Here is a 72,089-nt window from a genome sequence, read left to right on the forward strand (position 1 = left end):
AATTATGCCTGACATGTTTTAATCCGCGCAGCGACAAGCCTTATCAAAACAATCATCAGTTTTGACAATACACAGTTTTGAAACGGTTGCAACGGTTGACTGTCATTCAGAACGCATGTCGGAACTATTGCAACGGTTGCAACGGTTGACTGTCAGTCAGAAGGCGTTTCAGGACTATTACAGCATTTGTATAAGTCTTATAATATGCGTGAATGTTCTCAAAATGTCAAGACTTATATCATTGTTGTGTACACCAAATTACCGAAATACGACGATAATTATCGAAATACACAAGACAGTTATCGAAATATGCCTTATATACATTTTTTTTTTACTTCAATATATGTTATAAATACTTTACCAACCTCAATTTTTCGGCTCCGATTTTGACATTTTTTCGCTGCGTCCTATCTTATATATTAAGGGTTTTTACCCGTTTTTTCAACTATTTTTTTGCCTGCGTCCTATCTATGCTAGCGTCCTATACATGATATAATACGGTATGTTCTAATACATTAGAAATCCAAAAATAAGAAGATAAATTCTGTTCAATTTTTACTAACTTCTAACTTTTGAGTGTATCACTGAAGTAATTAGTGACCTACCCTGCTGTTAGCCCAGTTCACGATGATGGAATCATCAATGGGTTTTCCGTCATCAGACATCTTGGTGAGAATAGCGAGGGTGTAGGCGCGCATCAGCTGCCAAACGAGAGCCAGGGTGAGGGTCTGGTTCCCATCGTGAATGTCATTACCGTCAATTCCAACCAGTGAGAACTTAAGCTTTTTGCCAAGCTCCACAGCGTAGTTACAGTTGCCTGCAGAATAATGGAAATGCTACATATATTGAGCCACTAATATATCTGTTTAGTGTCCAGCCTAGTAAGAGAAAGAAGACATAAAGCTGCTGGCTTTCCAAATACCTTGACTTTTTCTCGAAACAGAGCTGTCACTGTACATCACCAATGAGTCAGATTGATTTGATTTGCTTTAACAAATACATGACAGTCCTGTAGAGTGCCAGACTGATCAATGAAATATGCCTACATTCAGTTAGGAGCTAACATAAACTATTAGCACATATGCAGAATTTCCTGATTGTTCACATAATGTGTAGGGGAGCAATTTGAATGCATCACATCCATAGAGTCTATGTGATGCTCTTGTTAAATCACTCCCATGCATGACATAGATACAGCCCAGACACGACCACCTTTACTGTATTTGCATATAAACAGCATTCCACACCTCTATAACAGGGTTCCCACAAATTGTAGAAAAAAAATCCCTGTCTTTTCTCCTTTCGGCACTGGAAATCGCGTCACCCAGCAACCATAGCAGTATTTCCTTCTGTCTGCTTTCCTTCTGTCTGCCGTTTTATAAATTGTTTCCACAGCCAAATTAAAAATTTCCTGACTGTGGAAACCCATTCTAAGAGTGATCTTAGTCTTCAAGGTAGGTACTAGGTCTTGTCTGCCTAACATGTGCCAGGTTGTTTCATAATTTCACCATGCATGACAAAGTAACAGCCATGACACGAATAAAACATACAGATGCACGGATGGTGCAATTTCAATGTGTCCATCATCCTGGCTTTAAACAGGAATGCTATATTACTAAATAGTTTTCTAAGAAATGCTTTATTGTTACCCTAAAAAATGTTCAGATTAAGTAAAACTATCTGAATCAAATTAAAGTTGAAATAGTATAATTTGTTAGAAACTTACCAATTTTCTCAAATTTGGCCTTCAACTTGTTGAAGGTCTTGATAACACGCTTCCAGTCAACAGAGCCTGGCTGGATAATGTCATACAGTTGAAAGATGACAAGCCCATCCTGCAGATCATTGTACAGACGGTTCACATAAGAAACGCCCATGCTGTTCATCCAGTTACGGTAGGCTGTAAAAGATAAGGTAAGTATATATTTACTCAATTCAATATCAATTTTCAACTAACTGCATGTCTCAGTTTCTGATAAATATGTTTATAGTTTAATCCTTGAATGATTGCCAGCTATAGGTAATTCAAGTTTCTTCTCTTCCATCCAAACAATTTCAAGTTCTGATTAAATTAATTTTGCTATAACACTCAATATCAATAGAGGCAATTTGGGACTAATGAACCTGAGTTATGGTTCCCTTAGCGAAAGTAGGTCAAAATTCAACTATTGTGTCATGTTTAAAAGGTTAAGGTTTACTTTTGATGTTATTGACGTTTCTATGTGAGTAAAACATACTTAAAATAATCCAAAAACTTGAAAATGAAAAATTAATTGTAGGAACTATTTCTGTAAGTTGCTAAGTTGCCGTTCCTTAATTATAAGGCCTTTCTCAACCTTAACCTAATCAAATGAACTCATGCCTGAGTGCAAGCTAACAGCTTGCATCATCACAGGTAAATTAAATTAGCACAGTGGTGACCAGGTTTGATTCCCTGCCTGGGCATGAGTTTGGTTTAGGGGTCACAAAGCCGGACAAGTGGGTTTTCTCTGGGTACTCAAGTTTCCCCAACAACACAGTACCACACTCTTGGGTTACGAAAGTGACTGATATAATGTTGTTATAATTAGTTTCAAAAATAAGTTTAAAATATATTAAATTGATATTAACTAAAGAGCATATTTACTTTTCTCCTCCCTTGTTTCCTCAATCAGTTCAATCTCCATATCATCAGGTTTGTCGAGGGCCGGGTAGGTGTTGAACAAGTTGGCCACAAATGCCAAATTGAGCTTGGAATTGCCTTTTACCACATCCTTCGAGGTGATGAAGGCCCGACACTTGATTTTGTCAGCCTCCTTCAACATGGCTTCAGCTCTCATCTCGCCATCAGGCTCCTGGTGAACCAGAAATATTTGGTTGTACATGATTTGTCAAGATATTTGGTCATACATGTTCTTTTCAAACTTTAATCTTTTACTGTAAGTTTACTGCAGGTTTGTGTTTGTTTCAGTGTTAGCAATTCACTGTGACATTATTGATTTCTATTTCCAGGACTGGGTGTGCTTACACAAAGGTGAAATGGGCTAGAAAGAAATTGTTATACTCCCAGATCGATTGAGATTTCAAACTTTCAGATGCCTTGGTATAGACTTTAATAAGCATGCTTTGAAAATTTAGCGCGAAATGTCTTTATTCTGACACAAAAAAATACACTACAATGCAAGATATTGTAAAATGAGAAATGATAAATATATTAAACATTAAATTAATGAGCTATCAAATGAAGCATGTCCATATAAACACACAGATTCCTACCATCATAGGTGTGCTGTCTACACCAGCCTCCCGTGGGGAGATCTGTTTCAACAGGAACACATAAGCCTCTGAGTCTTTGATATCTCCACTGAAGTTGGCGATCTGCTTGTTTGTCTCCGGAGAGTTACGCAGGTGGTAGTTCACCCAGCGGATGAGAATCTCCTCTGGGGAGAGTTTCATCAGGTCATCAATAGTCTCCCCTTCCTCCAGAAGCAGAACTAGGCCGGGGTAGGAGGCCAGGTTAATCTCACTCAGCAGGCCAATCTTGAAACACAGAATGGTTAGTTGTAGCCCTGGCTATTTTTCAAGACTGTATTCCCAATCTTTGGCTCGGGATCCAGTAAGTACATATACAAGACTGTAAAAATATTTTTTTCTATAAAAAAAAAGCTGCCAAAGTATGACAAAGTGTACCAACATAAGATATGTTCCGTGCACATTATGCTTACCATATTCAAAGGTACATGTATTAGGGCAATTCTGATTGCTTTAAATGTTGCAAAAAAAGAAGATAGAAAACAAGAACATTTCTGCAATTCCCGAAAAAGAAACATATATCTTTTTATTTGCTTATGAATATTCTAAATGCAATCAGGGTGAATGTGAATATAAATTAAGGTTTGTGGTATGGCACAGGATGTGTATCAGGAGTTCTTTTTTTCTTACAAGCAGTGTTGGCTTTAACAGACAAAAACATCTTGTGTTCTTTATGGTTCATATAGATACTTAAATAATTAAATGTTAACATCACTGCAGAACTAATATAACCATTAATCCAGGGTGCCCTTTTAGATAATTAAAAAAATAAATAACATGCTTTCATATGCCCTTTTTAAGAATAATTACCATGCTGTTTATAATTCCTAAAGGAACCACTATTATCTAAACCCATCTAAACACTTACCCTAATGACTTGCCACAGCAGTCCCAGAACAAGATGTGGGGTGCCGTTCTCCAAGTCCCCATGGCCAATATTCACCACGTTACAGCCGATGGAACGGGCTGAGTTGAGAGCTAGGTTGTGGTTCTCTGTTCGCTGGTAGACATTTGGCTTCTTCTTATTAATGGTTCTCTCATCAATGGTGTCAGGAACCGACTGGTTAATGAGTTTACTGTAACCATAAAAGAAACATTGCAGTTTTCACATGCACATGACTAACTTCAATATCAAATGCACAGACTTATGCATTATGAAATTATTACATGTTTTTCATAATAGCCCTAATTAAACAAGACTTAGTATATGGACAGTACTAAGGCGTAATATCATTATCCAGGTCGATTGTGATATGAATGTAATGTTAAAACCTGTAGTTAGATCTACATGTACATAAAGTTGTTTAAAAGCTAGCCATTATCAACAAATCACATGTAAAACCATCATTTCTTACCATAATAAGATACCATCTTTAGTTTTTGTATAGAGGTCATCTGAATCTGGGTCTATTGGGAGTAATGCTTCACAGTCGGGATCACTGCTTAAATTTCTGAAACAACAAAATATTTACTGATTTATATGATATGATAACAGATCTAACAATTTAAACATGAAACATGTTTCACTAATTTGCCATAACTCTGGTCATATCGAGTAAAACCTGACACAAGTTTACATGCTGAAAAACCAGGGATATGGTTGAACTGGCAGCTGAATGGCTGTAACTATTTTGTCAAAAGTTTGAGGGGCGCTTTTTTGGGGTCAAAGCACCCTGTCAAGGTGGCAAAAATGGCTTTTCAGAAGCCCTTTTGAAGGCTCTCCTGACTTTTAATTTGAATCAAACTTGAGAGTCAATACTCACAACAAATAAAGTACCGGAAAACCAAAAGCAACCAGTTTACTTTTTAAGATTCAGTATTTTCTTTAGGTAAATTGGTCCCTTGAACCATAAGATCCATGGACACAAGCACATCCACAGACTAATCACTTCCTCAAAATACTTCAAATACCATAAGAGCTGCTTGCATGTCGGTAAAGATGGTTATCCCAATTGCTTACTTTTCAAGAAATGTGACACTATGTTACAGGTACACATTTTTCTTCATTAACTTGAGGGCTTCAACTAAAGTCTTATTGAACAAAATCCCCAGATGCACAACTTCGCATGCTGAACCATATACCTTTTAACTCTTTAAGTTATCTAAGTTGAATAGGATTGAAACAACATGTGCAACAATAGTTCATGACAGACTGACAGAAGATATCAATATCCTGCCCTTTTTCAAAGTAGGGGCATACTTATAAAATGAGACATGTTTCGGATAAAACTAACGACATTGTACAGTAACACATTTTTTCTTACCTATTGATCCAATCAGCAAAGGCGTAGCGCTCAGAGTCTTTCACGGAATGAGTGATACCATCTGAACTACCAGTGTGCTGTTGTACGTCTGTTCGCGATGAGACAGATTTTTTGAATATGTGTGATACATCGGTTTCCTTCTTTAATTTACTGTATAACTGCAATAAAAAATATGTCTCTTGTATGAACGGATTCTGCCTATTGTTTGGGTATGGTTTTTTGAGTGAAACCAATCAATTATGTAGCATAATGTGTCTGTGAGCTTAATTTTCCTTATGGAAATACCTATTTAATAATCAACATCTATTCTATTTCATGAACAAGATTTGACCAACTATTGAGACAATATGACTTAAAAATAGAAATTGAAATACTCACAGTTCTAAATTCATTCATGTCTATTTTTCCATCTTTGTTCTTATCAAAGTCATCGATAATTTTTCGGACTTTGTATTGCGGTATTTTAAGGCCTGCAAGTTCCAATGCTCGCCCGATCTCCTCAAGCTCAATCGTGCCATTTCCATCGGCATCCAACTGCAATGGAGAAAGAACAAATTAAAGAAGGAACAAACAAAGGGCTAACAGTAATTTTATTAGTGTTTACGCTGACATCTCATCACATTGCTACAAATGTATCCAGGGAATGTTATACTGATAAAATATAATTCTTAGTTGTGCCTAAAGCGCTTTGCTACAAATGTATCCCGCTCAGGTAATACTGATAAAATATATTTCTGAATAATGCCTAAAGCGCTTCGCTATAAATGTGGGGAAACCTTACCATACATTTAATATTGAAGGGTTGAAACCTCAATTAAGATTTAACATTGCATGTTGAAACCTCAACATACTTTTAACATTAAGGGGTGGAACCTCAACAGTCAACATACATTTAACATTGAAAGGTGGGAACCTCAACATACATTTAACATTGAAAGGTGGGAACCTCAACATACATTTAACATTGAAAGGTGGGAACCTCAACATACATTTAACATTGAAAGGTGGGAACCTCAACATACATTTAACATTGAAGGTGGAAACCTCAACATACATTTAACATGGAAACCACAACATACATTTAACATTGAAAGGTGGGAACCTCAACATACATTTAACATTGAAGGTGGAAACCTCAACATACATTTAACATGGAAACCTCAACATACTTTTAACATGGAAGGGTGGAACCTCAACATACATTTTACATTGAAGGTGAAAACCTCAACATACCACTAACATTGAATGTGGAAACCTCAACATACTTTTAACATTGAAGGGCGGAACCTCAACAGTCAACATACATTTAATATTGAAGGGTGGAACCTCGACATACAATTAACATTAAAAGGAATAATTTAACTCAACTCCTGTAGTGCTCTTTTTCACCGAAATTTGTGTCCACTTTCAATTGGATGGCCAACTTAACACAACCTTATTTGACTGACAAACTTAGTGGGTGGATAGTTTTGCTTAAAGCCACATTCGGTATCAGGCTTATGATTATCGGAATGCATTGTATTTACCACTTTTCATTACATGTGGTAAGCACATCGGTTCTGCTTGTCATTATCTTCGGTGTTCAATGACAGATGAAATTTTATCAGCAGTTATCATTGCTCCCTTAAAATGTTTCAACGATTCAAGTGGGAGTGAATAGCAGTGAACATAGGAATTTGACGCCTAAATGCTAGGCAAAATTAACTTGTTGTAAGAATTTAGTTTAATATATATGAATAATTTACCAGAAAACCCCAAATATAGGGAAATTATAACTTCATGTACATGAAATTGTACAAGTATCACTTTTGTATGTAAAGCCACAGAAGCTCACTATCTAATATTTCGTGACTTTTAAAACAACAAGGAAAAAAATATATTTCAGTGCGAAAGGTTTATTTTATTTCACAGGGTTGTTTTTTTTGATAACTCATATTTGGAACATGTCTACAAGAAGTATTTGATAAGCTGTTTAAATCAACATACGTTGTACCATAGTTGCTCTTTAAGACGTTATGGGTAGGAGACTCCTTTTGTAGGTATTAAGGTAACTGAGATGTGAATATTGGATAACGAGCTATTTTGGTATCATTTGCAAGGGTTTTTGTGCAGAGAAATAAAATTGATATTTTACAAGATCAATATTAGAAACAATTTTTTGGGGCCTCAAGAATTGAAAAAAAGTCATTTTATGTCCTATCCCAGTTGAAATAAAGGGCAAATACACCAAATGTAATAACTTGTAATGCATGATCTACTTCCAGTAATTTATTTGACACGTTAAAATTAATAATCAATAATCAGCAAGCAATTGCCATTTAAATGATCCCAAAATTATATGTGGTCACCAGGATGTTAAAATATAACACTGAGATTAAAGAAGCTAAGATTAATGGAGGAATCAGGGGAACTACCGGTAGCTTCTTCCTGTTTTTATTACCCGACTAAAAACTTGTAAAAATGCCCTTTACTCCTCTGTCAAAACCATATCGGCCACCATTTTTATTTCTGGCCTGGTGACATTTTTTATATAACCCATTACCCTATGGGAGCTTACAAAAACATACATGATAAACAAGGAATTATTGGTTTATAATTATAAATTAGCTAACAGGAGGTGCTAAGATGTTATTATGACAAATATGGTAAATCTACTGGTACTTTTAACACACACACACACACACAGAGTAACAGACCAAATTCTTTTCAAATAAATTCCTGTTAAAGATTTAATATTGATAACCCCTGTATAACAGGAATGTTAAAATAAACACAAAGTGACATATGCAAATTTAATTTTGTTATGTGCGCACACATTAGCAATTAATTACAAGAACATGATTTTTTGTGATAGTTTTATGCAAGAAATATTACAGAAATGATGGTCAACAGTATGCAGGCATTTCAGGCCATCAATAAAATGTTTATAGACTGCATTTCACATTGACCGATGGCAGACAGTCCCCAAACATTGATAAAACTGTCAAAATACAGAATAATCAGCAAAATTAATTGTTATTTTGATTTTATCTTTAACAGAATGACAGGTGTTTCGTTTGAATTATTTTACTTTAGCTCTTTTATGGTCTAATGTTTAAGATTTTGAAAGTATATTGAATAATCTTTTTATTAATTGTTTAAATATTTAACCTTTGATTGTGTTTCTTTTTACAAAGAAATAGGCTTTCAAGAGCCCTAAAATTTTAAGCTTAAAAAGTAAGGAACTCTTTGACCCATAAAAATTAGAGTATTTGCTGACTGTCTACTCTAGAATACAATAAATCCTTATTTCATTGTAACATGCATTTATTAATACTTCATTGACTAAGGCCTCACCAAGCATACACAACCCATAAAAAACTTTATCTCATCTGATCTAAAGACAGTTCACTAAATCGGGAAGTATACCTGTTTTAAAGTGAATTACTGTATACTTAACTGATTAAAATATCTTTACTAAAAGCTGAAACGAATTTCGAGGTTTTACAACATAATCTGTCTGAAGCGCAAGCCTTAAGTCACTTAATGTAGAGGCTGTTATATAACATTATTTACCTTAACAAATGACTGAAACATAATGCAATGGAATTTTGAAACAAAATACAATAAATAAGGAAACTATTAGATGAGTTTGGACAATCTCAGCTTTTTAAAAATTTCCTTTTTCCCAACAGAATGTATAGCAAGTCTTGCACAATTTGAATGAAACAGGAAGAAAACAATAATCTCTATAAAGTTGTTTTTTTGGTGGGAATGAATAACTATGCCAACTTCCTCAAAGTTTGGTTTATTTGTTGCTGCATTCAGTTTTGCTAAATAACATGTTTCATCCATATAATGTTTCAATAGTAATAAATCAGTAATGGCTAATTTGAAATTAAGAATTGCCCAAAATGCTAAAAATCATTTAGTTCAAAATGTCCTTTTGTTCAATGTAAAATTATCTAGTTTTGAACCATTACTTTGAAAAATATTGCATAAGTATTCTGAAATAATCCTTTCAATATAAAGAACAGAAAAAAGGATGCTCTTCAGAATTATACAGCTTGGTAAATCAAATAGCAAACATATCATACATTTCCTGCAACTAAAATGGTAAAATAGCAATATGAATTTTGAACTGTTTTAACTGTCAGTTTGTTTCTGAAATTTAGACCTTAAACAAAAGTACCATGATTATAATTTATAAATGCAAAGCAAATTATCACAGCAGCAAACACCAAGACAATGGTGAATGTCTCAGCTGGTTGAAGGTAAACACGTGCACATGTCGCACGGCTATGCCTGAGCAAACTTTCTAGTTAAAACCGGATAATGAAACTCCTAGAACACAATGTCACAGCCTGGATAATCAAGTATTCATTGTGCTGATTGTCCTCAAAATAAAGTCACAATCGTAATCAGATAGACAATAACATAGTCACATAAGTGTATCTCATATCGTCTTCATTTCAAGGCCAAATGACATCTAGAAAAATGATGTACATCACACTACTGTTATTTAATGTTTCAGCCTCTTCAACATACAAATTTTGACTCCATACAACGCCTGAAAGATCACTTGTAGTACATGTATGGGTATGTATGGGTAAGTTTTCAGTTTCACTGAAATGGAACAGTTCTCCATGAGTTATAATGCGATATGATAGCACAAAAAAGTATTGTCAAATATGCGTATATAAACTGCATAATTATAAATTATTTTGCAGCAAGAGGCAAAAAATAAAGACTTTATACAAGAATTGATGACAGCCGGACTTTTATTAGAGGCACAAGAGCTACATTGAATGATAATCTTATTCACAGGCCACTAACAATCAACAACATAGTGTCAACAAATGGTTAACAATTTTAATCTTTGCACTGAGGAAACAAATTATTAACAATTATCAACTGAAGTAAATTTCATTGTTTGTAAGTATGTACCAATTTTCAATGCTTAATCGGACATATACACTTATAGCCATCATGGTATCCTGTTTTCTAGTTGCTGATATTGTTGTCAAACTACTGATATAAAAATTGTTTAAAATCCATTACATGGTTATAAAAACATGGGGCAAAGATTTTTTATGATTTTCTTCCCTACTTTCTTTAAAAATAAAAACCGAAAATAAATAATGCACCAGATACAATAATCATTCTTAAATTAATAAAAATCAATCAAAAAGAAATCCTGAATTGTATATTACTTTATCAGATGGCTTTAGAACAGATTTTTCCAAATCATCAGGAAGTTTTTGCATTAAATGTATAACAACAAACATTATGTATTTACATTTTTAGTGTTAATAATACATATTCGTTTTCGACCTATTCAAATATTCAAAAATACTACCAAAAGCAATAAAAACAGACATTTCACCTTTAAATCAGGTTATATATTTAGCTTGAGAAGCAATTGCAAACATTTCGTTCTCTACTGTCAACACGAATCTGGATCTGTTCATATTGAAGTGCCTCTATTTGGTATTTGATCCTGTACCCACAGTGCTTGCAGTAACTTAACAAACATGAGTTATTTCATATCCATCCCTTTATGGCCAAAAGTTAAATACATGTTCATATCAATAAAAGTTAGCTGTAAACTACCATAAAGGCAATTTTGTTGATAACGCATATTTCTTGCAAATAGGGAAGACTAATGGGTACATGTAAATTGTATTCAATATGTTGGGATACACAATGTCATGCTCAGATACCCACTTAAAATATAGCTTTAGCTTAAGATTATTTACTTGAGAAGACAAATATGGTTTGCTGGTTTAGTTGGGCTCCACTGGGAAGAGAGTATACAAAAGGTTGAAGACTTAACAGATCAAATGTGACAGCAGAACAAATTATAATTTAGCTATTTTTGCACAATGTTCATTAAACATGATATATCCGATTTAATATAATAATTATATACTAGACCTAGCCAAAGTTTATCTTTTTCTTCTATTAAAACTATCATATTGTTCAAAAATGTTTATAAGGAACAGTATTGGCTCCTAATTGACTTGATTTGTCATTTTTAAAGATTATTGAATAAAATGTAATGATATTGTGCTAAACATTTGCTGGTTAATTTTACGTCTTTCTTCTCTGCCACCTTTTCAACTCAATATTTGGAAGAGACAACAGATCTTCCTACAAACCAAAGACCCCCAAACTAACTTCCCAATCGGCACCAGCTGTACGCATTGCAGCATCATAAATAGTGCTCACATGGTCATCACCATAAGTATGGTATTATTCCAGAGAATACAAATAATTTACAATAGGAAAAACACCATACGGCAACTACTCTTACTTTGGTGTTTGTTTGCAAAAATCACTCATCATTGTTTCTTTATGGAGGTTTGTTTAAATATGCTTAATTTTACCAATGTGCGAGACTCTGATTTACTGTCTGACTATTTTTCGGCCAAAATACAAATACCATACACAGCAAGCAATTTACTATAAATGTAAACAACAGTGTGGCATACAATATTCTATTATACCCTTATCAAGCCTGCAAACATTGACTAAAAGAGGATATATTTGATTTTCAATATTTGCATACATTGCAATAACATTAATTGAGAGTGTTGTTAATGTCTGTTATTGGGATGTGGTCGTTTTTACAACCTAATGATACTTTTTCCCAACAATCTGATTAGTCATTCAAAACCAATGATGCTTCTTTTATGCAAGATTAATATTTTTTGTTATAATGCTTGGCAAGGAAAGAAAAAGAAAAAAAAGCTGATTACAGGCTGTCAGGGTTTAGCTGAAATGTAACAATACAGGCATCTACTATCTACAAAAATTTATCACACTTTTCTTTCTTTATCATTGGACCAGTCAAAACTACAATGTGATTAAGACACACTTAGTTGATAACTTGACAAAAGGTGTTTAGATGAAGGAGGACAACAAGAAAATACAACGCACCTTGTCAGTGTCAGCTCAAACCTACTTTTCACATTCTTTAATTTATAAACAATGTTTCGCATTTTCCTGTTATTATTTAACCAATCCCCTTCAAAGGAACCTTGAATGAAATCTAAAACTTAGGGTCATAAAGAGGATTTTAATGCTTTGTTATAACTCTATTATGTAGTTGTCGCAAATCGAGAGTAAATGCCTAAATTTCATACTGTAAATTTCTGGTAAATGCATACTTTAAGCAGCAGGTAGAAGGTAATTGACTGGTGACACTGCACCAGAGTGAGTATGAAATGTTTTTCTTCTTCTTATCCTTAGACATGCCTCAGTAATTCCATTCAGCCTAATAATTGCCCAATTAATTTAAGGGTCAAAAACACTCGGTCGATTATTGAAAACGGTCCTTGGTATATCAATGTGAATATGCCTATGAATTTTTCTGAATTTTTAAATATATGGCAAAGTTGAGTGTCATGTCAACTGTCATAAATGAATGAAATGAATCAATAAAGTTAGGACATATTTAGTCATCCGTTTGGTCAAACGTTCATTACTCAAGCAATAAATATGCAAAACATAAGTTTATCATTTATTATATATACTACACATTGCCAGATCGGATTTGATCATAAAAAAATGATCGATGATCAACCCTGTCAGCATAGGCTATTAAAACATGAAGTGACCAGTGGTAAAATCGGTCTAGTCTACATAAACAGTGATTACTTATGCTAATTTTACTGCTATCAATTAGTCTAATCACCAACACAATGACAGGGGAAGGACTCAGGAAAACAGAGATAAAATCAAACAAACAGGATATACAAGCTTCCTCTTTCCTATCAGTAATCAGTTATCTTTCAAAATAAATTTGTTTTTCATTACTGTGTGTTGTATACCCGAATGTGCATATTGTAAACATGCAACAAACTGACGCCAAGAATCAATTACACACAGATATTACATTTTTTGAATTATACTGAGCAGTCATTGAAATTCAACTTTTGGATGAATAAGCCCGAATTTCTATTGCTTAGCATCAAATTTTCTCACAAGCCAAGTTGAAAAGCAAAACCATATATTACTGTGTTCTCAAAAAGAACCGGCTGCTGGCCGTACATAACTTTGTTGTAGATTTTTTTATTTTTTTGATGTTTACTACACATTAAACATGTCCCAAAAGGAAATATATAACGTGTTCGCTTAAGTTCTTTAGCTAGCCATAATGGACATATTAACATAACAGGAAATTGAACCAGTTGAAATTGCAAAAATAAGTGAATTATGTAGAATAAGTAGAAGCTCATCATGGACTTAACTTTTTGAGACAGTTCAACAGAAACTTATTGAGAACCCTGATTTTATGAAAATCATTAATGTATTATTTTAATTATGAAGTGTCAATTTAATTATGGATCAGTATGATAGAAGTGATGAAAATCAATCTTAACAAGATCTGGACATTTAGAGCTTACAAAGCATAAGCAGTCATAATGTGACTGTCATTTTGAACAATTTATTACGTCTATCACTGATACCAAATATTTGTTGGTCAATTATCAGGTGAGAGGAATTCTCATTTCCTGGATTTGACCCCTTTAGGTCAACCTCACTGTTTTTGAATCTGACAATTAATCAAATTTACATGTAATATTACAGTCTTGTAAACTGATTAATTCCTACCACTGCTAACCCTTTCCGACCCAAAATCAAGGTGCTATTTCGAAATGCACATATTACAGTATTAGCTAAAATGCATGAACAAAATGGCGACCATGATCCACCGGTGAGAACTCTTTGAAGTTAATTAGTAAAGCCGTCATCAATTAACTGTCTTTAAATTGCAATAAAGAATAATTGATAAAACTTACCGAATCAAACTGCTCTCTCAATTCATCAATCTGATCCTGTTCCAGAAACACAGACGCTCGTCCAGCCATTTTGGTATGTTTGAACTGTGTACACTTCACGAAGGGTGGGACAGTCACGTGACAATGTGTAGTGTACCGTAATTTGTCATAAAGCAGGTGCCCGTGACGTTATAGCTATCAATGGATTTCCGTATAAGGAAGTGTTACTATAATAAATTACTATGAGAAATCATGAGTGTGATTAATACATTAATTGACCTTTTGTCTTTTCTTAAGTATTAATATATAATATTAATTTATACTTAAGAAAAGACAAAGGGCAATTTATGTATAAATTTTATATCCAAACTGTTGTTTCAGTACTACGCCTACGACTAATAGGTCCGTGCCATTAATAATTTTTTAACATGGCCAAGTTTCAAAGTTGTCTACTGTATGTCTTTTATTAGGGGACACAAAGCTAGGAAAGCCTTCAAAAAAAGATTTTCAGGTTGATTTTACCATCTGTAAGAGCAATGTCTCTAGTTTGTGTGAAGAGTTGTTGGACCTGAATCTTGTCTTGTAATGTTCTTATTTGTTATGGTTTCCATGACATCTGGGAGTAGGATTATTTGTTATTTGTCCCAGATGTTAGTGTACAATGTTTGAACCACTATCTCTTATTTCAGTTTTTAAATGTTAAACAATTTTTAAAATAGATGCATTGTATATTTAGTTGCATTCATGACTATGCCTCAGTGTCTTGTATCTGGGCATATTGCCTTAATACATCAAGCCATAATAAATAATGGCCAACCTATGTCACATCATTGTCCATGATGTATTTGAAAATGACTGAGGATTGGACCAAATGTACAACTTCTTAATTCCCTGGAATCCTCAGCGTACATACTAGGTGTACCATACCCTTGGTGTACATGGTGACAGATCATTTAACATGACTCAATTGGCACCTCGCTCCCCCTGGTCCCTTTTCAGGTCGAGGTTGTCCATGTAATTGATCTGTTTGATGTTGCTACCATTTGGTGTTTTTGTTTACTTGGCCTTGGTTAACCAGCAGTATGACTAGTATCCAAATGGTTTGAATATTCAACATGATAAGATTGTTTTTTGGTTTAATTGTTGGTTAATTCCCCAGTCAGTGCAGCTTTTTGAAAGGAATGTCATATTAATCATGCTCAGTATTAAGAGTATTGCAATGTTTGACAAAACAAGTGTTAATTATCAATACAGAAATGTTTTCAACCCTATATGAACAAAACACCATGTGCTGCATAATCACATTTATTGTAGGGAGTCAATATATATGACCAACAGGAATCAGGTTCTTGCAACATGAGTTGAGACTGAAATGATCAACCTTGAAATAAGGCCAGTTTGTGGCTTGCAACTTAACGCTATTAAAACCTGCCGAAGAAAGAGCAGCACAAGAGGATGCAAATCCTTTTCTCTCCCAATCGAGGGGCATAGCATAACATAATGAAACAGCAGTGATGCAATTGCCACAAATACAAACTTTGCGACTGTTAACAAGCAAAGTTTCATGTTTATATCCCTTATAATTTCCATGGTTTTGGCCAACATTAGAATAACACTGCCCAGTGACATTGTGCCATCGCAACTCATCTTTTTTGAAAATAACTACAGAAAAACAAATATAACATGAATTTAAAGCACTTTCTAAATCATTTGATATAAGAAGTCCCAAATATTCCAAAGGAGAATAACTGTAATCCATACGATACACAATGTTTTTTGATCATTTATTTGACAGACAGGACTACAATATTAGCAAAAAGTATATTACAAATATAACATCACTACCAAGTTATGTACATGCAAGTTTTCAAGTACATGCAATGTTGTAAAATAACAAATGTAATAATTTAACGAGCAATTACATTCAAGACATTCACATACATTTTGGATACATCACATAATCTTTGTACAAATCTTTTGTGACATGTGTTATTTTCACTCTAGCGGAAACTTTTGTTTATGAAATTTATTCTGTCAATGTGTAAGTTGATGTCCAAATTTTTTTACCAGTACTAGCGACCAACCATTCAAGATTTAAATATAAACTGTTTTGTTTGAATTTTACTACTAATTTAATATTCTTCAATTTACCAGATTGTGAAAATAAGCCAACATTTGCTGATTAAATGATTATGCCACCATTATAAAACTACCCAAATTGGTCAAAACAATACAAGTATTAATAAAAAAAAAAGACTTCGAAAAATAAAAACAATCTACACATGAAACTATTCAACAAGTCACAATTGGCACAGCCATTAAGCTAAGTACTGGTCGAATGCTTTCTGGGCTAGGTCAAATTCTAAAAAAATTTTTGGCTTGTAATGTTTTGATTCCACCACTATTGCAAGACTTTGGGCTTATTCATCGAAGCCCGATACCGATGACTGAAAAAGTTACTGTTTAAAATGGTTTCCATAGATTTCATCATGACATTTTGAGTTAAAATAAAATTTACTGGTTTAAATAGTAATTTCACACACAATACACTGTCAATGAACATTTCAGTCGAGACCAAATATCTTCTACTAGTAATTCATTTTCAACTCAAATATTGTTTATAGTTAAAACCATATAAAACTCAGAAAATGTATATATAAAAAAAGGCTCTAGGTGTCTTAAATTATACAGTCACTTCCTAAACAGAATTCATTATGCAACACAAGTTTTTGAGGAAGCAACAATAATTACAACCACACACTTCATGTTTGTCAGACATACACACAATAAAATATCACACTTAGACTTGTACATATACTTCACCAATCACCAGCCACACTTTGTCACTCAGAACTTCAAAAGAAATCAGGTAGTGACTTGGTAAACACAACTTTATTTTCCATAGCATTCTGAGAGCAAATGTTATCTATACGGTAAATAATGAGAATGTGAAGCCATTTATTTGCTCCTTCGAGATCGTCTACCATCGTCTGTGGACATGTGGTCGTTGAAGCCATTTGATTTGCTGTCACGACTGTAAGCGTAGAAGGGCAGATCCCTCTTTAGCAGGTCGACAAAGTATTTCTCTGATGCCTCTATACAATCATACACCTCACTTCCAACCTGTAATGTAGAACATATTTTAAAATCTATCATGAAGTAGAATCCTTGATCTGGCTATTCAATGTTGCAGTAATACTATATACAGTTATTTATTTCCAAATAAAACATATGCATTAAACATGTTTCATTACACTTTACTTTATATAGTAATGCCCCAACATTTCTACCCAACAAACAAATGTGATGCCTTTTATTTATTCATTGTATCATAATAAATTTAATAAATCAGGTGAGAATCAATAGTTCTGATCCACTTCCATGTTCCCAACACAAATATTTTTTCTCCTGACCATCCATACCCTATTATATTCCACAGCGTTCCTAAAGAGCAGGGCCACAGCATCTAAGACTTCCTGTGGGGAGCCGTAAACAAGGCAGTTGAGACGATCCTTAATCTTCTGGAAGCTGATTGGCTGCTTGATGATATTATAGTAGTCCGGAACCTGGAGGCGGTAGACACAATATGGATGAACAAGCTTGAATTCTTACGCATTTTAACAAGCCCTGCGATATAAAATCCAGCACTTGAGCTACCATATCCCTAAAGGCATTTTACCGGCTTGTGGGCTTATGCTTATTAAGACCATTTGATCAGGATAAATCATTTATTTCACACATCACACAGCTGTTATGATATTAACTATCTACAGGCTTATCATTTTCAAATCAAATGCTAATGCATTTATGTATTGTAACATTCTATGAACAGTTCTTACATCTCTCTTGCTGACCATCTCCCAGAAAGGCCAGGCCTGCTTGTAATCCATCATCTTGTTGATGATGTCTTCCATCAACTGAATTACATAATATTAATATAAGATGTGTCCAGAATTTTACATTATCTTATGATACAGAAGCAACACTAGTAGTTGTTTTGATAAAAAAAGATTACCAGTAATGATAATTATGATAATCAGATACATATTATATGATATGATACCTTAAAATGTCCATTTACCTCTCTATAAATGGATCTTGTTGTTGTTATTCTGATAAAATATTACAACAGCATATGTGTTTTTTTTTCTCCCACCTATTTTTTTCTGAAATACACATGAAAAGCTTACTGAAAGTTCAGAAGGGGCACGTCGAGAAGATTTCCCTCGGCTCTCATACTCTATCTCCGGAGATGGAGCAGACACTCTTTTCCTGCTTCTACTCTCCTCTGCGCGTGGAGATGTCTTCTTCTGGCCCACTGCAGCTCGACCCCCAGATTCGTGCGAGTTTCTGGCCCGTTTTTTTGGTGGTGGGGGTGCTTCCTCCCAGTATTCTTCCTCCGTGTCCGAATTGTTGTCTGATTCCTGTTCACTCTCACTAACTTCCTTGTAACGTTTACGCTGCACACGCTGGCCTATAGAGTGTGAATAAAGTTAAGATTGTGGTTAATGGTTTTCAAATCAATAGCAGATCTGATCATCACTAGGTAAACAGTATTCTGAAAAAAATATAATTGTGTCTTGCTTGAAATTTCATTTGCAGGAAGATTTGCGATTGCTGTGTGTTCAAGTCATTGGAATTCAACTGAACATGTATACACAAACCTCCTCCTCGTCCCGCGCTTGATCGAGTCTTTTTGGTAATGCCATTCTTACAGTAGTGACACACCCATCTTCCCCTGTAACCAATGAGAATTTTTAAGACATGCTTTTTCTTTTAAAACACCATCCACAAAGGCACATTTGGAAAATGAACCATCAAATGATGGTTTTCAAGTTTAAATATAGGACTCTCCTCGAATGAACTACAAAAATCAAACTCAGTGTTTTTACAAGTATGATCCTTGTTGAACAACAAAGAGCATGTTCAACATAACAGACATCATGACCATATCTTTTAATAGCACACAATATGATCATCTCCTTTTAATGTTGGAATTATTCTGGATAATATTTACGAGGTAATGTTAAAGTCACTATGCATCAATAAGCTGACCTTTCAGGCTTCTTTAGTGTTTGGTGTAAGACCAGTGATGAAAACTATGCCAGAAGATAGATTAGGTAACATATTGTTCATAAAATTGTACATATTTAAAATGTACCTGGGTGGGCGATGTAGGGGCGGGTCATGACACTCGAGATGGTATGCAGAGGGGCACTCGGCACACAGTATAAGGCTCTCATCTCCCCCACACTCCACACACTTGTCCTCATGTTGTATGCACTTAGCCTTTAGAAAGGAACAAGAAGGTTGCAACTTCAGACTCGATAGTTCAGTAGCCATAAGTACTGGTAAGTATTACTTGAACCGTTCTCTATTTTAGTTGATTTAATCCAAACTTGGGTTGCTTGAAATTTCATTTACAAACATGTACGTACAGGCTATAACAGAACAGAGAACATGGATACATGCATTGTTTGAATGAAAGTATTTGCCATTGAGATGTTTTAGATTTGTTGCATTTAAGTGGTATTTCAGTCTATAGCAGATCCACAAAGTCATTGCTTTATAAGTTTGGTTGTTCTGTAGAATTTGACCTTGGCCCCTATAATAATTTACCTCCGTTCTCTTTTCTTTCTTGTCTCGTTCATCATGATCATCATCATCAATTCTTCTTCTACTTGAAGGCTGTAAACAGAAAAAAATCTATGTTAATGCAAGTGATAATCTCGCATTTAATGTTCATGTGTAGGCTTGTTCCAAATGATTAATACAATTGTTACATAATTAAAAGGCTTATCAAACTTAAAATTCATAAACATGGGTCAATTAGATGCATATAAGGTGCATCTTTTGTACTATAAAAATTGTACATACATATATTTAAGTGAAAAAACCTTGCATTTAAATGTTTATTTTTAACTCTGCATTAAATAAACACATAATCATGCATAAAAAAACACATAAACCTTGAGATAATCTCTTTGACATGCCCGGTAGTGAAATTTAGAGAAATTGGGTAACAACCACATTTGGCATCAAACTTAAAAAACAATGGAACTGATAGCCCATTGGGCAAACTTCCAGCCCCTCTTGGGCACCTCTAGGAGGGTGGGTTGGACACAGACTTTGCTAGTGTCACATAATAACCCATAAAAAATCACCCTATGTCATCTACCGCACATAAGGCACACTATCTTTCCTGCTTGGGCAAACTATAGAGAACGGTGCAGAGGCTAAACATGAGAAACGCTTGCTTCCAGTTGTCAAAAAGCACTCCCACCCTAAGGATATCACTCTTTAATCCTGTGAAACTTACCGCGCATCCAGCACACTTCCATTCCCCCTTGGGCACGCCATGGAGGGCAGGGCGGAGACAGAACATGTGGAATGCTTGATTACAGTCATCACACAGCAACAGCTTGTCCTCCTCTCCCTTCTTTCGACAGATTTTACATTTCTGGTGAAAAAAGGGCAGATTGATAATATAATTTTATGTATTGTAGTTGTATGTAGGGTTTGGAAATTCAAATACTTCTATGGGCTTACTCGAGAATTTGTTCCATTCTGCTGAAGATTTGCATTCCAAAATCCTGCATACTTTTAAAATTTATATATTTTTTTTAATATTATCATGCTCCTGGATATCTTAGATCTTATCTTAAATGGTGCAATTTCACTAGCACTTTTCAATTTCAATTTTTTTTAATTCTGCTAAATCGTCATATTAAAACTGACAACTTACAGCGTGCTCTGCTGATTTCTCCCACTTGATGCATGAGTCGAGTATCCCTAGCAACACGTGCAACCTTGACATGGTACCTGCCGATGCAACAGCCTCCCGCCAGCGAACCAATCCAGGGGCAACCTTTGCCTCTTCCTCTACATCAGCTGAGGAGAGTATCAGTTAGGATATAATGTCAAATATCACAGTATGTACAGTTTTCACAGCTGAATCATTTTCAGTGAACAGATATTGGAATTAAATGAATGTTTTACTTAATTTCAAAGTAATGATGCGACTGAATTTGAAAATTTGAATCTTACCTCAGTTCTAACATAAACTTCTATTGCTCTTAACTTTATCATTTTACAAGTTTTACCAGGAATTAACCCGATGCAAAAAACGCGTATTCAATTTTTAAAGTAGCGACTTCCATTTTAATTTTATGTACATCTCTGTGTACTCCAAAATAAAGTTTCACTGAGTGCAAACCTTATATTGAAACCACATATATTACCAGATACCCACTCCTCCCCCCAATCTGTCAAACATGAGGGTCACAGAAACCCTTGCTGAAAAATCCCCAGGAAAACCATGTAAATACATACCTTCGATCTCTGGCCTCTTCTTTTTCACAACCATGATGCCATCTCTGAATTTCTCCAAAACATGATCTTGTACTTCAAGTAGGCACTTGCCCTGTTTCAAAGAACATTCACTTTTTGTTTTATTTGTAATTCATACTAGTATCAACTTCATTATTGTTTCATTGTGTCTAAACATGTTTTTATTAATTTATTAATTTCTGTTCCATTCATATCAATAACATGTTTCTAGGGTTTAGTAAATTGGAAGTACAAGTTCTCGTCAATTCTTAGATCAAGACTTTATCATTCACAATAGGCTTTTGTCTCTAAAATGATAAATTCGAAACTTGTGCAGTATTTGAGCGGTGAAAGAAAGAAGTTCAAAGTTAAATTAGAATTAATCGGAAACTTGTTCTATTTATCCCCTTGAATACTTTATTCAACAACAATTGTGAAGAAATTTATGTTATGCTCAGTCACTCTAGTAGAGACAATGTGACACAAAAGTGTGGTCTTGGGGAAAATTGAGTATCCAGATAAAACCCATTATTCTAGCTTGTTGACCACAAACCAAACTCACATGCAGCCAAGTCCAGAATAAAACCGGCTATGCTTTGGAAAGAACCAACTCAAACAGACAAGCTACATGAACATTGATTTGCAAAATAGCATATTCCGAACACCCTAGAGTAAACGTACCATTGTTTGTATATCAGAGGCAGTCTCGAGACAAACCCTCCAAGTCTCAAAGTCCTCCACACCACCAAGTCCACCATTACGCAGCTTCAGTTCTGTGTCCAACAATTCCTGCAGGTAAACAAATAAAATTTTTCTCAGAAATATAATATGTAATATGATGAATTATGTACCTTTTCATTTTGATTCCTCTTAATAGTTCTTAGTTTATATAATGTATAGATCTCCAGGCTCCAATTTAAAAAAAACACAAACATCCTTGAACTAGATTTTACAAACGACATTAATACTTGTCTTTTTAAAAAAAATCCAATAAAGCGCATAGCTGAACAAATATTCTAGCCAGAGTTATTTACCTTGCTTTACTTGTGCATTTTTTTCTGGCAAATGTATACCACTTTTCATTTGATTTTAGTGAACAGTACCCAGTTTGGATATGGTTATCATTTTTGCTAGAAATCGCTACAAACACCAAGGCAATCATAAGATCTCAACTTTTTCCAAAAACAGACAAGGTAAAATAGTTTCTCTTGATTATCATGAAAATAGTTGACATTGAAAGCCAAAAAAACAATTAAATAGAGAACATTACAGTAACACAATCTATACCAAAACATAAGCGGTGCATGTGCTCAGCTTTATAAAGGGAATTATTGGACATATCTGAGCCAGAGGTGGTATTCATTTTTTGATTTTATTGTATCTAAGAAAGATGCAGCTTTAAATAGGATTGCAGGACATAATAATCCTATACAGTGACTGATGTCAAACTTTAAGACCGAGTTCAGTCAGACATTTTGTAATATTCACAGGCAGTGGGCAAGTAGGGATATCACTTGGACACATGAACAATACTTTCACTCACTCTAAAAGACGTTTGGTTGGTCCCAGTACAAGGCTCTTGAGGCCTTACACTTTGACTATACTGCCAAAGATAAGAAACCTTCATCAGTGCATACATCAGTTTTATGAACAAACACATTTGTGACGTTGCCAGCGAAAATGATTCTTGGGGAATGAAATGCCTTTATATTTTACAAATTAGAGTGCCTCATAAGTGGACAATCATAGCCTTATGAAAGTAATGTTTGAAAAAAATATCATTAACTCAACTACAGTGGTCGAAATTAACACAAGCCCGCAAAGCCTGTACTGCAGAAGTTTCTCCCGGGCTTGCTCGAATTCTGAATTTTATATAGCAGGGCTTGTTTAAAAATTTGATGCCAAACAATAGTATAAGAATTCGGGCTTGTTCATCCAAGTCTAATTTCGATGACTGCAACTAATTTAGTGACCAGTTTTTTCATTTATCCAATCACTTGGATAGATCTGGAGTTTTGACAATTAAATAACTGCCCGTCTCCACAGGACTCATTTTCGTAGACTATGTCACCATTATTCCATGAGCATTGACTCTTGATTGAAATACAATTAACCAAATGCACAAGTGCCAAATTAACTACACTTTGACATTAAGAGTATACCTACATGTACTTTTTATGTTTCAACATACCTTCTGAAAGAGCTCATCCATTTCTTTATCACCATCACAGTCCCTCAAAGTCAAATTCATTCTGAAATATAGAATTATGTACTCATTGAAATGCAAAAATGCATGTGTATTAATACATGATGTGATGTAATTAAAAAATAAAATTTTATTATTTGCAGGATAATAAATGGAGAAAGATATAAAACAAGGGTTTATGTGGAAACCCAGTCATGATCCATATTTACACTGATCTGAAGTATAATGCTGACAAATATTTTGTCCCCAGTTTCATGAAGACTGCTGTACTTTGGACGATAAAAATCTTGACCAAAAATTGTTAACTAAATAAAAACTTCTGCCTGTTTTTTTTCCGACCATCTTTAACCCAAAATGATTCGATAAAAAATTTGGTGATCCATTGACCATTGACAGTCCTCTTCTACAGATTTTACATAATTATTATAGTTATACCATAATGGAGTGGGTTATTAATTCTTAGATCAAAATATAACCAGTTATCAGCTGTGCAATTCATTTAAGTAGCGTGCAGATGAATTAAAAACATTTCAATATGCACACGCCATTTATTGATGGGTTAACTGAACAATATTGAACACTTGACCAACAACACCAAACTCTCATAATTTAAAGTATACATAACAGGCATCCAGGGATGTGAGTGACCTGGCAGATGAAGGGCTAAAACCATTTCAGCGATGTGTTCTGTGGGCGCTTAAGGGGCTGTGGAACAATGCCACAGAAGCAAAACTGGCTATTAAGAAGCTTTTTTGGATGGCTCTCCTGACACTTCAAATTTGAAGCGAAATGGAGTATTCATACTATTATAAATAACATAACTGGATTTAAGTCTGTAATAGAGCTATAGATCTATAACTCATGTTCATCTCAATGATGTACATATGACATCCAACAACTAACAAATATTGACTTGGTTTTATCTTTGGGGCTGTGTTAAGTTGTACCTATTTTGCCTATGTATGGCCCTGGTGATGTCAGCCTCTCGTTTTTGCAGTTCCCTCCTCAACTTGCTCTCCCGGGCACCCTGGGGATGGAGGGCCTCGATCAGCTCTGACACAACAGTCTTTGTATCATAGGTGAACCAGAGATTCTGCCCAACATGGGGAAACCTGCATGAAATTTGTTAATACAGATGTATTATATATATACTGAAGTGAATTCAACATATCTATGAAGCTTTCTGAAAATAACACAAACCTCAAGTCACATGAAAATGTAAAAAGAACATTGATTTAAGACCAGATACAACCGCACTAGGTATTTTACAATTACTCACCATTGTGATCTGATGTCCGCAAAGCATAACATACCTTGATGTGCCAGGTCTATTTTCCAGACCAGATAATTCAATGAAAACCAATGTCTTATAAATCATTAAGAGCGACTTACGTAGTGTCGACACACTTGGGTGTTCTCTTTCTCTGTCTGTTTGCTGGAGCACCCTCCTGCACATCATCTCCCTCCTCCTCCTCTTCTGAAGAGCTTGAATCTTCCTCCTCATCTTCTCCCTCCTTACGACAGCTATATGTAATCTCATCACCTACCCAGCCTGCAGATTGTGATAAATATCCTTGTTTGTTGTTCATAAAACAGAATATACAGTGATATCATCAGTCTGTTTTGTTATATGCTTTAAAAAAATAACATTACTTTAAAACTCCTTTTACATAACATTCTTATTCATAAAACCTGGAACAGCTGTTCAATAAATGAGTTCATTGACATTAATTCATTTTCTGGTCACTTATTTTACTATAACAAAGAATGGGAATAAAGCCCCTTTTATGAATACAGGTTTGTTTATAAAAATATCACTCTCTGCAAGTGAAGATCACTTTCTATGGTTTACCAAGTGACAGCCTTTCGACCAATGAAATTGGTGGAAATAAACTAGTCAAACAATAATCAATATATAGTTTGCAAAATCCACTGTTCAAATCAAAAACATGTGCACGGACAATATCACAGCTCAACGATTTTATTTATAACATTTCTACCTTTTTCAACAAAGACCCCAGGGGTAACATCACAGAAGATCCAGTAGCGTGAATGGTTTCTATCAATACCCACAGGCACTTGGCGCAGAGCAATTTTCGCTTGTATAACACCCTCCTGAAACATATACAATTTTGAATTTACAGTTCGAAAACTTTATGGTTTATGTAACATAACAAAGCCTAGTATTCAGTATAAGTGACATCAACCCCCACCTTCCCAAACTATGTTATCATATTTACTGTTACAGTGTTGATTGGCCCAGGCTCTGAAGATCCTGCAACTATATACACATACATGCAGATTGCAGATATATACATGCGTCACTATACACTTACATGCAGACACATACATGTGACATTATAATTTATACACATACAATTGACAGTATACAAATACATTTGACATTTTACACAAACATGCTACAATTTACACATACATGTACATCAAATTCAATCATTCTATATTCAATATCACTTTTCGGTGTCACCTGTTCACATGTAGGTTTGGACAAATCACGGGACAATCAATTTCGCAATACATGTATCCAAATAACCATTATTGGTTGAAGTTGATCAAAAATAAAACACAGAATTAAATGATAAAGCAATTGAAGAGCGAGTGGATCTAAACTTACAGACAACATTTTCTTTTGTTTCTGACGTTTGAATACTTCTTCTTCTCTCTCCCTCCTGTAAATGATAACAAAGTAATGCTGCATGTACAGTCATGTATAATAGGTTTGTTTCCTTATGAAAATTTGCAAGTTAATCTGCAAATCCTGTCTACAATTTACATGTATCTCTCATGGCGCTATTATACTCAAAATCCCAAATATAAACAGAAGTAATATAATATACACGTAGTATTGGGAATCTGTTCCAATATTACTATCGATAATTGGTTCCACTCAATCCTTTTTTAAAATACTAGATAGTTCATTTTCTTGCTCATAGGAAACCCTTACAAATATTTATATTTTTTGATGATCCATTTTATTCAAATACAATCGATTGTCGCCAATTTCAGGCCCAACCAATCAATTTTTTATTATAATCAATCATCGGAACATCACTACCGTAATACATGTAACATTGTAAAAAGTAACAGGTGAAAAACATTTCATCTAAACAAGAGCCATCTAGAGTAGTTTTACAGTTACAGCCAGGTTTAAAGATTTTGCACAAGAACACCAAGGCTATGAAAATTTCTCAACATCTTTTATTGGAAAAGTAGACAAGCTTAAAATAACCTTCAATCTTTATTTTAAGCATACTACATAGAATTTCGTATACATAGCCTACATACTTATTCGTACCAATCTTTAAAATATTGTAACTGGAGTTGTTAAAACATGCCTTTTTAACATGAAATGGAGAAAAGTATGTGCATTTTTCACCTTATATTGTCTAGTATTTCCTTTTGCCTACGTTCTTCAGCTGCCTGTGCAGCAGTAACTCTCCGCCGTTTGACTCTGGAGATGATATCGTCCTCATCTACATCCATGGAGGCTTCGCTGTTGTTGCCAGAGTTATGACCTTCCTCTTTCTTCCCATAGAACTGCGTTAATAATGTGTTGTTGGCGGGTGCTGGATACGCCAATGTAAAACATAAATTAACATGTAATTTGGCAACTTATGCATATCAGTGCAACACATGTTTTAAATAATTAAGTAAGAGCAATGAACATCAGTGTCAATGTGATAGCTGGTTAGTACAACACATATATTAAATAATAAAATAAGAGAGATGAACGTCAATGTCAACGTGATAACTGGCTGGCTTTATTGAATTTTTTTATTTCTGCAAAATTGAGACAAGCTTAACAATTCTTGCAACATGCTGCGATATTCAGCAGTAAATTTATTTTATACCAGTGTTTTTCTGCTCTGTTTTCTCTTTTTCCTCGCTGTTTTCCTTATTTTCCACATTTTTCTTCCCCTCCTTTTTGGAATGTTCTCCTTTGGGTATTTTATGTGTTTCTCTCCTGCAACAAAAAGCATGATAATTTATTTAACCTTGTTCGAGTGTTTAAGCTCATGAACCAATGCAGAGCTAAGTAACTCCCCCAATAATAATAATTCAATGTCCCAGATTCATGTTTTTTGGTTTGTTTTTAGATCAATATATACAGGCAAGCATATTTTGTTAAAAAATAGAAAAAAGGTCTGAACATTCCCCATGTACCAGAGTTAAGTTGCTTAAATATTTGAGAAATATTTTACGTCAAGTCCCTTTAAATTGAACATAATTGGTGAAAACCTACACGCCAGTATATTTACACTATACAATAAAATATAACCCACGTACCAGAGTCTGGCAGATTCCAGTTGTCTTTCCTCCATGTAATCTTGCACAGCGTAGGTGCCCATGATGCGGAGACACAGACCTTTGAGAATGGCAATCTTCTGGATGGGCTCGAGATCATACAACTCCTGGTTCTCCAACAACTGTATTAGGTCATCCGCCTGGTGAAGAAAAATACACAAGACCTCAGAGAAAACAACGAAAACACAGTAGAGACATAACAACACAACATAACACAGGGAGACATAACTTTGTCATGATAAATCACCATTACTGCAATAAGCAAAGGAACAACATAACAGTTAACATACCACTTCTAGACCTGCATCCTCGGCCTCATCACTCGAATCACTACGGTCATCACGGACGTCTTGTCGCCGCAAACTTAATCGTACCAGTTCTGTGCATGTGGCAGGATTCACTGGGATATCGTACAGGGGCACCTTCAAATCCTCATACTCCTGAAAAAAACACCAGTGTAAAGAATGCACTATCATCATGAACAATTCATGGTCATTATTTTTATTACCGGCATACCCAAATAGTTGAGACAAATAGGCCTTTATGACAAAAAAGCATTTACCTACAGGCTTGGAATAAGTTGATATTCTCAAAAGTAATTGTATATTATGTCATTTTCATGAAAGGAACCAGATTAAAAGAATCATAACTCGAGGAATTACAGGTAATTAATGTGTACATGTATTTTTTTTATAAGCATAATCTTCAAATTTTGGATAAGTCTTAAATGTTATTTTTTCAATTTGTTCTAACCTCTGCTATTTGGTCCTGCAGCAAAGTCTGCAGCAGCACAGTGAGTGTCCGGGATAGATAGGTAAATCCGTCCTTACCCGATGTCAGTGCCTTCATCAAAGCATCTAAAATAAGGAGGTTTCTGAGTTTTATTATTTTTTTCTGTATACATCTTTTTATAGGACATTAATTTGTTCAATATAATGCTTATTCCAAAAGACAAGTGCAATTCTCATTGTCTGGACAAGTATTACCTGTGTATATTGGGTATTCGTCATCCGGCATAAGGAGGCCAGAGTAACAAGAGATGAACTCTGTTACCATGGCAACATCTCCAAACGCCTCGTTCGGCAGTCCGTCTGGCGTTGAAACCAGTGTGGGGTCTGGCAGGGGCTTTAGCTCCAGGTCTGTGTCCTCAAATTTCTGAAAAGTACATTGTAGAAAATTCCACCATCACAGAGATTTTCTTTCCTGAGTTTCTGGTCAGTAGATGGATAAATGATTTTATTACATACCCATCATAAATCCACTCACAATACAAAATACAAAAGTCGATATTCCACTCCAGTGCAATACATATGTATTACACTCTTCTGTTGTCACATCATAAACAAATGATATCATTGCGTGATGCTAAAATGAAGTCGAAAAATTAATAGCGAAAAACACATGTCTACTGTAATGTATAAAATAAAAGGGTTATAACACTGCTTTTTGATCAGGAATGTATGTTTCAACACTGAAAGATTTTAGCAGATTTATCAGCAAAAATCCACCCGAGATGAATACAAAGAAATCACAGATCGAAACGCAGTACCAATAACCCTATTATATTGATATTTGTTTAACATGTGACATCCATTGTATTTCTTGTTTATTGCATCTATTTTTGGCTATAGGGTCCTGTTGCTGTAAAACCAGACTGTGTTGTTTCTGATAACAAGCTTGTGTTGTCCCTTTAATCTCATTTAATTTGAGTGATTTGAATAGGATGCACTGGTTATGCCAGCTGTTTGCTTCCCTGACATAGTGGTCATATATCAATGTAAATATCCAAATCCTCAATGCTAAGTTTATAATGTATTAAAACCGAATGGTTGCATATGAATAGACTTACCTTTCGTGATTCTTTCAACTTTTCCTTGATTTTCACAATTGCCTGTTTTTTTCTTTCTAGAGCCCTCTTTGCCAAGTATTCTTTCTTTTCATCTTCATTCATCTTAGACCTGCAAACATGACATTTCAAAGTATTATAAATAAACATTTTTATTTTAAATTGAAACCCATTTTACTACTATCAAAAACACCAGTAACAAAACGGTCAAAGAATCCTTTTTTGAACAAATTCCAGAGTACTGTTTTTCATGTTTCCAGATTCTACAAAATGACAATCTTGCCAATACTGTTAGTAAGTCTTTAAATAGGGTTTTACAGTTATAAAGAGGAGTTTGCACCCTGTCCTTTGACCGCGGTGACAGTCAGTCGGGGGCATAAAAATATGACCCATATTTACAACAAAGGGCCAATTAAAGGAGACCCAATTAGAATGTACATACAGCAAAAGTTTTTCTTGATAGCGTTCGTATTTCTTCATGACGGCTTCTTTGAGTTTTTCTGGCAGTTTTTCGCGCTGCGAGTTTGTAAGGATTCTTGCTGCCTGGGCTGCATATACACCTATTAAATTCCTGTCTGCCTTCTTCATAGCCAGCTGAAGCCTGGAACATGTAAAACTATGCTTAAGCTAGACCAAGTACAGTAATTTTCTATCAGCAGTGTTTTTTCCTTTATATTGAGGCATTCTGATTTGGGAAAATTGTATCTCTTTAACTCTAACTGGAAATTCTTATTTCAAACTGGCCGGAAAGAACACTGTGGACATTAAGTCACGTGAGCACTAAAAGCAAAGTGTTTTATTTTTTTAACAATAGTCATTTACATTTAGACTCTATGATCAAATTCCTAAGTATTCATTAGAAAAAAAGCAGAATAGAAAGCTCAGATAAGTATAGTCTGTTGAAATAGGCAATGCGTTATGTGCTGTTGTTTTTTTAATTTTATACTTACTTTTGGACGACAATGGGTGTTTTAGGTGGGCTCATTAACTTCTTCCTAGCATCTGATACCTTCTGATCCTTAAAAGGAGACTTGTGTTTTGTAGGAGTTCCACTCTGACTCTTACTCATTTTTTCAGGAGTCTTGAGTCCTTTCTTCTTGGCTGACATGTCCAGCAATGTCAATTGTTTAGGGTCCTGCCCTTTCCTCTTTCTGTTCTTATCTTTCCCCTTTTTCAACTCCTTTAATTTCTTCTTCTCTATTTTCTTCTTTATGTCCGCTAATGATAATTCTTTCTTAGGCCTTTTCTTTTTCATTTTCTTTTGAATGTCAGCCAAAGACACAGAATCACTATTCTTTGTCTTACTTTTCTTCACTTTGTTAGTATCCTCATCACTAGAACTTCTCTTTTTAGGAGTCAATTGAGTTTTCACCACAGCTAAGGGTGTGTCCGAGTCTGACCCATCTGATAGTTCAACTATACTGCCATTTGCTTGCACTTCATCTTCCTCATCAGATGACTCCTCATCTGATGAGTTTAATGTTATAACTTTCTTATTCTTGCTAGCACTAGATTTCTCCATCAACTGTTTAGCTCTTTCACTCTTCTTTTCTATTTTAGATATGGATTTCTTGGCTATTTCTTTTCGTTTTTCCTCCTTGGCATCTAATTTTGTTTTAATTCTTGGCGAGTTTTTACTTGGCGAGGTGCGATGCTTGGATTCATCATCAATTCTTTTTACGATTTCGTCTTGTCGCCACTTAAAACATAAAGGTGTTCATAAATTACATGACAGTTATAAGCGTTTGACATTAGTGTGGTCCTGGGATCCCGAGGACGCCAAATTTCATGAAGGGACATCAGAACCTCCAAGACCCAAAAGGACACAATCATTTTTTGTCAGAAAATAAATAGGAACCCAAAATACATGTATGATCATGTAACTATCAAGAAGACAATAATTTGAAATCCAGAAAATGATTTTATTTGCTGATGATTCAAAACAGGCAGTAAAATAGTGCACATTGTTATGCAAGTCAATTTTAAGTTTGACATTTTTGGTAGGCGAAAAAGCTTTGCAGTCTATTCATTTGTACTTAACTCTTTTTATTTGGGATGAAAACAGGTGTGCATTGTATGACCTTAAAAATGATGGCGCATTTTGGCTCAAACATGCAGGAATGGATTAAGGAGCCATTTGGCGCAATCATTGCAAGAAAACATAAGGGAGCATTATCCCACAATTATGCGGTAAAGGGATAAGCAGTTTTCTACTGAGCAATGACAATTGACAATTTTTTAAAAAACACTTGATTATAATTCTGGTGTACCTCAGAGCCCCTGGGAATTATAGTTATTGTCAGCACCAGGTAATTGTCTGCTTAAAACATAAAACAATTGCTTGTGAAATGGCAACAAACCAGCATCCTAACATAATTCCTGGCTTGTGAAAAGCCAACAAGCCAAACTGGGTTAAAATTCAAATGTGGAACAAGCCAGATGTTTTACCAGTATCAAGCTTACAAAGCTGTATTTAAAGGGTCACTCACTTTTATAGATTGGAGCAGGAACGAAGCAAATTTGCTGGTAAGGTCAAACTTCTTTACTTGAACATCATCTACAATCCATGGACTGCTCGATGTCTGCCCAGCTCTCACTGCGTATGTACGGATGAACAGACGCAACAGTTCTTTTGAAGGTGGTTTGTCCCCTCGACTTGAAAAAAAGAAACACATAGTCAAAATCATACAAATGAAATATAAGGTCATATGCCTCTGAAATATCTTGCCATATTTCATGAATGACTATTTAATATTAATAAATATCTGATGGAAAAAGAACGCCAAATGATAGTCAAGAGATATTTTTGAAAATAAAATATTATCTGATGTAACAATACACATGAATGTGTCTTACAGTTTAAAGAAAAGATAATGTACACAAAGTCACAAATTTGATCCTGAAATTACCTTAAATCTTCAGCAGGAACTGAATGAATGACGCTGTCTTCATTTTCAAAACGGATGCTGTATTTATATGGCAGCAACTATAAAATGAATTTATGGTTATGGTTCAACATGTCAATTAATGCATGTTTTTCTTCAAATTAAAATATATCTTTTTCTAAGTGAGTAATAAACTTGTATATTCTGACCTATTCTAAGTACATGGCTATAGAATTAATGATGATATTGAACAATTTTAGTCTAGCAAATTGCCATTCAATTGTTGACTTAAAAGCTTCTAGTTTTACTTGCTTTCTTGATTAGACTACCTTTGGTGGGACCCATTTCTTTGGTGATGTGTTTGAATCATTGTTTTCTTTGTCACTGGAGGGCGAGCTGCAGTTGCTTGTAGGATTACCCTGACAAAAGAATGCCCAATATGGTACTCATTTTTCAAACAGCATAGAAAAAAGAGGAGCATTTTGGTATAAGATTAACACTATCATTTTTAGGGTAATTTCAATTAGATATTAAAATAACATGTATTTATTTAGAATGTGGTAGATAATGCAATTATTAAAAGCTGTTCAAATTTAAAGTGCCTCCAGCAAAGGCATTTTAAGCACTTGTTTCTTTTAAATTTGATTATTGTCGTAATTTAAGGCGTATAGGACACAATTTTATGCCTTGTAATTTAATTTAAAAAAACAATGTCATTATTGTGCAATGTATGAAGGTGTGAAAAACTCTTGTTTGTCTTACTATAGTTACATACCAACAGTACAAACTGTTGCGATATAAGTTATTTATCGCATAATACCACATGTTTGTAATACTTAGCTGAATGTGTTTGCATCCGAACAGCATTTACGCACAATATACGGTTGTTGCTTTTACAAAATCTGCGAGGACAATGTTTAATTTGAGGGCCAAGGAGATTATTATTTATTAAATGCAATTATCTATTAATATGCTTCATACCACTTGTGCTATTGTTATTTTGATAATAAATGTTATCGTTTATGTACATGTAGTGTACTATTTAATAAATTTGGCCATTTTCACAATTCATTAAAATTTGTCAAAAGAAATAAAAAAAAATTAGAGAAATTTTACAACAGGCAATAATGACAAAGTGAAACCACAGAATGTGCGTGAAATTGAATGTAAACAAACAACTCCACATGTGAGAAATAAATTTCATGAAATGAAAATATTTTTTTCTTTTGATAAATGTCAAAAGGGAACTTTTACAAGAAGTGATAAATTTATAATAAGGCCTAAAAAAAAAATACATTTGGTTCGGGTTACCCGACCCTACCTACGGAATAGGCGCCGACCCTACCGTTTTCATAGTCAGTTTGAAAAAAACAAAATGAAAAACTAAAAAAAAAAAAAAAAAAAAAAAAAAATTTCGTTTTTTTTTAATTGCTTTTTAATATTAAGTTTAACCTTAAATGCTTGTACAGAAGATAGCTTTAACACCATTCTCCATTGATGAAAATATAAAACCTAATAAAACAAGAGATGTTAGTGAAACATTTATGCCCCCTTGGGAGCCAAATTGTTAGTAGGATTTGGACACTTAAATAAAATATGGACAATCAGAAAACCTTTTTTCAGCTTACAGTCACACTGACCTTGACCTTTGACCCACTGACCTCAAAATCAATAGGGTTCATCTGCTGGTCATGACCAATAAGCCTACCTAGTATGAGGTCCCTGGGTCAAAGCGTTCTCAAGTTATTGATCGGAAACCGTTTTTCATGTTAAGGTCACACTGACCTTGACCTTTGACCCACTGACCTCAAAATCAATAGGGTTCATCTGCTGGTCATGACCAATACACCTACCAAGTATGAGGTTCCTGGGTCAAAGCGTTCTCAAGTTATTGATCGGAAACCGTTTTTCATGTAAAGGTCACACTGACCTTGACCTTTGACCCACTGACCTCAAAATCAATAGGGTTCATCTGCTGGTGATGACCAATACACATACCAAGTATGAGGTCCCTCGGTCAAAGCGTTCTCAAGTTATTGATCGGAAACCATTTGGTATTCCGACCGACCGACAGACAGACCGACCGACCGACCGACATGTGCAAAACAATATACCCCACTTTTTTCAAAAGGGGGCATAAAAATAAAATAAAAAAAATAAAAAAGCCTACCTACCCTACCTATTTTTTTTAAGGATGTAACCCTAACCAAACAATTTTTTTTTTTAGGCCTAATGATCTAAGGTAAACAAATTTTACAATTTGGGAAATGGAAGAAATAAATAGTATTAATAATATTTATTCCAATCTATTTTTGTCTGAAAGTCATCATTGCGGATAGTAAGCAGATTTTTTTTAATTGACTTTGGAGGAAGGTATGAATGTATGTATTTCTTTAGACTTTGGGGTCAAGGATAACCCGAGAAAGTGCAAGCACTTATTTCCAATGGGGTCCTTTGTTTTTGCTGAAGGGACAGCATGCTGAAGAGACAGTGATGGATTACAAGGAAGTCCGGGTGCGATACCCTAGCTCTTTTTCGAAGATACCCCTTGGTTCTTTTACGTGTTCGGTGTAAAGCACCGAAACACTGGGTACAACTTTCCTGGGTTGAACCAGTACTGAGTACACCACTTTTCCAAGCACTACCCTTTAAATGCAGAGCGCCAGGCCAGGGAGCTACTTGTACCAACTTTTAACGTCTTTTGGTATGATGCGGCCAGGGATCAAACCCACGACCTCCCGCTCCATAGGAGGACGCTTAACCACTAGGCCACAGAGACAGTTAAGCCAATTAAATAACAGTTTTCCTTTAACATATTTTGTTAGGTAAAAGTGCATTACAGTATGACATAACAGATTCACATAAGACTGTAAGTTAAAAAAGGTAAAGGTTTTCATAGCAATAAATGTATGTGAATACCTTTTTTCATACTTGCGTTTAGATTTATTTTGATATTTCACCAACTTGGACCTGGTAAATTAAACCCCCTGAATACTACCTAAATCCCTCTAAATTTTCAGCCTTTCTGAACAAATATGCTGGAATGGTGTCCAGAAACATGGCATGTATGGGTATAAGAGGTCTTTAGTTTTTGTACTTGATTATCACACAATTTTTTGGCCTGCATCTTATCTATGTCCTATACACAGTAAATTATGGTACACATGGGTTTTCCACTGCACAAGAGGAAGGTAAAAACCACAATTATAAAAATGTGGGCCCTAGTCAAAATTGTGAGTAGTCATACAGAAAAAGAAGTAGTAAGAAATCTCAAATTACTAGTGACATGCTAGTGAAAAATTATCCTACTTTCACTTTCCTATTATTCTTTCTGAAAATCCTATGACCTAGAAGCGCTAACATCATTATGAGCTGGTTTCCAAAAACTTATACAAATCATTTGCATTTAATTCCTGGCCTTTTTCTATAGTTCCAACTGGTCCTACCATTGGAGCCATTCTCCTAGCAAAGTATATGATATTTTTCCCAATCCGGAGAAAAAATCCCAACTAAAAGTAAATAAATAAATAAAAATAATTGTTTTTTTCATGAAGGTCTTTTCACATGTACTTGTTCAATATCCTAATGAATTATGTGATGTAGGCTTTAGGTACTGAATTCAGAAATTGTTGTTTTCTGTAACATTCAGAGATCAGTATGCGATACTAACTGTCATGATTTATTGCAGTAGATGTTTACACTCATACAGATTGATATTTCAGCCATTTCACGTCTTTTGAAAGGGACGAGAAACTAATATTTTTATAATTTCCTCTATGCAGGAGACATAAATTTAACAGTAAAATTCCCAATTTTTTATGTAAAGCGATTATTTTTTCTCAAAATGGCATATTTCGCAGTTCAAATTTCCCCAAAATGGGCCAAAAAAGGCCTGATATCTAAATTTGGGTATCAGCAAGTTCTCATATCATACTATTATTTTATATAAATCTTCCGCTCAAACAAGGAAAACAATTGGCTTCTTTGCAATTTGGGTTAAAAATGAGATGGATGATGATGCAGCTGAAAAGTTGATCCTTGTGTACTTAAAGCATTTTTTTGTTTTTGTTTACGAACGAGCCAATTTTGGCAAAAATTCATGGAAACCAGTTATATAAGACAAAAAATAGATCACAGATTTTTTTTTTAAGTTCAAAAATTGATGTTTTATGCATTTTTCTTAAACCGTTAGTACCTGTTTAAGCCATAAAACATTAATGTTCAAACGGAAATATGAAAATCTGCGATCTGATCTTTTGTCAGCAATCTTATATCATTAGTTTGCAGATATTTACCTAAAAATTTGATCTTTCCAAGACAAAAAATAAAAAAGTTGTAAAAATGGTAAATCTGTGAGAGTGCAGCTTTTAAGGCAATATAAAAAATGAGCTTTTGTAAGTTCAGATATTGATTTGTATGCAATTAAATTTACCTTGTACCCATTGGTATCTACACGTACAACTACTGCCTTCATTCTGAAACAACAGAATAATATCACTGGAACATATATACTTACATAGTTTAATCAGTTAAAAAAACAAAGTTTAATCAGTTAAAAAAACAAGAGGCCCACGAGGGCATGAATTTTTCGGTTAAATACTGAACTCATATTCAAAAGATCGCAATCAGAGAACCATAATTATGTTTCACAAAGGGCAAGAACTACTTCTATTATACACACTATACATTTTATAATGCGCCCAAGTCTATACATTTTCCCCAAGTCTATCACCTACTTTTCAATGAAAATCCAGCTAAAAACTGACAAAACTACTTATACTTTCCGTACTTTTTTAAATATTGTTCCCTTATACATATTAATTGTCAGACAAAGTTCAGTTAGTGTTGATACTCAATCTACACTTATTTAAACTGATTTCACTTTTCCATTTATGATTCTATTATAACCATAATATAAACACAAATGACATCACTTGTTACCATTAGTTATAATATATTTTCCCTATTTATTAAAATTATTGAAAAAAGAAAACACATAAGTGGCTAGTACATTACTTACGTCTTCCCACCAGACTTGACTTTTAACAAGACTTTTTCGTCTACGACTAAAACCTGCTGTAACATTAGCCATGCCTCATCCACTAGAACTTCTAAGGACTTTGTGCCTGTTAAAATATGTCAATTCATATAACTCAAGTCAGGCTATTGAAAACATTGAAATAAAAAATGATGGCCAATAAATATTTGATATATTAAAAAATCATTCATTTTATTAAACTATTCATTTTTTTAAACTAAGGTTGTATCAGTAATTATACCTTTGATTAGTTTAATTAAACATATTGGCTAACTTGACTTGTAAAACTATTTTATTAAATATCACAATACAAAAGTTTGCCATGTAAACCTCTAGAACTTACAATGATGGACCAATGCTAACACTGGTTTATCGTAACAGGGGGCAAACTGTTCCTTCAAGGTCTTCAGAACTGCTTTTTCGGAGTTCCATGCCTCTTCATGTGTCAGATTTACATGACCTGTGCTTTGACATGTCCATATCCTTCTGTTGTATAGCTGAAGACGCTTCTCATATTCTCTGTTTATGTCGTTAAGGAATAAGAAACATAACAAAATCTTTTGCCTTTCATCAGTGAAAAACCACAATAAACGAAAATTACATTGCATTTATGATTTTTACACTCTATATAGGCCTCAACCTCCAAAAAAGAAATTGTATTGTGTTGACCTTTGACCTCCATATGTCCTAGATCATTTATGCCCTGCCCTCCTTGAATAGTGCCTAGTGGGACTGTTTCCATCTTACTAAAATGGGAAAAACTTTATTTATCTAAAGTAAAAACATCAATGGTTGATGTTAAATTGGGATTGCTGACTTAGAAACTTGTGACTAGATGTTGTCCTAGCAGAGCCAATGGGCAACCATGATAAAACATGGCTGCCAACTGTTGATTCTTTGTTCACTTCAGTACCAAATCCTCTTCTCAAAGGCAAAACTATTTTAAACCATGCAATTACAGTATAGAACAAAGCAGCACAATTTCGGGTTTCAATCAAATAAAGTATTTTGTCAATTTAATGACCACTAAACACTCAATATTAATGCAAAATCATGTATTTTTTCTGAAATAATTGAATGAAACATAACGATTTTCCTTGATAATAACACTTCGAACAATATGACAACAATGGAAACAATTTTTAAAAAATATATCTTACTCTGAAACTCTTTAAATTTGGGTAAATCCCTTTCATTTTGCATCTTTTTACAATCCATGGGCGCCGCCATGTTGGATTTTTGATGGAAACCAAAGAGAAAGGATACTGTTGGGAACGGAAGTTTTCTTTGGTATGTTCAATTGTGTATACCTTTTCCTCGGGTTTAATATCTTCTACAGACTTTGAACAACCAAATATCCGCTTTGAAAGAAGTGGCATCTTGTAATTAATCCATAAATGCGTTCCAGAATTATGTGTTCAAAATCTGGCGCGCATCAACAAAAATGGCGCAAGTGTACGACATATTTATATCACGTGATATTTTGGTTTTTAACTTTCGTATCTTTATATTGAATTAATTGTACATACGCATTTAACGGACATGATTTTAGAAAATGATGTTCTTATGTCACTTAAACCTACCATTGTTTTTGTTTAGAAAAAAAGTTGACCTTATTTTGCGGGAAAGTGGTGACAGTCACCTCCCTTGTCCATGGCTCCCACATTCAGATATGTAATTAAAAGCATCACGAATGCTGATGTTTTGAGATTGGGGCCAAGCATACTTTGAAAGAATAAGGTAAATATTGAAAATATCATTGTACGATTATAACTCTTGTATCATGCTTTAAAGATGACACATTCTGTACACTCAATCGATGACAGTGTTAAAAGTCACTATCAAATTTAATAATTAAAAGATTAAATAATGTCTGTTTAATAAAAATATGCAATCGGCCTATTGTTTGTGTCTGTGTGCTGAATTATATTTATTTAAGTCTATGATGAATATATTTAAGGCATTATAATATATATTCTAAGATGATTTTTTATCTCATTATATAATATAATATCTAGTCCAAATACAATTTGTACGTTGACAGATTTTTTTTACGATTTTTGATATGGCAAATCCTTCACGTACAAATTGTTTTGTACCAAAAGTGGGTAGCTGTTCCGATCAGGATTCCAGGCAAAAGTATATTGTGTCCTTAAAATATCATAAAAACAAGAAATATTACTAGATAATGTGAAATAACATTATCTAGTAATATTTCTTGTTTTTATGATATTTTAAGGACACAATATACTTTTGCCTGGAATCCTGATCGGAACAGCTCCAACACAAAAAATAAATATCCAACAAATAATTATGAGTTTGATGGGGTTTTCTTTATTTTATTCTGTCAAAACATAATGCAAGGCTGCAGTTCAAAGTTTTACAATTGGGAGCACTTCGTTAATGGCCGAGTTCTTATGATTGTATTTACAAGGTCTATCACGAAGCTTGTCGGATGTAGCCGAGTTATTATGATTGGGTCGAGTTGTTCGGCTTGGAATAAATTGTGTCTGTGTCAGTCAAGTTTCGTTTTATTGGAAAGGTAGATCATGTGTTTAATGCTTGTTTTGTGCAAAATAGATGTGTACTTACATGGTAAAATATGAATATAAACCTTTATTATCCATTTCAAACATAAAATACTTCACTAAATACAATTTCAATATTTTTCAAACCCGCCCAGTTTTTGCATAAACCCGTTTAGATGTAACAGATTGAAAGAATCCCGTATAACACGTCTGATAAAACAGTCTTCATGGAGAGTGGTTAATCTCTGTCAAAATGTGGTACCTCAAGTTACTGATTAGTTCAGCCATGAGCCTGGCTGTGAGGCAATGCTACTGATTAGTACTTTAAAGCCACATTGATGCACAGTTATGATTTGGACATCAGTTCTTGTTAGTCTGCCAAAAACAAAAACAAATCACCAATAAAAATGGTGTCTATCTATATGAACTAAAGAAGTACAGTATACTTTTTTCTTTAGTTCTGTTCTCATGCATAAGTGTCGTCCTTTAATCAATGGTCTCCAAAAGCATTGAAATCTGCTTTGTCACATTTATAGCACTCTGGTGATAGTATTTATTTTTAGCATAAATGAATACATGCATGTACATGCAGATTCATTTTGTCTCCTTTGCAAAGTAATTTAATAAGTACCTGTGAATAATTCAGTTAACTTAACTCAGTTCATTGCTACATGTATTTCACTTGAGGTCCTTGTTGCATGGCTACATAACAGAAGTCAGATTTCTATAACTGAGTCTTGTGGTGACATTAAGATGTTCGCTCATGTTTACTTTTCCATTTCAGCTGTAGGCTCTATGGTGTGGATTCAGAACATTTACAGCCTGTAACAGAGCCTTGTAGCCAAGATGGGTGTGACCCAGCTCTGGCAGGTGCTGGGTCCAGTGGAGGAGCACCTGCCCCTCTCCTCTCTATGTGGCCAGACACTTGCAGTTGACCTCAGTATCTGGGTCTGTGAGACGCAGTGTGTCAAACAGATGCAGGGAGTGGTGTCCAAACCTTTCCTTCGGTAGGCTGTTGACTTTTAATGATGTTTTAATGGGAACTACCAGTATACTACCAGTATACAATGTTTTGCACATGGATGTGGCTGTAAGATATTGTTCACAAAGGCACTAACTTGTCATTAAAATACTCATGATTTATTTTTTTATGCCCCCCTTCAAAGAAGAGGGGTATATTGCTTTGCACATGTCGGTCTGTCGGTCGGTCCATCGAAGGGCTCATCGGGTCAAGGTCATAGTGACCTTTAATGATAAAATAATTTGAAAGCTTGTCAGAGTGATAACAATGCCAAGACCTATGGTCATCAAACTTGATATTGAAGTTGGGCCTGACCAGTAGATGACCCCTATTGTTTTGTTGGGTCATCCGGCCAAGGTCAAAGTCACAGTGACCTTGATTGGTTAAAGGGTGTCTGAGTGTTAAATCGACAATGCCGGCACCCATGGCCCTCAAACTTGACTTGGAGGTTTTGCCTGACCAGTAGATGACCCGTATTGATGTATGGGCTCATCGGGTCAAAGTTCAAGGTCACAGTGACCTTTATTAATAAAAGGTTGTCCGAGTTATAACTCTACAATGCCTGCACCCATGACCCTCAAACTTGACTTGGATGTTGGGCCTGACCAATAGATGACCCCTATCGATTTTGGAGGTCGTTGGGCCAAAGGTCAAGGTCACAGTGATGTTAAATGATAAAGGGTTGTCCGAGTGATAACTCGACAATGCCTGCACCCATGGCCCTCAAACTTGACTTGGAGGTTGGGCCTGACCAGTAGATGACCCCTATTGATTTTGGAGATCATCCGGCCAAAGGTCAAGGTCACACTGATCTTAAATGATAATGGGTTTTCCGAGTGATAAATCGACAATGCCTGCACCCATGGCCCTCATACTTGACTTGGAGGTTGGGCCTGACCAGTAGATGACCTCAATTGATTTTAGGGGTCATAGGGCCAAAGGTCAAGGTCACAGTGACCTTGAATGATAAAAGGTGGTCTGAGTGATAACTCAACAATGCCTGCACCTATGGCCCTCAAACCTGACTTGAAGGTTGGGCCTGACCAGTTGATGACCCCATTGATTTAGGGGTCATCGGGTCAAAGGTCAACGTTACAGTGACCTTAAATGATAAAGGGTTGTCCGAATGATAACTCGACAATGCCTGCACCCATGGCCCTCAAACTTGAGTTGGAGGTTAGGCTTGACCAGTAGATGACCCCTGTTGATTTCAGGGGTCATCAGGCCAAAGATCAATGTCACAGTGACCTTAAATGATAAAGGTTGTCGGAGTGATCTTGACAATGCCTGCACCCATTGCCCTCAAACTTGACTTGGAGGTTTGGCCTGACCAGTAGATGACCCCTATTGATTTTAGGGGTCATCGGGTCAAAGGTCAACGTCAGTGACTTTAAAGGCAAACTTAACAATTCATTGACCTATGATCATCAAACTTGACATGAAGGTTGGCCCTGACTAGTAGATGACCCCCTTTTGACCTGCCTGTGCCTTCCAGATTGGGGGAAAAAAGTCGACTTTATGAAAAATTATACATGGATATATTTAATTCACTTTTGTTATGGGTCGCAACGGTTATCAGCCTTTAGTAAATTTTGTTATACAGCTTTTACAATTATAATAATATCAATTTCAGGAACCTGTTTTTCCGCATATCCCATTTGAGCCAGCTTGGTGTAAAGCTGGTGTTTGTTATCGAGGGTTCTGCCCCAGAGTTAAAGTGGGATACGATGATGAAACGCCAGCAAGCAAGATTCCCAGGAAGACAGGGCAAGCCACCTGGAGCTAAACCAGGTGGTACCCAGAATAGGAGAAACTTCAATGCCTGCTTAAGAGAGGTATACAAACATGAGAATTTAATAGTTTTTTGTGCATTCTTGAGCAATTATTATAATCTTATGTTTAAAATTTATTGTTGTCCATTTGGTCAAGTTTGCAATAAAAATTTAGAAATAACCCTTATTATCATTTCAAAGATAGATTTTAGCAATATATGGTATACCTCCCCTGAGGCCTTGTGTACCGCTAATATTCCATCAATTTCTACACAAATCTTTACAACAGTTACAAATGGTATTAATCTATTTTGAGAGTCTGCGTAACGAATAACACCCAATTTTGAGATTCTGCATACCATTTTATTGAGCCCTGGGCCTCTGAATACCATGTATCAAGTGCATTTAAGCCTCATGTTTATTTTTTTACTGCTGCACCTCTGCTGGCTTAAGATTTGTTTTGTTATGCTGTGTATTGTTTAATAGCAAATAAGATAATATTCGCTTTAGGTTTTAATGTAAATACAATGTGAGATTGTATGTTTTCAGTGTTGTGAGTTGCTTGACATCCTGGGAATTCCGTACCTACAGAGTAGGGGTGAGGCAGAGGCCATGTGCGCCCTGCTCAACGCTGCTGGGGTGGGTACACAATACTCTCTTACATACAAAGCTGTCCCGTTGTTTTTTTTATTCCTATGTAAAGGGCAACAATATAAATGCAAACCATGGTACATCATATACAGTAGAATAAAGAAAATATCTTTTCAAATATATACCGGTATTGTTTAATGTTTCATCTATTATAAGCTAATTTCCTGTGCCATCTTTCTGTGTTCAATATTGACAACAAAAACGAGGGGGGGTCTTGTTATGAAACTGATGAGGTCTTGCAGTTGAAAACATTTGTATGTAACTTTCTTTTAACTAAGATCCTCACCGGGACAAAGTTAAACTCAATTAAGTTTTAAACCAGTTGAATTTTAAAATTGTTAAGGTTAAATTTTTAAACATGCAGTTAAAGTATAGAGCTCTCTTACTTAAACTTACCTTAAAAGTCTTACAGTGTATTTTATCTTTCAGTTGGTTGATGGCTGTTTGACAAATGATGGTGACGCTTTTCTGTATGGTGCCAAAACAGTTTACAGAAACTTCACCATGAATACCAAGGTAACTATACCTAGCCATTAAAATGTACAATAAACTAGTGATCTGTAAGCTGAATTAAAAATTAAAGACTGGAAAGTGCTCAAGGTGAGCTTTTGTGATCGCCCTGTGTCCGTCGTAGTCGTCCGTCGTCAACAATTTGACTGTTAACCCTCTAGAGGTCACAATTTGGGCACAATCTTAACGAAACTTGGTCAGAATGTTACCCTCAATAAAATCTTGGACGAGTTCGATATTGGGTCATCTGGGGTCAAAAACTAGGTCACCAGGTCAAATTTAAGGAAAAGCTTTTTAACAATCTAGAGGTCACATTTATAAATGTTTCTTCATGAAAGTTGGTCAGAATGTTTATATTAATAATCTCTAAGTCAAGTATTATTCTGGGTCATGTGCGGTCAAAAACTAGGTCATAAGGTCAAATCATAGGAAAAGCTTGTTAGCACTCTAGAGGTCACATTTATGACTGTATGTTCATGAAACTTAGTCAGAATGTTAATATTGATTAGCTCTAGGCCAAGTTCGAATCTGGGTCATATGCGGCTAAAAACTTGGTCACCATGTCAAATTTAAGGAAAAGCTTGTTAACACTCTAGAGGTCACATTTTTAACTGTATCTTCATGAAAGTTGGTCCGAATGTTAATATTAATAATCTCTAAGTCAAGTTTGAATCTGGGTCATGTGTGGTCAAAAACTAGGTCATTAGGTCAAATCATAGGAAAAGCTTGTTAGCACGCTAGGGATCACATTTATGACTGTATGTTGATGAAACTTAGTAAGAATGTTTAAATTGATTAGCTCTAGGCCAAGTTCGAATCTAGGTCATGTGCGGTTAAAAACTAGGTCACCAGGTCAAATAATAGGAAAAGCATGTTAACACTCTTGAGGCCACATTTATGACCATATGTTCATGGAACTTGATCAGAATGTTATTCTTGATGATCTTTAGGTAGAGTTTGAAACTGGGTAATCAGAGGTCAAATCCAGGCCAATAGGTCAAATCATAGAAAAACTTTGTAAACACTGTAGAGGTTACATTCTCTCTTTGATCACCATGAAACTATGTCAGAATGTTTGTGTTTATGAAGTCCATGTCAAGTTTGATACTGGGTAACCTGTGTTCAAAAACTAGGTCACGAAGTCAAATAATAGAAAACATTGTTAAAACACTGTTGAGGCCATATTTTCTACTTTATCTATATGAAACCTGGTCAGAATGTACTTATTACAGCAAGGTAAGGTTTGCAACTGAGTCATTCGTGATATTAAAAAAATCATCTGTGATATTAAAAAAAACTTGGTCACTAGGAAGGATCTAAGTGATATATTTTTTAATTCCAGCAGGTATAAATGTTTTGATTCCATACCTCATGATTATTGAATTGGATCAGGTGAGCGATACAGGGCCTCCAGGGCCCTCTTGTTTACATTCATGATTGAATTTTTTTTTCTAGAAACCTCAAAACAGCCAAAAATAGGTTATGATTTTGAATGTTCGCATGGTTAGCTAACTATGTTTTGTTACCAGTCTTGAACACTGTACCAAGCATACTATTCAGAAGAATGATGTTTATTTTACTTATCCACCTTTTTCTACCAGGACCCCCATGTAGAGATGTTCCGTACGTGTGACATAGAAAAGAGGTTGGGTATCACCCACAGTGGGCTGGTAGCCCTCGGTCTCCTGGTTGGATGTGACTTTGTTCCAAAGGGGGTACCTGGGATTGGTGTCGCGAATGCTGTCAGACTCCTGCAGTCATTAGCTGGGAGGGATGTCATACAGAGGTAGGGTGTTCATTACAGTTCAATCTGCAACAATGGATCAGTGACTAGGAAGGATTTTTTATTAGGCATAAAAAAAAAATATGTCTGTTTAGGGTACCATACCCGACCCTACCTATAAAAATGCGCTGACCCTAACTATTTTTTTCCGTTTCTGAGCGAAAAAAATATTCGCTAGCGAATAGAGAGTTACGATGGGCAGATAAATGCAGATTTTAATCAGAAATATTGTTTATATGATAAAACAAAGTCAGGCAATGACAGTAATGTAGGAAAGACTGCCATGTGCAAGAAAACACTCTGAACTTACGACAGATTTTGAAAAAAAAATTAAAAAATCCCTACCTACCCTACCTAGAAAATACCCTAAACAAACATTTTTTTTATTTTTTTGGCCTTATGAGAAATAATCTCATGAAAAAAATTTTGGGAGTTTGTCAACAATTGGCGAGACAAAAGCAATGTTCTTCAAATATATTTATGCTTTCAAAATAGCTTCTTTTAAGAACACTATCACTGTCACTTTTGATCATTCATATTTCCTGTCAGATACTTAATGATATAGTTACATACATATTTGCATGAGCACTGAACACATCTTAATTCTTTTAAATGAACTGGTGAATGTCTTTATCAGGATGCGAGAATGGCGAAGTATGTCGGAGAGCGCATGTTTGGACCAGGTAGAGCAGATGGTACGCAGGAAGGCCCTTGATGTGCCAGACTTCCCTCAGGATAAGGTCTTTACAATTACATGTCTTGCTGTATATTATGTTGTTTTTGTCTTATTCTGCATCAGACTTAATTTTAATATGTAAATTTTTAATACGCCTGTTGTATCAAACCGTTAACGACATATGGAAACACCTGCTGGCAGTGCCGACAAAAGTTGTCTGATCTTTAACTCTCGCAAATGTACACCAATCATCACTCAACTTGGCCAACATGTTAACTGGCAAAATATCGCTGTCAAAGAATTTCGATAACATATCATAGTCAGACAAGAAATAAGGCCTTTGAATGGACAAAAATTAGAAGATCTGACAGTGCCTGCCCTCAAACAATGTACACCAATCATAAAGTAAATGTCAAGGATGTATATAATATACAGTATTGTTAATAATTTAGTCTGATAAAATTTTGTCAGTCTTGCAAAAACTGGGATGTTTACTCGCTCAAATATTCTGATTCCCAGATTGTCCAAACATTGGCTACATATAGGTGCACATTACCAGTAAAACCTCATTTGTATAAAACAAAACAAAACTAGACATCAATTCTTATTTCCTCAATGGTCAAATTTTTCAGGTAATAAAGGAGTTTCTTGTGGCAAAAGACCGATGCCCAACCACCTTGTCTCCATGGAAACGACCACTTCCAGCAAAACTTCAGGTACGTTAGTCACCTATGCAGTGATCTCCTTTGACCAGCATGGAAGATCTCTGCCACTACATAGCTCAATTTTAGCTTTATACATGTTTTATAGGGTGGCATGTCCAGTCTGTATCTTTCTCATGCATTAGACAAATTTAAATTTTAAATGTGTATCAAGCAAGGCCCAGGATTCTACCAAGGTTCTTACTTGTAAATTTCAGGTCACATTTAGAGGTTATTCAATGAAATGATGCATTTCAATATTAAATTATGGTTCTGTCCAGACCGTAACTGTTTTAATTCATCTCTTTTAATGTAAACGTAACTTATATCTTCTTACACATATTTATGCAATATTCAGATTTTATAAAATAATGATGTTTTAAAGTTGTAAAACCAAACTATGTTTTAAATGAGAGCAATATTATAGTTTTAATATCAATTTTGATCATCATCATGTGAAGAACATGCCAGCAGTGGTTTTAGTAGGGTTCGTTAATGAAAGTTAACGTCTGTTTGTGGATGCATCTAAAATTATTTATTTGTATATATTGGCTTGTTGATATTTTCATGGTTTCTATCAAGAAAATGGACTTGATTGTGCTTCAAAATCAGCAGCTGTCTTTTAAAGTAAGCCAGAACTATAACTTAAAACTTTGTTGCAAGCTTCATTTACCTGACAATCCCCTATAAACTGGATTTTGACTTTGTCTATATTCGTTCGAGGTGATAACTTTTAATTGAGCTTGATTTAATTGACTTTTCAGGATTTTGCCCTTGTGAAGCTGGATTGGCCAGCGGAGTATACACTAGAGAAAGTGTTACCGTTGACGACGCTATGGGACATGCAGGATATTCTTAGCTCACAGAACCCCTCTCGACACCAACATCTGAAACCATTCAGGTTTATATGATTGTTTAAACTTTTCAATTCCAACTTTTTTACTACAAGAAGATTTATTATTTTTAACAAAGGATTTTTAATGTAATTTTGTGAGATGTCATTGACAAATGTACATATTTATTATATCAGTGTAATACATTAACTGTTTTTGCACAAGAGCCCACTAGACTGTCTACTTACAAGTGTTCGGATTCTGAGTCAAAATCAAGGAGTGCAGCTTATTTATGGCTGTAACACATTGTCTAAATGAAAATAGAAGAAATAGTTCTAAATGGTATATTGTTGTAAATCAAAACATAAACAATTCATTAAGAATGAAGATTCCAGCAACTGACAAGAATGATAATCTAAATTGCATTTATTGTTCCAGTTCTCTTTGGCATGAATGGGAGGTCTGGTGTATTGTGAACATAGAAGTACTAATAGGCCAGCTCTAAAAGTACAAGACTCTGACTCCTGGATGGCCTTTAGTGTTGAACTCTTCATAGGTCAACTCTAGTAGTCTTATGATGGACATGTACAACTGTTTATATTTACAGGATTGTGAAGACGAGAGTGAGGCAGGGTGAACCTTGTTACGAAATAGAGTGGTACAAACCTGGTACGTATTTTTTAAAGATTTACTAAATGACATTTTAGTGTGTTTTGAGAAATTTATTGTTGTATAGTATTTGTTTTCATTTGTGAAATTGAATCCTTGTTAAACCACAACAATCTACAGTCACTAATGAATGTTTAGCAGAACTGAAAAAATCATATCTGATTTTGTGATTACAGTAACTGTGTCACAGTCCGATGGGAGCTACTATGTGACGATAGAAAACCAGGAGATGTTTGCCAAATGTTACCCCGATGTTGTTGATGAATTTGCTTTAAACATAGACACGAAGAAAAAAGTCAAAGGTACTAGTGCTCTTTTCCATGAAATATTAAAACTATTTCATTTTTACCCCCAGTAAGCTTTCTACCGTACTTAAGTTTTTTGTATAAATTTTGTTATCTATTTGAGATTTTAATGGAAATTATTCTAATAAATATATAACCTGAACCATGATAATCTACCTTTTATTATGTAAAATTACTGTAAAGTTAGTAATTTTGCTAAATGAAATAAAATATATTAACCTGTTTTTAAAAAAATGGGGCATGGTCTTGTAGTGGTCAGAATCAGCTTCATCCTCGTGCAAAATGTTAGGACTTTTGGCCAAAAACTAAAAAACTGTAAAAATTGTTATTTATGGAACTTGATTTAAAAGTCTTTTGACAATAAAGGCATATATAGCATTTTCTTGAACTCTATTCAACTTTATTTAACCATTATGCTCCTCGTTTGACTAAAATAAAATGGATTAGCATTGGCATCTGGTAATGTGCCTTTGTTTTGTTTTGCAAGACAGTTTCATAAATCTGCTGCTTTCTATCCAGCTTACAGAGATATTGCGTGAGAGGGGTCAATGGTAGAACTAAACCAATACTTTGATATTAAAAGGTTTCAAGCATTCAATGTTTGATTTTAACATCTTGAGTTCCTCCTGTCATTTCAGAGGTTTTATAAAGCTTTTTCATTTTTCAGGAAAGAAGAAAAAGAAGAAAGGAAAGGACAAGGATGACAATCTTGACAATATATCGTTCAACTTCCAGAAAATGAACTTAAAAGAAGTTACTACCAAGCTGACTGAATCAGCAAAATGTCTTCCGCAGGATTTCGATATCTACAATGAATCATCACTTCTTAAGAAGGCCAAACAGCCGAAACATCTCACGTTGGATTCTGTATCTAACAAACCACAAAATAATGTGACATCTAAAAGTACAGATTCCAGTAAAAGTAAAAAGGCTTGTATAGCAAATGAGCCACATGGTGCAAAACCACTTAAAAAAGAAAGTGCTCAGGATGGTTATATACCTTTAAGCCAAAGAGTAAAAATGAGACTGCAGAGTAAATCTGATCGCAGTGAAGGTGGTACACTGAACACACCAATGCAGTTAAACACAGGCTCAAAGAAAGATCTGAACTCAGACAATGCGGAATGGAGTGACATGAGCTCATTGATTGAAGAGGTGGGTAACCTGTCCCTTCAACAGAATAAGAAACAAGGCTTGTCCATATCAATGTCAAGTCCTGCAGTGAATACTAAGTTCCCCATGCAATTCTCTCCAGCTGTTAGTTTGTTGAGCAAACCAGGTACTCCTAGCAATTTGGATTCTAAGAAATATCCTGGGATGCAGAAAATGTCTAGTCCAGCTTTGCAAAGTTTTTGTACCCCTACTTCCTACATGAAACAATCCATGGCTGCTGATGACAGCTTTGGAATGAAATGTAGTCCTGTTTTGGATCCAGGACTGTTTAAAAAACCAAGAACTTATGAAAAAGAGAATAAAATTGAGACAAATAATGAAATGAAATTGTTTGAAACTTCTGGCAAACTTCTAAATAATGCAGAAAAGTTGGCAGCAAAACTTGAACAAGGAATTATGAATGTTGGAAAAGAAGCCCCTTCTGAAAAAAAGTTCTCATTCTTTGACAATGACAAACCTGAAGTTCAAGTTGGCAAAAGTGGTGATGACAAACAGATTGATAAAGCAGCCCCTCCAGTTTCAAACCTCAGTACGCCCACGTCTAATATGCAGACTAAAAGAAATACTGCTAGTGCTATGCAAACCCCTTTCAATTTATCATCACTTGGATTGGACATGAATGGGTCAAATCAGTTTGGTAATTTTGACATGCAGACATCATTAATAAATAGTCTGTGTTCAAGTTTAGTACAAGCCCTTACACCCAAGGGAATCTCACTGTCTAAAGAGGACTATAGCACCTTACTGTCAACATTGGACGAACTTGACGCAAACGAAACTGGTACCAAGACTCCTAAGGCAACAGAAAGACCTGAGGAGTCTGATGAAGATACAGCTTGCAATATTTATTTGTCAGATATTGAAAAGGCATCTGCACAATTAAAAAAGATGAATGCAAGTGTTACTTTAGATCCTATTCGTTTGGTTGGTGAACAACAGATAGTTGAAAACATTGAAACAAAATCAAAATCTGCGAGGAAAAAGTTAAGAAGGAAAGAGAAGAAAAGAGCTTTAGAGGACATCGCACAATTGAATAATATGGCATTGAACATGTCCCAAAATAATGTCAGGAATCCAAAGACCAAAGTATTGACTGAAGCAAATGTGAAGTCAGCTAACAAATCAGCAGAGAATGTGCATACTACACAAATTAATAGTAGAAAGACATCGGCAGAAAATGTTAAGACAACACTAAATAATAGTAGAAAGACATCAGCTGAAAATGTTAAGACAACACTAAATAATAGTAGAAAGACATCGGCAGAAAATGTTAAGACAACACTAAATAATAGTAGAAAGACATCGGCAGAAAATGTTAAGACTGCACAAAGTAATAAAAGAGCATCACAGATATCTGTGACAGACAATGCGAAAAAGGTTATTGATGAAAAAGGTGAGAAACTAGATACTCCTCAGCCGATTAATGGTTCACAAAAGAAAAAGAAGGTAAAACACACTGAGCCAATTCCATCTTGTGGTAAGAGCAACAGGTGTACCGGTAGCCAAAACTGCTCAAAACAAAACAAATATGAGAAGGAAACCTGCTGTAGCGGAGACCAAAGAAAGAGTGAAAACACAAAACCTAGGACAGAGAAACAAAGTCTAGCACCATTTACAGTAAGCACATCACCTTGCCCTGTGACTAGTCCAAGGAAAGAAAATGACAAAAAGCAGGTCTACCAGAAAAGTAATTCCGAAATCTGTAGGAACATATTTAGTGCGCAAGAATCTGAGAAAATTAGTAAAGTATTAGGCGATGTTTTGAATGAGCAGCAGCCCAGATCAGTGGATACCTCTGAAGAAGTTGTGAAAAAGAAAAAGAAGAAAAAGAAAGTGAAAAAAGCATCGACATCAGCTGATGAAAATATGGCTAATGGCTTATGTGCATCTTACTTGCAAATGGCGTTGGAAAATAACAGAGAAAAGGTAACAAATATTCAAAAAGCATCTCCTGTCTTTGATCTCTCGGCTGATGAATCATTGTTAGAGTTGGAAAACATTTCAAGTAAAGTTGTTGGTGAAGCTGTTGATGCCAAGAAAGTTACTAAACTGTCTTTACTGAGAAAAATGAAGAAACTAACTCTGGAAAGAAGAAATAGTCCTAGCACAGTGGCAATAACAGATAAAACTCCAGTTTTTTGTATGTCAGCTGAAACTATGCAAGGAGGGAATGATAACACAGTTGAAAATGACAAAGAGGCATGTTTAGCAGGAGTTGAAACTGATACACCAGTAGAAATAGATGGAAGTGTAACAGATGAAAACAAGGACTTGGTTGGCAACAGTGCAGACATACATGGGCAAATTCAAGTTCAACATGCAAACTCTTCTAGTTTACCTAAGTTTGAAGACATACTAGACACGGACGAAGATGAGTGTATTCAGTCAGATGGCAACTCTGATTCTGATGATGTTAAGCTTGTAACAGGGAATGAAATGTTTACTCATATTGCAGATAATATTAGAAAAGAACTCGTTGAGCAGTTTGTTGACTTGGAAACTCAACACATAGAAAATGAAAAAGTCAAAGATGATATAGAAAACGGAACAGCCGGTGTTATTGTTTTAGAATCTGATGCTGAAATGGCTGGATATGGTAGCAATGCTAATTTGCCTGCAATATTAAATACAGCCCAGCATGTTGATAGTCATTCATTCACAACTGAACATGGAGACATAACACATAAAGAAAAATGTCGTATTAGTACTGATGTTTTTTGCGCAGTTTCTAGCGCAGGAATAAAAAAATCTCACGATGTAGATCATGACTTGCCAAAATTTCAGATCGAAGCTGTCGTAGTACCAACACAAGGAGAACTACTTGATGCATTTAGAAAACAGTTTCAGCCTAGTTCAGAGGTTAATTTTGATAAGAGCAGCTTTTCAGAAATTAATGGAAAAATATGTAATGGCGGTCTTGAATGCAATGTGAATGGCAATGAAAAAATTGTGGAAGAAAATCCATTATTTGATGAAAACACAGAGAAGAATATTACCACACTTGACAATGGCATAGGTGCAATTGATGTAGTGACAAATAATCATGTAGAGGTTAAGGAGAAGTGTAATGGTGTTGATGAATATCAGAATGAAAATACATCAGAAAATTGTCTTGTCCTAAATGGTGCTAAAGATTGTGATGCATTTAAAGTTGTGGACTTGGTTAAAGATATAGAAAAGTCAGCGATAGATACAAGTATTTCAAATGGAAATGTAGTAGAGAATGGTTGTAATGATGATTGTCATGATGCTTATAATGATTATGATGCACTTGAGATTGAAGACAAGGAAGAGTCAGCAGTGTTTGTTGTGAATGAGAATTTAGCTGAGAATGGTGCTAATGATGATGAATACAATGAGAACGTAGTGGAAGGGTCAGTAGTATGTATTACAAATGAATATATAGCAGAAAATGGTTATAAATCAGGGGAATTGAGTCCTAATGGAACAAAAGTAGAGGGATGTGAGGACATTGCTAATGATTGTATGGATGTTCCCTCAGTTGTCAATGACCTTGATCAGGAGGTAAATGGCGGTTTACATGGGCCTGTTAAAGATGTTATGACCATAAGTACAGACAATATCGCAAGTCCTGCCTGCTTAGCGGATAGACTAAAGATGAGAATAAGCAAATCAAAAGTGAGAAATGTGTTAGATTCCTTCACGAACAATAGATTTGATTGTTGACTCGTTTATTAGCATAAGATATGGTTTGGTGTTGTTTGTGTGTATTCATGTAGATTAGTCTCGTTTTGTTCCCCCTCAATGTTAGAAATGGCTCTTGGTAAATCGGTGATTGTAAGTTCCATTTCAGATATGTTTAATGTTGAATTGTTATTGTACTCCTACTTTCAAGTTTCATCACTTTTTCCATACATTTAATAGTTATACATGTGTACCTTTGTATGCAGGACATTATGTACATGTGTGTTTGCATTTTGAAAACTATTTGTTCTTTTTCATGTTTGATGATGTGTTCTATTATTGTTATGAAAATATTGTTACTCTACGAAGTGTAACTGGATCATTCAATGCATTATAACTATAACAAGTGTTAACATTTGTGTCTTGCTTTTCATTGGTTTATTGAAAAATAATGGTGGATACTAAGATGACAACTCACTGTTTGAAACAGTGAGCTGCTTATTCAAAAAAGAATTTCACTGTTTCTTGCATTTAACCTGTTTTCCTTTGAAAAAAATATCATGCTGGAAATAAACAAATGGTGTGGTTTTTCTATTAAATGTCAAATAAATATGAGTTATAAGAATGTAATAGAAATATTGTACTTTTCAGTGTTAGATCGCTTTTTTTCGGCCCTCATGAAATCCATAAGTAAATATTTCACTCATTGCCTCTGTGAAAACAAGTGTTCACTTGGTGAAATATATTGCTATCTTAAAAGAACCAATTCAATTGATTTCACTCGAATCTCATGTCTTAAACTTATCACTTTGATACGTTTTACGCAATTTTCAGAAAAGCTTTACATTTTTTAAATTCTTTTGGACCATATAGAGCTAAATGTATAGTTTGAGCAATAATATTACACACTTTGTATTTTTGATAGAAACTTTTACTTCTGATTATTTTTCAGAACATTATTACATCACTTATCTTTTTCAATCAATAGTTTCATTTGATGGTTTATATCTTTGTTAAACTGTTTAAATTTCTTACAAATAAATGTTACTTGAACTGTTTGTTTTATCTTTTGTCATTTATGTACTAGTATGGATGAAACAGAAAAGTGGGAACTTCCAGTTGTGCTTTCCAATAAAGATTTCAATACAGGCATTGTTTGAAGACAATAATACAATACAATACAATAGTGATTTATTTGTAATGCATAAGGCCACCGGCCCAAAATACAAATATACAGTGTTCAAAAAGTGATGTACATGATTTCATATAATATAAATGGTATGCACAATTTACAGTTGTATAAATTAAACAAATCAATGGAAATGATATATATATATATATATATAATATGTGAGTTTTAAACAGAATATTTTATAACACATATATCTAATTAATACTATTTATGTAGACCTCTCGTAATTCAAATGATGATTTTAAGAACTTAGATAATGCAAAAATAGAAGTGATACTGTCGTTAGCCATCAATTTAACAAAACGGCGTTCACTGCTAACAATATTTTCTATATTCAATAAATATGTTGCTCTTAATTCATCATACAAAGGGCAATCAATAAGGAAATGTATTTCATTTTCTACAACATACACATTTCGATTGAGACAATATGAACAGAATCGGAAATCTCTTTCAATATTTTGATGTCTCCCTATTTCAATATTTAGAGCATGACTTGAGCATCTAAAATTGGCTAATATCCTTTTGTATTGAAACGGTATTGATGCAGAAATGTATGTCTCTGGCGTCAGTGCTGATTTAAACAGTCTATAACACAAAGCTTTTGGGGAACTATTGATATCCGCCATAGTCTTCTGATTATAAGTGTCCGTCAACCTGTCCGTGAACAGTTTTATGAACATGTCTACTTGTCCTATTTCCTGGGCAATCCAGGCGTATCCAAAGCCATGTTGGAACAGCAGACGTTTAACGCGTGTCGCCCACGTGGTGCGTCCGCTTTCGTCCAGGCGCAGTAACATCTCGTAGCACTGACGAGGGTTGCGGTCACGTGGCATCTGTGTGAGTTTAATCCAGTACCGTATACAACGTGACATGTATGTGACTGAGAGCGGATGTCGGCCACACTCACTTAGTGCAAAAAAGTTAGCGACGTTTTGGTTGAGACATGACACTCGCTTACAAAATGTTATTTGGACTTTTTCGATCTGGTGGCTGTACTCGTACCCCCATATCTCAGACGAATAAGTCAATATTGGCTTCACCATCGCATCAAACAACTTGAATGCATCATTTAGATTAAAGTAGCCGAATTGCTTTTGATACTTGTAAAGCGTATGTAATGCCTTTGTAGCCTGTATCGACAGTAACTCTTTAGTCTTTGTCCACGATAATGTAGGTGTGAAGTACGAGCCAAGATACTTATAACAGGCTACGACTTCGATTTCTCTCCCTTTGTAAAACCATTTTTCGTAGCGTCTAAGGCCCCCACCACCTCTGAAGACCATGATTTTGGATTTGTCAAGGTTTATTTTCATTCCCGTTTCGTCACAGAACTTCCCGATAGTGTCAATATTGCTCTGTAGATTGTTAACGGTGTCGGCGAAAGTAGATACATCGTCGGCGAATAACAGTCCATATAACTCGCCCGTAACTTCGGTGACGTATATTCCATTTCGTGAATAACGCTTAAGACATGCAATCAAATCGTTAATGTAGAGATTAAATACAATTGTAGAACTCACGCAGCCTTGCTTTGTGCCTATTTTGCAGTCAAAGAAGCTAGTTAGTCCGGTTGTGATATCAGTTTGTACTTTTACACATGACTTTAAATGGGAATAAATATTTTTAAACACTGTTAACAATTTACTGTCTTGGTTAATGCCTTTACGCTCGAGACTTTGCCACAGCTTTTCATGAACACAGTTGTCAAAGGCCTTCAAAAAGTCGACATAGAAGACATAGACACGCCCCTTCCGTTTGCTGAGGTATTTTTGAATAATGGACTGTAGACTGAAAATACTATCTGTGGTGGAATATCCAGTGCGAAATCCGGATTGCGCTTCGTCCAGTATACTGTTATTTTCAGCCCAGGTGGTTAGTCTATTGCTTAAAATTTTCATAAAAACTTTGCTTAGGCTATTACCAACTGAAATAGCTCTATAATTGTTCGGATCGGTGTTAGAGCCCTTTTTGAACACGGGGGTTATAATGCTCTCACACCACGTTGCAGGCACGTTTCCAGTAGAAAGAACAGCATTAAACAGTTTGTTTAAATATGGCAAAGTGTAGTCAATAGTGCTTTTAAGCATCTCTATGCATATACCGTCTACTCCAGATGAACAGGAACCTTTCAGGGCCCGAACACTTTTCAAGATTTCGTCGTCCGTTATATCGGTGTCGAGTTCGGAGTCATCACTGTCAATGCGCAGGTCATTTAATATGTTTTCTGAGCCAACGTTTAAATCTAAGGAGTCCTTAGCCCTGAAGAGCTCGCTAAAATATTCAGTCCAAGTGTTGTGGTCAATTGGCACTTGCGGTCTCTGTTTATTTACATTGCCTTTTACAGAAGCCCAAAACGCTTTTGGATTTTTTCTATTGGCTATTAGTTTATTTCTCATTTCACGTTGATATAATAACGACTTTGAACGACATACACTTTTAAAAACTCGTTTCTTTGCTAAGTATGTGGTTAAGTCTAATGGTGAGCGTGACTTCCGGTGATGTCGAAGCGAAGCATATTTATCGTGTTTAGCGTTATCACAGTCTTTATCCCACCATGGAGGCTGCGTTGCCGGAAGTTGCTGTCGGCCGCCTTTCACGCGCATGCATTCACCGCTCTTTTGTAAAATGTCCACGAACTGCTGTTGACTTTCAATAATGTTATTGTCATTGACCGTGTTCAATAAGGTGTTAAAAGCAGGCGCGAATGTTTCAACAAATAACGACCGTAACGTATCTTTCCACTTAAACGGCGTGTAGTTGGTTAAGTTCGATTGTGAATTCGGCCTATGTTCAAGCCCATTCCCCGGCTTGTTAATATCAAGTCTTAAACAACAACTTAGTGGAAAGTGATCAGAAATGTCTAGCAATTCTACACCAAAATCGAGAATAGTTTCAAAGATATTCGACGATGCCAAGAAGTAATCCACAACACTGTTTCCATTATTAGCAAAACAAGTGTAGTCGCCAGTCAAATCTCTCCCAACTCGACCGTTTACGATGTGTACGTCTAGTGTGCAACATAATTCAATTAGCGATTTTCCGTATCTGTTACATTTCGAGTCACAATTTTGCCGTCGGCGGTCGAAGTTATCCCCAGGATATTCTACATTATTTTGGTAAACAAAGTCTACATTGTCATCCAGAATAAAATCTTGCATATGACCTGTCCTGGCGTTTAAATCCCCTGCCACAATGAGCGAAATATCATTCATGTCTGATAAAATACAAGTGAGCTTTTCTGATAAAATTTCAATACCGTTATTTGAGTTCGTGTCATATATAGTTGAACCATCTGGAGAAACATACGTAAAAAACAACACAATGTTAGTGGGCAACATAGTAAATTGTTTATCAATATAAAGAACAATGCATTCTTTAAACTCGCTATATATTCGCTTAATAACCCCAATCTCACAGAGCTGTTTTTTTACGAATACAGTCACACCCCCGGAGCCACGAGTGCCTTTCGATAACCGGGGACAGTCATAGTTTATATATTTTGTAGATAATAAATCGTCGAACTCCCCATTTGCAGTCTGCCAAGTCTCGCATAGTCCAATAATATCATACTGCGCGCAAAAAGTTAGAAATTCATCATTACCATAATATTTTCTTAAGCCTTGTACATTTAATGAACATATATTTAATAATGATTGTATATCTGGGTATGTATATGGGCCTCGGCCGACGTCCTATTTATTAACGATAGTTGGTTTCTTAAGATCTTTATCGTACGTGTAACTAACGCCGTCCACAACTAGAAGATCTTGCTTGAAGTGCACATTTTTGCCAGAATCTTTGCACTCTTTAAAGAATGGAAACAGGTCAGTGCGTGCGCGAGATATTCTTTCCGGCAAGTCTTCACTTATTCTGAACGCCATATCCCCAGACAATTGTATAGTCTGAAACTGCTTGGTCTTCAAAACGTTAATGGAAAGCAGCTTTTCTTATCTTTTCATTAACAAAGTCATCGACTGGATTATCGGGGGACCTGCCACTGGACAATAAGCGTTCTGGAAACGTCCTGATTCACCTTTGCATATTATGTAATAAAGTTAGCAGTTGACTTCCAAATATGAAATTGCTTACCTACACTCCGGTAAGCTGTCTGTGTGTTAAATTGTTTGCAGTAGGCTAGTAGCTTGCATGTAATAATGTTAACACGGGTGAATCATTATGCCCCCACAAAGTGGCGGAATATAGGGTTGCCCTTGTCCGTACGTACGTCTGTCTGTCTGTACGTACGTACGTCCCGAAGATTGTTTCCGATCTAATTCTTGAAAACCGTTTGTCCAATCCTCACCAAACTTTAAACACATGTTTGTGACCATAATATCTTGATCAAGTTCCTTAGCCATGGAAATCGCTTTTGTCATTTAGGAGTAACGGCCCTTTATTTGCAAAAAAAGACTTGAAAAATACGTCCCGAAGATTGTTTCCGATCTAATTCTTGAAAACTGTTAGTCCAATCCTCACCAAACTTTAAACACATGTTTGTGACCATAATATCTTGATCAAGTTCGATAGTCATGGAAATCGCTTTAGTCATTTAGGAGTTACGGCCCTTTTTTGCCAAAAATACTTCAAAAATATATGTTTCCAATCTAATTCTTGAAAAGTATGTGTCCAATCCTCACCAAACTTTACATAAATGATTGTGACCATAATATCTTGATCAAGTTCGATAGCCATGGAAATCGCTTTAATCATTTAGGAGTTAGGGCCCTTTATTTCCCAACAATACTTAAAAAATATCATCTCGATGTAAATGAGATGTGGATCCAACAAGTTTTTTCCTGCCTGAATGGCGCCATATAACCTATACAGTCTTGCGATGCCGTAAAACCCAACTCAACTCAACTTATCCTATATGTGCAGATTATCCTGAATAATCATTATGGCTTATTTTCTGTGACAAAAAATCGAAGTGGGGGCATCCGTGTCCTATGGACACATTTCTAGTTTTTTACCTGCTGTTACATCAACTGACAGCAATTTGATGATGGAAATGGACTTGTTTCCGGTCCAGTACACCACTCGTACAATTTCAATCATTAATCATGTTTGCATGTCCACTGATGATTTTAGGTTTTCTATCATTTTTAAAGATAAAAAATGTTCAGATATTGTGAAAGCATAGTGCACAATCTTTTAACTTTGGCCAATACTCCACATGCTGCAACAGTTCTAGATATTCACATGAAACTTGGAACACATGTTTAAAGAGGCATTGTTAGTGTGTTGCAAGGCCCATAACTCTGGGTTAAATAAGTATCACGGTTCTGGTGTTAGTTATTGCTGAGAAAAATGATAAAAGATGTGTGCAGTGCTCTTGTTCAATTTCAAGAGGAGTTTTGAAAATATTTTGCAAACATGTTCACAACATTAAGCATTTAAGGAAACTTAACATTGGGAAACACATTGGGATAAAGTAGAGAGTGCAATACTGCAGGTCAAGGTCACACTAAGGTGTCAAGAAGATACCGTAATAATTTAATGTGTCTGTACAACAGATTTAATGCATATGTTTCCCACTGTGTACGTGCATAATTTCTTGGACAAGTTTGATTACCAACCATATCACTCCAATCTCTTGAGAGTAATCACCCTTTAATTATAGAAATTGCCTAAAATAGATCTTGTCTGATCAGGATTAAGTACAGAGAGCAAGATTAACCCATTTTGACTGCAGGTCAAGGTCGCACTAAGAGGTCAAAATGACAAATAATTTAATGTGTCTGTACAACAGATATATAATGCATTTATTTGCCTTTTTGTGGTGATCTGAAAGTGTTCAGTTGCTTTCAGATCAGTCACTTTTAGAACTTGTTTTATTGTCACTCTTCATATCCATTCATACGTAAACGTTGAAATGAGAACAAAAAGAAATCTGAGTTTTGTTAAACATGCATGTAGTTTTGATTAATCATCTTATGAATATTATAGCTATTCTAGCCTAGGAAAATGTTAAAGCCCAAGTTACAGCCATATGAGTTCTACATGTATGTAGGAAGATTTGTTATGGGCAAGTTGGTACATGCAGGTTGCATCATCAACATTAACATATCTCATTATTTGATTATCTAACAATAGCTTCCCAAGTGTCCTGTAGATGGCATTTCAGTTTAAATTTTACAATAACAATGCCATCCTTAACAATAGAAATGCGGCAAACCTCAACAATAGAAATGCTGCAATCCTCAACAATAGAAATGCAGCAAACCTCAACAATAGAAATGCGACAAACCTCAATAGAAATGCGGCAATCCTTAACAATAGAAATGCCGCAACCCTCAACAATAGAAATGCCGCAATATGAAGGAACCAGGTTTCTAATTAGTGCAGGCAGGAAATTTAACAAACTTAAGTTTTGGCATCACATTGTTCAAACATGTACCAACACAAAATCCTATTCACATGAGCTCACTATATACCAAGTTTAATCACATCATCCTTAAGTTATTGAGCCAAAACTGTTTTCAAATTTTCTGTAACATTGGCCTTGGCCTTAACCTTACTAACCTTAAATACAATCTCTAGGCATGTCTGTATACTAAGTTTCAGCACAATACGTCATTGCAATATAAAGCTATCGAGCAAAAACTGATTTCCTGTATTTTAAGAAACAGCGACCTTGACCTCACCAACCCCTTTTATGTTATAACTTATGTCTACTTATCAGCTTGCTTAATAAAACATTTCATCACTATAGTTTACTTTATTCAAGTTACTCAAGTTATTGATTAGTAACTAATGTTCTATCTTAAGAAATTGAAGTTGACCTTCACCAAAAATTCAATTAAAAAGTAATCTTCACATGCTTGCAATATTCATAACTTTTTTCTAACTTTAAGTTGTCAAGCAGAAACTGATTTTTCTATCTTTAGTAACAGCTTCCTTGATTCCACTGACCACTAAATCTTTCCAAGGGTATGTGATGAAATGAGCCTCATATGTCAAGTTTCTAAATTTTAAGTGAAATTGACATTGACTCGACTAGCCCTAAACCTGACATGACACCAAACCACCTGATATAAACATTCATACATGTGACAGTTAAACCAATGGAGAGTTTTACAAGTCACATAGTAATCTTGGACAAGCAAATATACATGAACTTGTAACAAAATATTCTTTCGTTTAACACAGTAGATAATCATTGACAGCAATGACAATTCGAAAGAACATTGATCAATGGTGCACTTGGTTACATATTAAAGTTTTATAAGACAAGACCGAATATTTTTACCAAATATTTTTTTATTTCCATCCCAAATATAATTTCGCTGTGACAATTGGCATTCATTATATAGGTACATGCAATGCGACAGATGGATTAAATGTACAGCAGGTGGTCAAGAGAAGACGCTACAACATATAAATGCTTGCATAACATACTTGAGCAAACTTTATTGTTCTATAAGTAATCAAACTAATTGAACACAATTAAGATGACTTTGTTCTGAAAGTGATGTAAATATTACCGAGTAATTTGTTCGAATTTGTGTTTTTAAAAATGTCTAAACATGATTTAACAGCCAAATGCAATAGAAAATATAACATAATATAGAAAATGAGAATATCTGCTGAATTCACACACACTATATTTTTATGACATATTATTGGCAAGATGTATTCTTGTGATCTTCAGGGATGTGATCTACCTGAATGCAGAAGCTGGAACCATTTTGGCGAGGGGTTTTATAGGCTCCCCTAGTCACCCAATGGGTTGAAAGGGGGCAAAGCGCTCTGCCACAAAAGCAAAAGTGGCATTTTAGAAGCCCTTTGGAGGTCTCATACGGCTTCATTTAAAGCAAACTGGAGGGTCAATACTTTAACATTTTCGAATCAACAGACAAATCACATCCCTGATCCTAAACTACTTTTAAGTTATAAATCTGAGAATTACCATTCTACTTTTTTTGAGCATCACATGCAGATGCCATGCTGGTCAGATTTTCTTAGCTGGTTAAAGAGCAATTATATCTCCACATTTTATCCAAGGACTTCCTGTGCATATATGTAGTTGCCATTGTTAATATGACTTGTGTACTAAATTAGGACATAGCAAATTGATTATTTGTTTCGGGTCTTCCACCTGGTAGATATATGAGTCTGCCAAATTGAAAAAATAAAATAATAAAAAGAATACTGCAAACAACACTGATGCTAATATGCTAATATTTTGATGCTAGTTTAATACTTAAACAGAATTAGAAGTATATTACGAACCATTAAAAAACTTGCAAGTGCTTCAGTGGTCGAAATTAGCACAAGCCCGCAAGCCCTGCACTGGTAAAATGTCTTTCGGGCTTGCTCAAATTCTGAATTTTATATAGCAGGCCTTGTTAGAAAATTTGATGCCAAGCAATACTATAATAATTCGGGCTTGTTGATCCAAAAGTCTAATTTCGATGACTGGTGCTTAGTGCTGTCTTCAAGTTTTACACTGCTGGATTGCTACCGTATTTGGAATGCATGCAGTATAAATTTCAAAGAGGTTGAAGCAAGAACTATATGCTTGTTTTTTCATGACAAGTGTTGTTGTTTTTTTCAAGCCTGGTAGTTAGATTTTGAAATAGGGGCTTGACACTAATCACAAAAATCAATTTGGTGTTGCCTTTCTTGCCAATATATTGGAAGAGCGAACAAGTTTTTTAACAATGCAGATGTTGACAGTTTGTTAAAAAATCCTATACAGAAAACCTAATGCATTATTAATTACAAAAATTTGTTCATACAAAGAACACACATGAATTTGTTCATTCAAGGTACACAGGATTAAGTACATGTACAAATGTAGCTAATCTCAATGTATACAAAAATACTGGAGCAAAAAATGATTAAACAGGTAAAACAAGAGTATATCAAAATGTATTAATGTATCACAATTTAAACAATCTACAACACTAAAACATGGATTTCAACAAGTGAAGCACAAACTGTTTATAGACTGTATAATATATGCATACATTCTCATTTGACGGAACTAACACTATCCACCCACAAATATGTGACTTTTGGACTTTTTTTCATGTGAAGAAAACGTAAAAAAGCTTCCTGGTAAGATTATCATTGGTGAAGCCAACTACTTATAATAATAATAATAATAATAATCAGGCCATATAAGATTCACCACTATTAAACCACACAATCCACTCATTGGCATACATGTATAAAGTAAAGGCCTTTCTTACATTTGTTATAGCAGTCAATTGAAATACACCCAAGTATCATACATATAATAACATTTCAATAAACCTGAAAAGTAATATTTGTGTCGTTTGTGTACCATTTTTGCAAGGTTTAGTATTAACAATATAAACAATAAGGTTTACACATATCTGATTTGGTGACTGTGAAGTCTTGAGGTTAAATGTAGATATAACAGAATCCAAAAATAAAACCCTCAAAATGCAAATGCAATATACATTATACAAGACAGTAATGAGTATTCTTATATAATAAGAATATAGATATAACTTTATGCTCTTCATTCAGACAAAACCTTTCATAGTTAACTGTCAAGTCAAAATTAAACTTTTCATGCAATGCAAGGTCTACTTACAAAGATGGGTATGATCTATATCACAATGTACAGTTTGTGAATTATGCCTCGAAGAAATAATGAAATTATACATGTATATAAGTAACAAAAAGTCATTTAAATTCAAAAACAAAACAAATATATTTGTGCACTCAGCAATTTCAGCAATAAACTCACTTGTAAGTCATAAATATACTATACCTAAATAAAAACGTTATGAACACTAAGGTCCAAAATAAAACTATGTCTTCGTCTTAAGAAGACCGGAAACTTTTTTGTCTTCAAACAAACTTCGTATAAGGATAACTTGTACAATGCCAACAGTGAGCATTACACCCAGCTGGATACCAGAGAGAACGTTTACGCGATCAAAGTTCATTTCCACTATGTTCCTGTCACGAGCCTCGTACATCTTTAACACAGTCTGTAAGTTTCTCGACTTGTCCAAGTTTTGTCCCATCCTTTCTAGGACTTGCTGAAAACAGTACATCAATAGTAAAGTTATTTCAAATAGTAAAATTAATAACATACACAAACAACCTGCTTCTTTGGAAATTCTTTTAGCATCTATTATGCTTTTGAAAGTGGACTTTAACTTCATTTAAAATATTAAATGTACATAAGTAACACATGATATGCCTTAAAGCACTGCAATTACTTCAAGAAAACAAGGAAATGATACAGTTGGTCATATAAAATTAAATATTTACAAAGAAATGCCATAAAAATGATTTAAAATGCTTGCACTAATATATATAAGCTTTATTGTAAAGACGCTACAAGAAGACATGAACCTTTCTCAAGTTTGTTTGAGGGGTAGAAACCAGAACTCAGGGCTTCTGTTAAAGGAAGTTTGGAAGTATATTACTCCCTAGAAATGGGTTTAAACTTCCAACATTGATTCCTTGGAAGTACAAAAACTTCCATAATTTTGAAGAAAACTTCCAAAGTTGAAAGCTTGGAAGTACAAAAAATCAAAACCTTTTGTTAATATTACTTTTATAGTCATAATTTCAATCAGTTTAAGTGTTTTTAAGTAAAAGGAATTATAATAATATAAGTAAAATTGAAAATTATTTGATTTTTAATATATTTGTTGAAAAATAGTTGAAAAAGATTTTGTATTATGGAGACTTAAACTTCCATATTTTAGTGTAAAACTTCCAAAAGTGATTCACAGGAAGTTCATACTTCCAGTTTCAAATTCTTAATGGAAGCCCTGCAAGAACTTAAGTCCTCCTTTTTGAGAGGCCATGAGAAAGTAAACCTGGTTGAGATGGAACCTGTAATTTCTGGGTAAGAGACGGACAACAATCCCACTAGACCATTATCCAATTTTCCATGCACTTACCTTAAAATCATCTAGTGTCATATCCATGAGTTGTGCGATTTCCTCACCAGCCCCGTCCCAGTTTCCTTCATCATCTTCTTCATCATCGTCTGATATCAACTCAAAGAACACAAGTTTGATAGCAAAATGGCTGAACGTGTTGTCCAAACAAACCTTCATATCTCCAGCTGTTTGTATGTCTAACCTTAAATACACAGCTCATTTTAATAAATCAATTTAAATAATATGATGATGTCATTATTCATAATGTTACTGTTTTCCTTATTATTTTACAAAGTATGACATTCCACAAGTATACATTGTCCACAAGTACACAACAATAATCATATCAGTGAGAAACTTTAGGCAATATAATTCAAACTATCAATGAATGTAGTACCCAGTCGCAATAAAAGCACCGATATTTGCGACCAGCAGGTGCTCTTTGCGACGTCGCAATTTTGATGAAACGCATTTTGCGATGTGATCGGCAACTTTGCGACGTCGCAGTCTAAATTTGCGATGCGACCATTAATGAAACGGGGCCCAGGGCTGCAACAATATACCGGTATACCCATATAAACAGGTATACTGGCTGAAGACATTTATCTGCAGTATTATCTTCATCATCCCAGGCAGTATATCACAATACGTTTTTATGAGATAAAATTTCATGTCAATTCAAATATTTTTTGAAAAACCATCATAAACTAATGGTAATTGCTTTGAGGTTGGAACACGATGAACCTTACCATTAAGGCATCATCCATGAAACATTTTTTCCATGCAAAAATAAAGTTTCCTTGTTTTTCAGCTCATTGTTTTCATGTAATAAATAGAATTATGATTCATGTTCTAAAAATGGCAAATTTATGATGATAGGGACTGAATAAGTTCTCCCCAATGAAGAAAGGAATAAATTGATATCTATATCAGAAGAGACTTTGAACAAGAGTTTAAAAAAAAAGAGTTTATTTACACTACAGTTAAAAAATGTTAGAAAATACAGAAAGTAGAATTATGATTCTTAAAAATATATAAAACATACTTGTAGTCAATACAAAATATACCATAACAAAGGACCACTCAGCATTTTGGACAAATGTCTTAATATGTGTGTTCACTGCAATGATCATCTTGTGTGAGATGACATTCACAAACTCATAAAACGTAATAGAGTTAATGTTTTTAATGAATAAATCAATCATGCATTGCTGACTTAACCCAACCATAATAAGTGAAAAAATAAGGAAAACATAGCATGCTGACTATATACTATAACTACATACATACTTGTGGTAGTTATCAGTTTTCTTATGTTCAGAGATGAGAACTCTGCCATCAGGAGCTTGTACAAAGAAGTTAATATCAAGATCGCCACCATCTATCACCTGAAAGTTTCAAAATATTTCAGAATAATAATTAAATTGATATTTTTATAACAAATGTACACTTTAATCAAAATATTATAGTATTGAATTTGAAAAATTACTTTCTGTGTGGACATCATGGATTGGAAACTTCCTTCAATGTCTATTAAATTATTTTGATCATTTGGAAGATACGAGTTTTCATCTGAGATAATAAGTTAACTGTCGGAATTTCCCGGAGTGTATTAAGATACATTCATGGTATATTATTTCTTTTGATTGTTTAACCAATATTGGCCATGATCAGTTTACTTGTCTATTAAAACATTTATAAATTTGAAGTTGATATAAATTTGAATCAGTCAGTAACATTCAACAAATACTAACAGTAACAGATTTTGGTGGTTTACATGTCTTTGCTAATTTACAGCAGAGCTGAAAAGGTGGACAGATCACTCATTACCTTCTATCAAAGAACTGGTAGAAATCACTTATGGAACATGCGTTAATTTGTGTGTGTATTTTATTTAAAGGCAGTCTCTAATCCAAGTTTAATATGTTCCTGCTTTCTATGGGTGCAGAGTAGAATTCTAAGACACTTATTTTCTATTTGTTTTCTTACTCTCACTAAAATACATAAGGGCTTAGTCATTCTAAAATGCTGTCCAGGCTTCTGTTGTTGTTTTTTAATGAAGCCTTGAGGGCATTTTAAAATGACTACGTAAGGGCCTAGACGCATAAATAAGGGTCATGGCGCAAATGATTATGAATAGCAAAGCATCCAATCGAAACCTAATATGTAAAGTTTACTTTCAAGAATAACACTAGATAATAAAATCACAATACAAGGTTTAATAGTCAGCGGTAAACAACCATAACCATCGCAGAAAGCATGGTGGGTGGGGCAATATACCTGGTATTCAACTTCAACCCCGCCTGGTGTTTTAATTTCCTGAAAAAAAACACTCCATTTTCCCCGCACCTACTTCAACTGTAAGATCAAATTCAAATGCAAAAGTATGTATTAGCATCCCTAAAAGGACACAAACGCTTTTAAAATCCATTGTAAACAAACTAAAAGGCTAAACTGAAACCGGAAGTACGTCCGCAATTATTATTTTATCGAATGATTATGACTGGGCGAAAAGGTATCGGGATATTTCGACCTCTTAATACTTCGACCCATTTCAGGTATTTCAAGCGAAGAGATAATCCGGGCCTGCCAATTCGACCCTTAATAAAGTGCATATGTGTATGGAACAATTGTAGCATAGAGGTGACATACGTGTTATTGTTTTTTTTATCCCGTTCAAACGACTTACTTATCTCGATAAACCCGTCGTATCACATTAAAACGACTTACTATACAGTACGTATCTCTTTTACAACGACTTTGATCATTTTGTTAAAACGACTTCGTGTCTCGTTACACATGTTACTTGTTAAAACGACTTTGTATATCATTTTACCGTTAAATTTACATTTGCAAATGACCAAGGGTCATTCTTTTTCCTAAATTGCATTCTGTATATTACATTTTGTTTTCAGTATCATGTATAAATGTATGAATAAAGGCAACCAACGTTTAAACGACTGGCAATTCACGTTAAAACGACATAATTGTCCAATCATAATCGCCCAATAAGATAATCTCTTACCTCATTCATGTTTTATTACTGGCAATGTCGCGAATTATTGTGATATTAAAAGTTTAATCCTTCTATAAGTGACCCCCCCCCCCCCCAAAAAAAAAAAAAAAACACACACACACACACACAAAAAAAAAAAAAAACACACACACACACACACACACAAAAAAACACACACACAAAAACAAACAACATACACAATTTACACACAAAAAAGTGTGTATTGATCTTAATCTAATTGCCTTATTGTCTTATCAGATCTCTGGTCTGAGTATCCTGCTGTGCAGTTTTGGAGGTTGTATTATAAAAATGGACCCAAATCGCCCTGAGCCAGAAAACAAATAAACAGAATATTGGCCCCCACAGTGACAGCAGGAGATGCACAGCAGGGGATTGCCATGCCAAACATTCCTTAAACTAGGCCTTTAAATTAAAAAAAAATATGTGATCCTGTTTACCCAGAATACTGCCGATTTATTGAGATACGTAAGAGTTTAAACGACAAACTTAAGACAGACAGACAGAAACATTTATTACGACGTGTACATAGTACATTGTCAATAAACAGATACATATACCATGAAACATACAAAAAGCATTCAGCAAGACTATGATGATAAGTATATATAAATAAATATAGTAAACATTCACGTGTCAGGTAAATAAAAAACAAACAATCACAAAACAAAAACACAGAATGAAAAAACAAAAAACAGAGTAATAATTGTTTGTTAGTAAAATAGTATGTAGCGACAAACTTAAGTCGTTTAAATAATATACTAAGTCGTTTTAACGAGATTCGAGAACACCTCTAATTCCGGTTATCATGAACTACTTATCAATTGAGTTGATTTCGGATAACAGCTATAGCTCCCTAAACGATTTGAATAGATCTCTATTCTAATTGATGAATTAATTCAATAATTAGACTGGAGCTCTCTTAAGTGAACTAAAGAGGTCTAAAATTATTCAAATATTTGAGTTTATGTAGAGTTGGTGTATTCTCGAACTGCACAACTGTATTTTACCCCGACTCTCCCTGGATTATCAACAGTCAATAACAAAGACTCATACATCTGTGCAATCACTTTGTTATGGTTAAAGGTTATTTCTGGTATACATTTACCAAAACCATTAATATTGAGTGTCGCAGACGCTCGGCACAATTCATTTATTTGGTAGTTGCACGGACCTATACACCAATTATATATATGGTTTATAGGTCCGTGGTAGTTGCAAACAACTTACCATTTAACCAGCTAAATTATTGAGATTATAGTTTGTCTACTGACAAAGCCTCCGTTTAAATCTACCGATTCACCTGATTTAAGTCCATAAAGGCTGGCTCTCAAACGATATGATACCAACAGAAATGTACATATACATATGTCAGATATAAAAAGGGACAAATGATAATTTCGAACACTGACACTCATACACAGCTATAATACAATTATATGTGACTGCCGCCATGCAATATATCTACTGTGAACCTCATGTACGTGGCATGTTACTTGATCCTGAGCTGATGAATACATCCTTAAATTTGACATTTTAAAGGGACCCGCTCATGTTTTTAAATGCGTTTTTTGTATGACGAAATGGTTTTGTTGTCAGTTTTCTAATTTTTTATTGACTGTACCGGCGTGTGTTCGCTCTCCACTAACCCAGAATATTTTAATATTTATTTGTATTTGTTTCTGCAGTTTCGGTATCAAAGAGTAAAATAGTTATAATATAAGTATAATATAATTTTTCGTACGTCATCTTGACAGACATACATATTTGTTACATTTATAATAATAATAATAATAATAAAAATAAAAATAATAATAATAAGAAGAAGAAGAAGAAGAAGAAGAAGAAGAAGAAGAAAAATGAAAACGTAAGCATAAATTTAAGTCATTTCAAAATTATTTTTAGATTCAGTAGTTAACTAATTAATATGTAGTTTACCCTGTTGCATACTGACACTTTCAAACCCATACTATCTATGGAAGCAATAGAAGGGGCCTGAAATTCGGGACTTACAGAACTACAGAGTGTTATCAGATAAATGGTGTAATATTTATGACTTGCACTTGCATTATTGACCAGGTACCATTTTTCCAATTAAACAATCAGTTGACCAATAATCAAAATGGAACACAACAATAGCGAAAATCTTTGATTTTTTTAATGAAACACCGCAAATTGTTTTTAATTGTGTTAGGATATGTTTGATAAATGCATTGTCTTTTTATACGATTAATATGGTCAGTGCAGTGCTCATGTACTCTTTCAAACATGTATGGCATGAGTTATTGAATAAACTCGATTTTGAAGTTTGCAAATTGAATATTACCACTGACCTCTATAAACGTGGTAATTTAAGGAAAAGCCACGTGTTGTTTTCTCCCCAAATACGTTCATGGTTTGAAACACACTACGAAAACCCATTAACAGTCTTTCTTAACTGTCTCGCAAACTAGTTCATGTAAATCTAATTGATGCAACTCACGGGTTAAATTAGTTTATTAGTGATAAATTAGGCGCTTATACAAGATTTTATAAATATACAGAAAAAAGCACACTGGTACATAATTATTTCCATAGCTTATAATTTGTATCAAAACACTGTATGTCGGCGCTCTGAAAGCTTGGACCAAACCGATCAGACCTACATTTTATTTCATCTTATATACGTATGTATATAAAACATAGTTTGCAGGTTCAAACCATTATGCAGCCAGAAACAAGCACTAAAATATATACGATCACAGGCATCTGAATCATTGTTTG

The 72,089-nt window shown here is 34.8% G+C and overlaps 5 protein-coding genes across 7 annotated transcripts in view; 1 reads left to right on the forward strand and 4 right to left on the reverse strand.

Moving 5' to 3' along the window:
- LOC128229975 (plastin-3-like) overlaps positions 1–14,465 on the reverse strand; it is an 18,522-nt gene extending 4,057 nt beyond the window's left edge. Inside the window, exons 1-9 of the mRNA XM_052941917.1 lie at positions 14,342–14,465; positions 5,934–6,089; positions 5,556–5,713; positions 4,647–4,742; positions 4,160–4,367; positions 3,256–3,519; positions 2,627–2,834; positions 1,727–1,900; positions 606–817 (exon numbers count right to left, since the gene is read on the reverse strand). Coding sequence (XP_052797877.1) covers positions 606–817; positions 1,727–1,900; positions 2,627–2,834; positions 3,256–3,519; positions 4,160–4,367; positions 4,647–4,742; positions 5,556–5,713; positions 5,934–6,089; positions 14,342–14,410 — 1,545 coding nt within the window. The 5' untranslated portion in view covers positions 14,411–14,465. The remainder of the gene's footprint in view (positions 1–605; positions 818–1,726; positions 1,901–2,626; positions 2,835–3,255; positions 3,520–4,159; positions 4,368–4,646; positions 4,743–5,555; positions 5,714–5,933; positions 6,090–14,341) is intronic.
- Positions 14,466–16,090: 1,625 nt separating this feature from the next.
- Positions 16,091–39,398, reverse strand: LOC128231726 (tyrosine-protein kinase BAZ1B-like). 2 transcript variants are annotated; one of them, XM_052944853.1, is made up of 33 exons: positions 39,217–39,398; positions 38,294–38,469; positions 37,933–38,038; positions 37,345–37,387; positions 33,242–33,331; positions 32,937–33,013; positions 32,517–32,682; positions 30,978–31,726; positions 30,470–30,628; positions 30,031–30,139; positions 29,168–29,336; positions 28,935–29,038; positions 28,472–28,621; positions 28,164–28,321; positions 27,728–27,840; positions 27,253–27,442; positions 26,491–26,545; positions 25,856–25,970; positions 25,248–25,407; positions 24,803–24,967; positions 23,841–23,901; positions 23,193–23,252; positions 22,331–22,438; positions 21,653–21,743; positions 21,066–21,211; positions 20,640–20,780; positions 19,940–20,008; positions 19,482–19,609; positions 18,985–19,058; positions 18,511–18,794; positions 18,160–18,237; positions 17,743–17,886; positions 16,091–17,443 (listed from the first exon to the last, which is right to left on the reverse strand). In XM_052944853.1, exons 1-33 carry the CDS (start codon positions 39,327–39,329, stop codon positions 17,279–17,281), a joined length of 4,716 nt encoding a protein of 1,571 aa, XP_052800813.1. In that variant the 5' UTR covers positions 39,330–39,398; the 3' UTR covers positions 16,091–17,278. The 2 variants fall into 2 exon arrangements, with proteins under 2 accessions (XP_052800813.1, XP_052800814.1); XM_052944854.1 differs by lacking the exon at positions 23,193–23,252.
- Positions 39,399–39,569: 171 nt separating this feature from the next.
- On the forward strand, positions 39,570–55,269 carry LOC128232037 (uncharacterized). Its single transcript, XM_052945377.1, has 12 exons — positions 39,570–39,690; positions 41,263–41,485; positions 43,133–43,334; positions 43,821–43,910; positions 44,352–44,438; positions 46,034–46,218; positions 46,853–46,955; positions 47,524–47,607; positions 48,357–48,493; positions 49,033–49,094; positions 49,271–49,396; positions 50,067–55,269. The coding sequence occupies exons 2-12, from the start codon at positions 41,325–41,327 to the stop codon at positions 54,257–54,259; spliced, it is 5,430 nt and encodes a 1,809-aa protein (XP_052801337.1). The 5' UTR covers positions 39,570–39,690; positions 41,263–41,324; the 3' UTR covers positions 54,260–55,269.
- Positions 55,270–62,652: 7,383 nt separating this feature from the next.
- LOC128232182 (transmembrane emp24 domain-containing protein 1-like) lies at positions 62,653–68,763 on the reverse strand. Its single transcript, XM_052945590.1, is given in 5 exon segments — positions 62,653–65,434; positions 66,311–66,494; positions 67,583–67,680; positions 68,573–68,620; positions 68,622–68,763. Coding segments are annotated over 5 exon segments (666 nt in total). The 5' UTR covers positions 68,724–68,763; the 3' UTR covers positions 62,653–65,200.
- A 3,041-nt stretch (positions 68,764–71,804) lies between these two features.
- The window catches only part of LOC128232507 (uncharacterized), a 2,643-nt gene continuing 2,358 nt past the window's right edge, over positions 71,805–72,089 (reverse strand). For both annotated transcript variants that reach the window (XM_052946092.1, XM_052946091.1), the window contains one exon: positions 71,805–72,089. This exon is cut by the window's right edge. The gene's annotated coding sequence lies outside the window, so the exon portion shown is untranslated.

The sequence above is a fragment of the Mya arenaria genome, chromosome 4 (genome assembly GCF_026914265.1).
Source record: "Mya arenaria isolate MELC-2E11 chromosome 4, ASM2691426v1".
Classification (NCBI taxonomy): domain Eukaryota; kingdom Metazoa; phylum Mollusca; class Bivalvia; order Myida; family Myidae; genus Mya; species Mya arenaria.

Bases quoted from the DNA above. Each gene is read 5' to 3' on its own strand.
- LOC128232037 (XM_052945377.1), top strand. From the start codon at position 41,325: ATGGGTGTGACCCAGCTCTGGCAGGTGCTGGGTCCAGTGGAGGAGCAC. The intron at 46,219-46,852 runs GTAGGGTGTTCA...TGTCTTTATCAG, and splicing joins GGGAGGGATGTCATACAGAG to GATGCGAGAATGGCGAAGTA. The intron at 46,956-47,523 runs GTCTTTACAATT...CAAATTTTTCAG, and splicing joins CAGACTTCCCTCAGGATAAG to GTAATAAAGGAGTTTCTTGT.
- LOC128231726 (XM_052944853.1), bottom strand. From the start codon at position 39,329: ATGCCACTTCTTTCAAAGCGGATATTTGGTTGTTCAAAGTCTGTAGAA. The intron at 38,039-38,293 runs GTAAGTTCTAGA...ATATTTTAACAG, and splicing joins GTTAGCATTGGTCCATCATT to GCACAAAGTCCTTAGAAGTT. The intron at 21,212-21,652 runs GTATGTATTTAC...TACTCTCCTCAG, and splicing joins GAAGAGGCCAGAGATCGAAG to CTGATGTAGAGGAAGAGGCA.